This window comes from Lycorma delicatula, chromosome 1 (assembly GCF_047948215.1).
Source record: "Lycorma delicatula isolate Av1 chromosome 1, ASM4794821v1, whole genome shotgun sequence".
NCBI classification, from domain to species: Eukaryota; Metazoa; Arthropoda; class Insecta; order Hemiptera; family Fulgoridae; genus Lycorma; species Lycorma delicatula.
Window position 1 is genome coordinate 371143121 of NC_134455.1, and position 60948 is coordinate 371204068.

The following is a 60948-nucleotide window of genomic DNA, read 5'->3' on the forward strand; positions in this document are numbered from 1 at the left end:
TATCAACAGAATCATATACCTTTTTAAAATGTAAAATGTAGTACATAATTCTTGTATTTCACCATTATATCTCATTTTATTAATTTCACACACGATTTGTTCCACACAAGATCTTCCTGTTCTAAACCACCCTGATAAATTCTTCAAATTGTTTATTGATGTGCTATTCAGTTTTCTACAACTTTAGGTTACTAAAAGAAGAGATATTCCTATGTGATATTAACTTCTATTTTGTCTCCTTTTTGGGTAGAGGATGAATTAGGGCAGACTGCCCATTCTTATGGGATTTTTTCTGTTTTCCAAATGTTTTCAAATAATTTCTCTAATAGATCATCATACATTAATTAACTAATCAGTATAATTATAAAAGTTACGCTATTATTGAGTCCTCACCAGATACTTTATTATTTTATAGATATTAAATATTAAATATTCAGTACTTACGTATTAATGCCACCGCAGCTACAGCTTTATTTAAAAACAAAGTATTCAATCACCGGTGGAAAATGAACAGGCTCTATTAATTTTAATAAATGGTTATTTATATTTATTTATTTAATAAATATAATTTAACCAAACTTAACCTATGCTCGCTTCGCTCGCTAATCTTGACTAATTAACACCGTAATTTTTTGAGTATTTATTTAATAAATTCAGTAATTATTGCAATTATTTATTATTTAAATAATCAAAACAGTCAAGGTTAGCGAGTGTAGGTTAAGTTTGGTTAATTTTTTTTTTTTGTCTTCAGTCATTTGACTGGTTTGATGCAGCTCTCCAAGATTCCCTATCTAGTGCTAGTCGTTTCATTTCAGTATACCCTCTACATCCTATATCCCTAACAATTTGTTTTACATATTCCAAACGTGGCCTGCCTACACAATTTTTTCCTTCTACCTGTCCTTCCAATATTAAAGCGACTATTCCAGGATGCCTTAGTATGTGGCCTATAAGTCTGTCTCTTCTTTTAACTATATTTTTCCAAATGCTTCTTTCTTCATCTATTTGCCGCAATACCTCTTCATTTGTCACTTTATCCACCCATCAGATTTTTAACATTCTCCTACAGCACCGCATTTCAAAAGCTTCTAATATTTTCTTCTCATATACTCCTATCGTCCAAGTTTCACTTCCATATAAAGCGAAACTCCAAACATACACTTTCAAAAATCTTTTCCTGACATTTAAATTAATTTTTGATGTAAACAAATTATATTTCTTACTGAAGGCTCGTTTAGCTTGTGCTATTCGGCATTTTATATCACAACTGCTTCGTCCATCTTTAGTAATTCTACTTCCCAAATAACAAAATTCTTCTACCTCCATAATCTTTTCTCCTCCTATTTTCACATTCAGCGGTCCATCTTAGTTATTTCTACTACATTTCATTACTTTTGTTTTGTTCTTGTTTATTTTTACGCTATAGTTCTTGCGTAGGACTTCATCTATGCCGTTCATTGTTTCTTCTAAATCCTTTTTACTCTCGGCTAGAATTACTATATCATCAGCAAATCGTAGCATCTTTATCTTTTCACCTTGTACTGTTACTCCGAATCTAAATTGTTCTTTAACATCATTAACTGCTAGTTCCATGTAAAGATTAAAAAGTAACGGAGATAGGGAACATCCTTGTCGGACTCCCTTTCTTATTAAGGCCTCGTTCTTATGTTCTTCAATTGTTACTGTTGCTGTTTTTTTCCTGTACATGTTAGCAATTGTTCTTCTATCTCTGTATTTAAACCCTAATTTTTTTAAAATGCTGAACATTTTATTCCAGTCTACATTATTGAATGCCTTTTCTAGGTCTATAAATGCCAAGTATGTTGGTTTGTTTTTCTTTAATCTTCCTTCTACTATTAATCTGAGGCTTAAAATTGCTTCCCTTGGTTAAATTATATTTATAAAATAAATAACCATTTATTAAAATTAATAAAGAGACTGTTTTGAATCTATGTTAAACTCTATATCGGTCCATTTTCCACCGAAACCTGATTGACTACTTTTTTTTTAAATAAAGCTATAGCTGTGGTGGCGTTAATACGTAAGTACCAAATATTCTTTATTTCTTGTTTATTCGTGGGATTTTAGTTTTCTAGTTTATTTACTTGTTCCAAACAGTTGAGCTTTTCTTTGGTATTTTGCAGTTTCAATAGTTCTTCAAAATAAATTGCTAAAATTTTACTATCGCAAGTTTATATGACATATTTAAACTTTTTTTTTATATTATCTGTACTTAATTTTTTAGAAAATAATTTTCTTGGAGGAAGAGATTAATTTATTGTAATAAAAAGTGCAGTATATTTGAATTTCAGTTTTAGAAATACGTTTATAAGATATAAATTGTGAGTTTTTATGTGATGTTAATAAATAACATTTTCTTCATAATTTAAAAGATTTTAGAATTATGAAGTTTGATTTTATTATATATCTGTATAGTTAAAATTTTAACATCCACTTTTAATATTTAAGCGGATTAAATGAATGTTTATATATATTTATTTTATTTTAAAAGTTGTATTATCGATTTATTTTCAAATGTAAATTCTGTTAAATATTTTTTAATCTAATAAACAAAGTTCTACAGAAAAAAGGTTGATTTTTATTTAAAACACACGATTCTTTTTGTAAAATCATTTAATGTATTTTAGTCTGTCCAGATGCAGGTTTATTACCCACCGGGTTGGTCTAGTGGTGAACGCGTCTTCCCAAATCAGCCGATTTGGAAGTCGAGAGTTCCAGCATTCAAGTCCTAGTAAAGCCAGTTATTTTTACACGGATTTGAATACTAGATCGTGGATACTGGTGTTCTTTGGTGGTTGGGTTTAATTAACCACACATCTCAGGAACGGTCGAACTGAGAATGTACAAGACTACACTTCATTTACACTCAGACATATCATCCTCATTCATCCTCTGAAGAATTATCTAAACAGTAGTTACTGGAGGCTAAACATGAAAAGAAAGTAAAACTATAATGTTATTTTTTAATCATCCATCATAGGTTGTTTGGTGGATAGCTCTTATGGGACTACCCACCAAACAGTCCTTGTGGAGGGGAACATGTTGCTAGGCAACATGTTATCCTTGAAAACCAATTGTAAACTGGTATTGCAAACTAAACTTAACAGAGATGCCAAATTTCACTATTTTAAATAACAACCTATTTTATTGGCTGTTTTGAAACTTGAAAGAGACCACTTCATAGCCCAAAGGTGACTGTCTGGTGAGCAATACGAAAGGTCGGTGTTATTGGACCATATTTTTTTGAAGAAAATGACGCTGCCGTAAATGTAACAGCTGATCGTTACATTGCGATGTTGAATACGTTTTTCATCCCTGAGTTACTAAACCGGGGAATTGATTTTCAAAATGTGTTATTCCAGCAGGATGAAGCTACAGCGAGGACAACGATGGCTGTTCTCCGTAACTTGTTTCCGGGACGGATCGTTTTCAGATTCGGCGACATTCCTTGGCCCCCTCGGTTTCACGACTTTTTTCTGTGGGGGTTTCTGAAATCGCATGTGTATGGCAATAAACCGCGTACATTGGAGGACCTAAAGATCGTCATCACATCACCCAGATTGATGTAGACATGCTGCAAAGAATCGAGGGCAGTTACCGTGAAAGGCTACAACAATGTATTGCCCAAAATGGACATCACTTGCCGGACATAATTTTTCGTTCATGAGTAAGTAACAAATGCTTTGATTTAACAAGTGTTTCAGTACCAATAAAACTTTTTTAAAGTAAATATTCAATTTTTTTTTATTATTTTAAAAACATCCGGTTCCCGTGAGTGACCCTGTACTATGCATTCTTATAGCTAAACAGTTGAGTCTGACGAGAAGGGCAGGGTTAATTGACCCCTTAATTTCTACTGAAAATTGACACAAAATAAGCCTAATTTCTATTATAGTGCATTTTTTAATCAATTCATTTTTGTGAGCTACATCATACCTTTGGAAACCACTCTCCTTCTTCACCTGCCTTTAATGATGAAGTATGTAAAATACTTTTTATTCCATGTGTCGAAGTTTTCTTTGGATGGTTTATACCCTGCTTTTCTATGTTCTCTATAGGGTTTAACTCTGTATAACATACAGCAATACTCTGCCGTATTGAAAATTTATCAGAATATTTTACTTAGTGCCCAATGACTTTTGTTGCTGATGATAACGGGTAGTTGCCGACCAATTTCACTAGAGGCGATCTTGGTGATTGCAGATGTGAAATCAATTTATATTCTTGGGACAGAGAAGCAGGAATGATATGTTGGTAGGAAATTGGGTGAGTTGACTTCTGAAAAGATTCGAGAGATCGAGCAAGATGGGATGAGACTGAAAACAGGCAGTATATCAATGATCTCTTCCTGAATATTAGATGCTTGCTGGGCGCCTCCTGGATTTTCCGAAATAGGTATATTACTCAGTTTCTTTCAGACCCTGTGTTTTAAAGGAGCAGGTTGATGTGATTTAAGTTTTTTCCCCTGCAGTGTCGAGTACTAAATGATGCCTTCCACGTGCTGTATGAGTGTTCAAAGTACAATGAGAAGTGCACTGAGGTGATTTGTTGGGTTGACTGGATATTCAGCAGAATTGGAGAAACCAGGCAAAATGGTTAAGTGGAAGAATTTTCGATTTTCCTTTGCTAAAGAAAGAATTGCAGAAGGGTTGTAGAGTCCTGAGTGGGCTTCTTTTGTTTCTTTGTTGTATAGTTGTGTGTCAAACTTGCTTTTATCTATTTGGGTAGTTAGATTTTAGTTCCTTTACCCAATATTTAGGTAATTCAGTCTTGTTAAAGACTTCAATTGAGATGTGTTTTGTTTTCCACGAGTTCACCTTAGATAGTAGTACACCAATGGGAATGTTGTTTTTGGCATTCACATCGGTGACATCCTGGTTGAGGGGAGACTGAATTTTGTCAATTGCTGAGGTTTTTGAAGATGACCTCTAGTAAAGCCGTCAGGGCTAGATACGGAGGGGGTGGTGTGGCGACCAGAATCATCACATGGTGAGTGTTTTCCACTACGTGATCAGGATGGTACTAAGTAGTGATCATTGAAAACTGGAAACTGTCATTGTACTACTGACTGTGAGGTATGTGATATGATTAGTTTTGCAAGTAGAACGAAACAGAAATTCATTGATAATTATGTTGCTTTTAAGGTAATATTTTTTTTTGTCTTCAGTCATTTGACTGGTTTGATGCAGCTCTCCAAGATTCCCTATCTAGTGCTAGTCGTATCATTTCAGTATACCCTCTACATCCTACATCCCTAACAATTTGTTTTACATATTCCAAACGTGGCCTGCCTACACAATTTTTTCCTTCTACCTGTCCTTCCAATATTAAAGCGACTATTCCAGGATGCCTTAGTATGTGGCCTATAAGTCTGTCTCTTCTTTTAACTATATTTTTCCAAATGCTTCTTTCTTCATCTATTTGCCGCAATACCTCTTCATTTGTCACTTTATCCACCCATCAGATTTTTAACATTCTCCTACAGCACCGCATTTCAAAAGCTTCTAATATTTTCTTCTCATATACTCCTATCGTCCAATTTTCACTTCCATATAAAGCGAAACTCCAAACATACACTTTCAACAATCTTTTCCTGACATTTAAATTAATTTTTGATGTAAACAAATTATATTTCTTACTGAAGGCTCGTTTAGCTTGTGCTATTCGGCATTTTATATCACAACTGCTTCGTCCATCTTTAGTAATTCTACTTCCCAAATAACAAAATTCTTCTACCTCCATAATCTTTTCTCCTCCTATTTTCACATTCAGCGGTCCATCTTAGTTATTTCTACTACATTTCATTACTTTTGTTTTGTTCTTGTTTATTTTTACGCTATAGTTCTTGCGTAGGACTTCATCTATGCCGTTCATTGTTTCTTCTAAATCCTTTTTACTCTCGGCTAGAATTACTATATCATCAGCAAATCGTAGCATCTTTATCTTTTCACCTTGTACTGTTACTCCGAATCTAAATTGTTCTTTAACATCATTAACTGCTAGTTCCATGTAAAGATTAAAAAGTAACGGAGATAGGGAACATCCTTGTCGGACTCCCTTTCTTATTAAGGCCTCGTTCTTATGTTCTTCAATTGTTACTGTTGCTGTTTTTTTCCTGTACATGTTAGCAATTGTTCTTCTATCTCTGTATTTAAACCCTAATTTTTTTAAAATGCTGAACATTTTATTCCAGTCTACATTATTGAATGCCTTTTCTAGGTCTATAAACGCCAAGTATGTTGGTTTGTTTTTCTTTAATCTTTCTTCTACTATTAATCTGAGGCCTGAAATTGCTTCCCTTGTCCCTATACTTTTCCTGAAACCAAATCGGTCTTCTCCTAACACTTCTTTCACTCTCCTCTCAATTCTTCTGTATAGAATTCTAGTTAAGATTTTTGATGCATGACTAGTTAAACTAATTGTTCTGTATTCTTCACATTTATCTGCTCCTGCTTTCTTTAGTGTCATGACTATAACACTTTTTTTGAAGTCTGACGGAAATTCCTCTTTTTCATAAATATTACACACCAGTTTGTGTAATCTATCAATCACTTTCTCACCTGCACTGCGCAGTAATTCTACAGGTATTCGGTCTATTCCAGGAGCCTTTCTGCCATTTAAATCTTTTAATGCTCTCTTAAATTCAGATCTCAATATTGTTTCTCCCATTTCATCCTCCTCAACTTCCTCTTCTTCCTCTATAACACCATTTTCTAATTCATTTCCTCCGTATAACTCTTCAATATATTCCACCCATCTATCGACTTTATCTTTCGTATTATATATCAGTGTACCATCTTTATTTAACACATTATTACTTTTTAATTTATGTACCAAGAAATTTTCCTTAACTTTCCTGTATGCTCCGTCTATTTTACCAACATTCATTTCTCTTTCCACTTCTAAACACTTTTCTTTAATCCAATCCTCTTTCGCTAGTTTTCACTTCTTGTTTATAGAGTTTTTTTAATTTTCCATAGTTCCTTTTACTTTCTTCATCATTAGTATTCTTATATTTTCTACGTTCATCAATCAGCTGCAATATATCATCTGAAATCCAAGATTTTCTACCAGTTCTCTTTATTCCGCCTAAGTTCGCTCCTGCTGATTTAAGAATTTCCTTTCTAATATTCTCCCATTATTGTTCTACATTTTCTACCTTATCTTTTTTACTTAGACCTCTTACGATGTCCTCCTCAAAAATTTTCTTTACCTCCTGTTCCTCAAGGTTCTTCAAATTCCACCGATTAATCTGCACAGTAAACTTAAATAAATAGATAAACATTATTATGAATATAAAAAACAGTATATTTCAATATTTGTGTCTGGTTAACATTAACATTTTTTGTGAAGTAGGAGATACGGCAATGCTAGATTTCAGTATATATATATATATATCGATTAAATGAACGCAACTGAAAGTGTTTCTTTCTCTGTCTCTCTTCGTCTGTGTGTTTCTCTTTTTTACTTTTCTTTCAATCTCTGTCAATCTATCTCTCTCTCACCCTCTTTCCCTCTTGTCACAATGTCATTCTCTTGCTCTCTCAGAATGTCATCCCTCTCTATCTCTCTTTCTTACTCTTTCATTCTGACGGTCTGCCAGTCTTTTTCTCTCTCTTTGTCTTTCTCCCTGTCTTACACTGTATGTCTGTCTGTCTATATCTTCCTGTCGGTCTGTTTGTGTTTCTCTCTCTCTCTCTCTCTCTCTGTGACTCACACTCACTTGTCAGTGTGTTTATCTGTTTGACTGTCTCTCACACTGTCTCTCTCACATACTCTCTCTCTCTCTCCCCTCTGTACCACTCTGTCTTTATTTCTGTCTCTCTCTCTCTCTCTCTCCCCTCTGTCACTTAGTCTTTATTTCTGTCTCTCTCTCTCTCTCTCCCCTCTGTTACTTAGTCTTTATTTCTGTCTCTCTCTCTCTCTCCCTCTCTCTCTCTCTCTCTCTCTCCCCTCTGTCACTCTGTCTTTATTTCCGTTTGTCTCCTTCTCTCTCCCCTCGGTCACTCTGTCTTTATTTCTGTCTCTCTCCTTCTCTCTCCCCTCTGTCACTCTGTCTTTATTTCTGTCTCTCTCTCTCTCTCTCTCTCTCTCTCTCTCTCTCTCTCTCTCTCTCTCTCTCTCTGTGGGTTTCCTTGTCATTTTCCCTCTGTCTCTCTTTGTGGCTGTCTTTCTCTCTCTCTTTCTCTCATTCTTACTTTCTCTCTTCCTCTGTCATTCTGTCACTTTGTCTGTCTGTTTCTGTATGTCTTTCCCTCATTCACTCTCTCTCCTCCTCTCTGTCTTTTTTTCTCTCTCTACCTCTCTCTGTTTGTCTTTCTCTCTCTCTCTCTCTGACTCACACTCACTTCTCAGTGTGCTATTTGTCTGTCTGTCTGGCTCTCTCTCTCACACTGTCTTTCTGTCATACTCTCTCTCCTCACTCTGTCTTTATTTCTGTCTCTCCGAATGTCTTTATCTTTCACTCTCTCACTCTTTCCCCCTCCCATTCTTTCTTTTTCTCTCTCTCTGTGTCTGTCTCTCATTCTCACTTTGTCAGTCTGTCTCTCTCTCACTAATTCTCTCCTCCTTATTATTCTATCTATGGGTTTCCTTCTCTCTTTCTGACTGTCTTTCTCTATCAGTGTTCCTCTGTCTCTGTCTCTCATTGTCACACTCTCTCTCTCTCCCTCTCTCTTCTTGTGTCTCTCTGTTTGTTTGTCTCACTCTACCTCAGTCTATCATTCTTTCTGTACGTCTGGTGTCACTTTCAAAGGCTCACAATTTCAGCTAAGCTCTTATAGGCGTCACCCTTCAGGAGCGGATGCCTCCTCATTATTATCATCAATTTATCCTACGGGATGCATTCCTGTTGTCTGAGGCCGGCATAGCTATAGTGTAATTTCTGAGCTGTATATATTATTAATTGTAAATATTGAGTGTAAATGTGTTATTTAAATATTGATGTGAATGAGAAGTGTACCTGTGACACGGATGGTGCTGATGTGATGCCTTTACGTTCCTTTCAGTACCACTCTGCATGAGAGAGTGCTTCTTTAGTGGGTTCCACCCCATAGGGAGTGAACCCCACGTACCCAGTATGTGCGGGCTGCTGGGTATTTGGTTCCGGCAAATTTTCCTAATTCGAATGGAAAAAAAGCCAACCCTGGCGTCTGCTACAGAAAGTTCCTTGTCGTTCCCTTTTCTGGTTTAGTTGGTAGAAGGAATATGAATAGGTATTTTGGTTACCTATTCCATCTTTTGTAATTTACTTTCTTTTTCAGGTTTCTATAAATCCAGAATATTATTTTTATTATTATCTTTTATTAGTAATATTATCAAAATTATGAGAATAACGTACAGTACCGGTGTTCAGGGGGTAGAGCCTTCTTGGCAGATAAGATTGGCGACCGAAGCAACGTTTGACTAGATATCTGGTGGGTTAAGCCTCGCGGCTACACCAGTCTGCAGAACATACAATTAAAATTTATACTATGTAAATTGTGAAATTACAATACTTTAATTAGGGTCGACTGTTGCCGTTACTACTGCTACACCTTTGACTAGGAGCTTAGAACGTTAACACTCGCAGCTACACCAGTATGCCAACAATAGAAGTGAAATTAGTTCTATGCAAATTGTGAAATTACAGGAATTTAGTTAGGCCCGACAGTCAACGCTAGAAACGCTTCACTTTTGACTAAGTACTTGGTGCGTTGGCACCATGGCGGGCTAAGTCCCGCTGGCACACCAGTACGACTACCGTACAAGTGAAATGTGACCTATGGATGCACTGAAATTGCCATACCTTAGTTAGGGCCGATTGTCGTCGCTTGTACTGCTACACCTTTGACTTGGTACCTTGTGCGTTAAGTCTCGGCAGTTATACTAGTCCGCCGACCATACAAGAGAAATTCGTTCCATATTATTTTTGCAATTACCATACTTGAGTTTTAGGACCGACTATCGACGGTAGAACTGCTATACCTCTGATTAAGTACCAGGTGTGTTAAGTTTCGCGGCTACACCAGACTGTCAACCATAAAAATGAAATATTATTATGTAAGTTTTGAAATGAAAATACTTTAGTTAGAGCCGACTGTCGACGCTAGCATGGCAAAACCTCTTGACTATTTTCCTGGTGCGTTAAATCTCGCGTCTATACCAGTTTCCGACTTTACAGGCGAATTTTGGCTTTTGGAATCTGTGAAACTACAATAGTTTAGTTAGGCCCGACTTTCGACACTACCACGGTAAAACCTCTGACTAGGTACCTCGTGCGTTAAGTCTCGCAGTTACACAAGTCTTCTGTCCATGCAACTGAAATTTGTTCTAAACAAGTTTTGAAATTACAATACTTTAGTCAAACGTGACTATCGACGCTAGCACTGCTACACCTTTGACTAGGTTCCTGGTGCGTGCGTTAACTCTCGTGGCTACACCAGCTGCCGGCCATAAAAGTGAAATTTTTTCTATTTACTTTGTGAAATAAATATATAATTGTTAGGCCCGACTGTCTAGCACTGTGACGCTAGCACAGCTACACCTCTTAATAGGTAGCTGGTGCGTAAAGTTACGCGGCTACACCAGTCCGCTGATAATACAAGTGAAATGTGACTTATGTAAGTTGTAAAATTACCATCCTTAGGTTAGGCCCGACATTCGGCGCTAGTATTACTACTCATTTCATTAGATGCCTGGAGCGTTAAACCACGCAGCTAGACCAGTTTGCCGACCATAGAAGTGAAATTTGTTCTATGTAAGTTGTGGAATTATAATACTTTAATTAGGCCCGACTAGCGACGCTACCACTCCTACTCCTCTGAGTAAGTACATTATGCGTTAAGTCTCGCGGCTACACCAGTCTACCGACCGTACAAGTTTAATGTGACCTATGGAAGTTGCTTATACATATTGCCTATTCTAGAGCCGCTTGTTGTTACTGAATATTAACGTTCTCTGTATGAGTGTGTGTGCACGCACATTCTCTCTCTATCTCACTCTCTCTCTCTGTCTGACTCTCCCTCTCAGTCAAACTCTCTCTGTGTATATGTGTGTGTGTGTAACTGTCTTTCTCTTTCTCTCTCACCACTTACTGTGTATGAGTGTGTGTGCACGCACATACTCTCTCTCACACTCTCTCTCTCTCTCTCTAACTCTCCCTCTCTGTGTATATGTGTGTGTGTGTAACTGTCTCTCTCACCACTTTCTCTGTATTAGTGTGTGTGCGCGCGCGCACACGCACTCTCTATCTCTCTCTCTCCGTGCATGTGTGTGTGACTGTTTCATTCTTTCTCTCTGTTCCCTTAAATTTTGAGAAAATTGAAATAAAACCTCTTTTTTCATTTCAAATTATTTTATCTTATCATAAAGGCATTTTCTTTTCGGTGAACAAAAATAATATTTAAACAAAATGCAGTAAATCATAAATATACTTTAATGGATTTAGAAAGACCATAAAATTAATAATATGATTTGAACCCCCCCCCCCCCCCAAATGATCAATTTATTTTGTATATAATCGTATAATCCAAATTAAAATAAAGGTCTATATAAATTTTATAAATGAATTTATTAATACGTATTAGAACTTTTACAGTGCAATAAATTCATTAAATAAAAAGCTGAACTTTAAATTCACTTTTGTAATTTCCGCTTCCGTTCTTGGTATTTTTATTAAAATATTCCTTTCTTGATTGTAATTAGCATAAATTGTATTACACCCTACGATGTAATAAACAGGAAATTGAAATATATCATCTATTTTAGTGACAATTGAACTCCTACCACAAAATGAACGCTGACAACACAGTTGTAGGATTTTCTAGTAAAGCGAATTTTTTCTGATGTACGTCTTACACAAACAACTTAATTTAAAATATTTATAATTTCATTTATATAAAATATTTATTTAAAAATTTAATTCAATGATTTTAGACTAAACTGCGCGCCCATACCGTTCTTTATACACGCGTGGGTGGTGGTACTAGGGGTAACTATAAATACTTTTTTATACTTAAAATATTATTCATTAATATAAATCTACCGCCACATATTTATCTATAAATACAGGATGATTCAGAAGGTAGGAAAACAAATATGGAAACTGATTCTACAACTTGAAATGTTCATATAAAATTAATATAGTTGTTTCTAAATCAGACGATCTTGGTTTTAATTCCTGAAAAGGGTTCGATATTTTTCACAAATCATTTTAAACATATTATCTTAGGCTTTTTGGTTAACTGGCATTTCTCCCACCACCACCCCATTCGGTCGCCCTAGAGCATAGACCAAATGTTCCGTGCCAAGAACGGCTACTGTGCCTCATAACGGTTTAGCGACCCAAATCCTAAAAGCTCCTAATGAGCTACCTAACGTGCGGGAGCGAATCAAGCAGGGCGCCATACAGCACCCGCTGAAGTGTCCCAATCGCTCACTTGTCAAACATAAAACTAGATCGGGGAGGCGCACCCCTCCGTCTAAGTTTGTGCATCACAGAGACGGCGTCCGCCGCAACTTGCTTAATATGGTTACTAAACAGCAACTTATCATCAAACAAAACACCTAGGTACTTATGAACCCTTACTCGGCTGATTACACAGCCTTTATATTTAATGTGGGGGTTTCGACTGCATGATAATTTGTCTGCGCCCTTTAGAAGCATAAACTTCGTCTTGGGCACAGAAATTTTTAAATTTTGAATGTCCATCCAGCCTTCGGCGGTTGACAAAGCCGCCTGCGCTCTGCTTTCTAGCTGTGGTCGTGAATCTCCACGAACTAAAAGGAGACAGTCATCGGCGAAAGCCTGGGCCGTGACTCCTTCTGGGAAAGTCAATCCCAGAAATCCGTCAAACACCAGGTTCCACAGCAGGGGACCGAGAACGGAACCCTGCGGGCTTCCCCTGGTGACCGATTTTTCCACAACTAGGTGCGCATCTTTAAACAGAGCCGTTCGGTTAGACAAATAGTCTCTTACCACGGCCTGTGTGGCTTCGGGAACATTGCGGCGTTCCAAAGCATAGAGGACAGAACTCCAACACAAGGAAGGAAATGCTGCCTCTATATCAATAAAAATAGCCAAAACATATTTGCAGTCGGCGCTTTCCACCTCGGCAAGAGCATTTAGGATGCAATCCTCGGTGCCAACCCCTTTCATGAAGCCGTATTGGCCTCGATTTAGAATACGGCTCATATCGATGCTTTCCTCGAGCCATTCCACAACCAGCCTTTCCAGCAACTTGCCGAAAACCGGCAAGAGGCTGATGGGTCGATAACTGCCGACCTCACCAGGATCCTTACCAGGTTTCAGGATCACCCTTACCAAAGCCACCTTCCAGCAACCCGGAAAGCAGCCCCAGCTTAGGCATCCTGTGAACAGCCTGCCGAGAGGCTCCCTTATGACAGGCAATAAATGATGGAAAATATCCGGGTCAAGTTGGTCAATCCCCGGTGCCTTCTTTAATGCCATTCGAGAAACCACTCGGTCTATATCATCGGGTTCCACGGTCCGAACGCCAGGGAATGCTGTTTCACCCGCCCTGACGCCGATTTCCGCTTCACCCTCCGGAGCATCTGGAAACAGAGTATCCAGGAACGCCCGGTAGGTCGCCACGAATGTTAAAGTGTGGTCACGACCACCTAACCCGCACCGAACACTGGACAACACGTGCAATGGCTTCGGCTTGTAACAAGACTTTGCGAGCTGCCAGGGATCGCGTTGCAATTCCCGCATGGAGTCCTTCCAAAACTTGAGTTTGGCTTCCTTGATGGCGTGAACATATTTATTACGGGCACGCCGGAAGGTCCGCAGACGCTCAGCGCGCACGTCGTTGACAGTGTTCCCCGTTAGGGGGCAACGCTGGTATCTAGCCCGAGCGGACCTCACTCTTGCGCGCAGCACGCTAAGGTCAGAGGACCACCATTTCTTGCCGGGCCTCCGTCTGCCTTCCACAGACGACCCCCCGGAAAATGGGGTCATGACGGCTCCAGGCACGCTCAGATCAGCGGACTGGCTGCTTGTGACGGGTCCGTCCATTGGCCTAGGCCGCCGTAGGACCTCGTCGCAGCCAGTCTTGATAGCCCGGCCGATTAGCTCTGCCATCAATTCCACCTCCTTTATCTTAGGCTTTGGTTAGCTGGCATTTCTCCCGCCACCACCCCATTCGGTCGCCCTAGAGCATAGACCAAATGTACTGTGCCAATAAACGGCTACTGTGCCTCGAAACAGATTTGCGACCTCGTTTCCTAATTGCTCCTAATGAGCTCCTATCATGCGTGAGCGGTTAAGCTGGGCGCCATACAGCACCCGCCTATGTGTCCCTACCGCTCACTTGTCACACTAAAACTAAATCGGGGAGGCGCACCCCTTGTTACAATTAAAACAATCAAGTTACATAATAAAAGACGGCAATTTAAGCCGCCACGCCTCGGTCGCTGTTTGCCAGCTAGTGTCTGTCCACCATTTAAGCGCTTGGAGCTTTATTGGCTGATGGCAGCCATTATTTCCAGGAAGGTTTTCACCGACACGCTACAGGAATCAATAATTCCCCATTAAAATTAATTAAATTACCGATGACGGTTGAACATCGCAACCTCATCGAGGAACTCCCACACGGTCCGACAATGCGGCTCACGCCACATTGACTCGCCGTTTATGAGCGGCCAGTTTTCCCCCTGACCTCTAAGTTCCAGGGTGGCCCGGTCTCTGGCCCCCCAAGAGCAGGGCAGTCGAACATTAGGTGTTCGTTCGACTGGACCTCCCCGCAGACGCACAACTCATCAGCCGCTAGGCGAAACCTGAACAGATATTGCATCAAATTCACGTGGTTGGTGAGCACTTGGGCACCCGCCGCCCTTAAAAATGAACCTGAGGCATACCATCCCCCCAGATCCTGTATAAATCTATACAGAGATCTTCCCTTAGGCGTGGTGTGCCATTCATGCTGCCATGCCTCCATCGCGAGGCCCCAAAGCCTCTTCCGCAGGCGGGAAATGGGCAACTGTTCGAAATTTAGACCCGGTGCATTGTGATCACCGTTCCGTTCCGGTTCTAGCCCGGCCCGAAACCGTATCCCAAATACCTCGGTTTCCCGACCTCTTCGCAACTTCCACATGGCTGCTCGAACTTTCACCACTAAATCGATTGGGAGAGCCTTTCCCAATACGGTAGTAGCCTCGTAGGAGGTTGTTTTAAAAACACCAGTGCATACAATTAAGGCTCTGCGCTGGGCACTCCTTAAATTTAGAAGCAGTGCTCTATTTCTATCCAACCTATGCGCCCAAACTGGCGCCGCGTATGCAATCATAGACTCGAAGACACCTCGGTACACTAAGTACATTTGGCGACCAGAAAGCCCGTAGTCTTTCCGAGCAATCCTTCTAAGTTTGTGCATCACAGAGACGGCGTCCGCATTATCTTAGGCTTGGTTAACTGGCATTTCTCCCACCACCACCCCATTCGGTCGCCCTAGAGCATAGACCAAATGTTCCGTGCCAAGAACGGCTACTGTGCCTCATAACGGTTTAGCGACCCAAATCCTAAAAGCTCCTAATGAGCTACCTAACGTGCGTGAGCGAATCAAGCAGGGCGCCATACAGCACCCGCTGAAGTGTCCCAATCGCTCACTTGTCATACATAAAACTAGATCGGGGAGGCGCACCCCTTGTAACAATTTAAAACTATACGAGTCAATTTAATAAAAGACAGCAATTTTGGCTGCCACGCCTCGGTCGCTGTATGCCAGCTAGTACCTGTCCACCATTTAACAGCGCTTGGAGCTGATTTGGCTGGTGGCCAGCCCTCTTACCAAGGTAATTGGTTTCCAGCAGCAAAGCTTTCAGGAGTCTAAATGCATTTACATTTATTCCCTTACATTTACCGATGACGGTTGAACATAGCAACCTCATCGAGGAACTCCCACACGGTCCGACAGTGCGGCTCTCGCCACACTGCCTCGCCGCTTGTGAGCGGCCAGGTTTCCCCCTGACCTCTAAGTTCCAGGGTGGCACGGTCTCTGGCCCCCCCAAGGGCCGGGCAGTCGTACATCATATGTACATTTGACTGGACCTCCCCGCAGACACACAACTCATCAGCCACCAGGCGAAACCGAAACAGATATTGGTTTAGATTCACATGGTTGGTGAGCACCTGGGCACCCGACGCCCTTAAAAAGGAACTCGAGGCATACCATCCCCCCAAATCCTGTATAAAATTATACAAGGATCTACCCTTAGTCGTGGTGTGCCATTCAAGCTGCCATGCCTCCATCGCGAGGCTTTGAAGCCTTTTCCGCAGACGGGAGATGGGCAACTGGACGAAATTTTGCTCCGGTGCATTGTGATCACCGTTCCGATCCGGTTCTGGCCCGGCTCGAAACCGCATCCCAAATGCCTCGGCCTCCCGACCTCTACGCAACTTCCACATGACTGCCCGAATTTTCACCACTAAATCGATTGGGAGAGCCTTTCCCAATACAGTAGTAGCCTCGTAGGAGGTTGTTTTAAATACCCCAGTGCATACAATCATGGCTCTGCGCTGGGCACTCCTTAAATTTTGAAGTAGTGCTCTATTTCTTTCCAACCTGTGCGCCCAAACCGGCGCCGCGTATGCGATCATACTCTCGAAGACGCCTCGGTACACCAAGTACATTTGGCGGCCCGACAGCCCGTAGTCTTTCCGAGCAATCCGTCTAAGTTTGTGCATCACAGAGACGGCGTCCGCCGCAACTTGCTTAATATGGTTACTAAACAGCAACTTATCATCAAACAAAACACCTAGGTACTTATGAACCCTTACTCGGCTGATTACACAGCCTTTATATTTAATGTGGGGGTTTCGACTGCATGATAATTTGTCTGCGCCCTTTAGAAGCATAAACTTCGTCTTGGGCACAGAAATCTTTAAATTTTGAATGTCCATCCAGCCTTCGGCGGTTGACAAAGCCGCCTGCTATCTTAGGCTTGTCACCCATTGACAAACAGCATGAAACCAGTTCCTGACAAGAAGTTGTTTCCCTTTGGATGATAGCGAGGAAGTAAAAAAAAGCCGCAGTTCGTCCTCGTCTGTGTCTTCCTTGTTTTACGTTAGGGGGAGCGGGTGTTAAGGGTACTGCGGCTTTCTAACTATCACTAGTCGCCCGCTGGCAACCAACACCTTGTCAAAAACTGGAAACATGCTGCGTGTCACCCAAAGGCTCAATGAGCCCAGTGTCTCAACTGGTGCCCAGCCACCCATTGGCGTGCCATGGTTTCATGACACAACCACCCAGTAATAAGCCTCGAGGATGTCGTATGTGCTTCTTCAGGCTAATAAAGTAAATGTGAATTTTATTTTAGTTACACGTTATGAACTGTTGCTATGAAACAGAATTTATAATAACTTTATTGTTACTTTAATTTTAATTTTATAGACTTTGAATTATTTTTTTTTTTTACTTTTATAAATTGATTTCGTTTTTGAATTTTTGTCTTTTTATTTGAATTACTACTTTGTATCTAAATATATATATATATATATATGTAGTTAGTAAAGGGAAGTTGTATGTTTTTGTTTCTGACTGACTTAGTGTGTGTGTGTGTGGTTGTCACCCTATTTCTCTCTCACTCTCTGTGTGTCTCTCTAGTTTGTGTGTGTGTCTCACTCTCCCTGTGTGTGTATGTCACTGTCTCTCTCTCCCTATCTGTGTGTGTGTCGCTCTCTCTCACACACTCTCTCACTCTGTGTCTGTCTCTGTCTCTCACGCTTTCTGTGTTTGCGTATATCTGTGTGTGTGTGTGTTTGTGTATGTCTCTCTTCTCTCTCTTTTTGTATGTCTCTTACTGTCTCACTCTCTCGCTTCTTGTGTTAGGTATGTCTCTCTCTCCCTTCCTAACTGTGTGTGTGTGTCTGTGTCTCTCACTCTCCCTCTCTCTCTCTCTGTGTTTGTGTATGTATCTCTCTCTCTCTCTCTTCCTTCTTCCTCTGTTTGTTTGTGTGTGTATATCTCTGACACTCTCCCAATCTCTCTCTCTGTGTGTGTCTCTGTCTCTCTCGCTTTCTGTGTTTTCGTATGTGTCTGTGTGTATGTCCCTCTTCTCTCTCCCTCTCCCTCACTCTCTCACTCTCTCTCTCTCTCTCTCTGTGTGTGTGTGTGTGTGTGTGTGTGTGTGTGTGTGTATGTTTCCTCTCATTCCCTCGTTCTGTCTCTCTCTCTCTCTGGCTTCTTGTGTTTGTGTATGTCTCTCTCTCCCTAACTGTGTGTGTGTGTGTGTGTAGCTCTCTCTCACACACTCTCGTTCTCACTGTGTGTGTATGTCTGTGTCTCTCACTCTCCCTCCCTCTCACTATGTTTGTGTGTGTATCTCTCTCTCTCTCTCTCTCTCTCTCCCCTACCGCTCTCTCTCTCTCTCTCTCTCTCTCTCTCTCTCTCTCTGTGTGTGTGTGTGTTGTCTCCCTGTGTGTATGTCTCTCTGTGTGTGTGTGTGTTGTCTCCCTGTGTGTATGTCTCTCTGTGTGTGTGTGTGTATGTGTGTGTCGCTCCCTCAAACACTCTCTCGCTCTCAGTGTGAGTGTGTATGTTTCTCTCTCTCTCTTTGTGTTTGTGTATGTCTCTCTTCTCACTCTCCCTCTCTCTCTGCGTGTGTGTATTTCTCTCTTTCTCTCTCTCTCTCTCTCTCTCTCTCTCTATCTTCTCTCTTCTCTCTTCTCTCTCTCTCTCTCCCTCCCTCTTCTCTTCTCTTCTCTTCTCTTCTCTTCTCTTCTCTTCTTTTCTCTTCCTATGCTTGTCGAAACTCGAACACTCGATATTATTTACTCCCAATTAGATTAGGATCTCCTATTCTGGTTCCGCTATATCATTTACGATTAGTTTAAAACAATATTATAAAATATCTTTCGTGTTCTTATATTTCTGTTGAATTACACAAAAGATCTCATTTCCTTCACGAGAATAGAAAAAAGCAATCATTACTTGTAGATAAAACTAGCGGTGGTGCTGCTCCAAAAACCTTTTATGGATCATATAAAAATTAGTTCAACAAATTTATTGGTAAAGGATTTTCTCAAATCTATATGCGATTAATATCGCTCCATTATCGATAGTTTTGCTTATTCAGATTGGGCCGCTTCTACATAAAAGTCGATGTTTCAATAAATTTTATCGAATTAAAACCACCATAATGTATTATAATACTTAATGAAGTATATAATCTTGTGCAGGTCTCAGGTTAACCATTCCTGAAACGTGTAGTTAATTGAATCCCAACCACTCAAAAATATCAGTAACTATGATCTTGTATTCAAATCCGTATAAAAGTAAGTGCCTTTACTAAGTTATAAAACTAAGAACTCTCGATTTTGAAATCGGTTGATTTTCAATGACGATTTAACCACTAGTCTAACCCGGTGTGGTAAATGGATGAAAATTATTTCAAGAAATTTAGTGCTAAATGATTTTCTAATATCTATCTGCCATTATTAACGCTGCGACATCGATAATTTTACTTATTCAGATGGCCGTTTTAACATGTTTTAGTCGATGTATCGAAAAATATGATCGAATTAGATCATATTTTGTTCTAAGTCTAATTTCTTATTATGTATTACAATATCATAGTACGAAATTGTCGATGGTTAAAACCATCTTCGCAAGCTTGTTGCACTAGATGTAGGTTATAAGCAGGAAATTTGTTATTATAGCGGTAAAATACATTAAAATTGTTCAAGCAGCTCCTTTTACGTTGATTTATTGTTAACACGATTTTTTCATCTGGCAACTTTGAATGCTTATAACTCTATAATGAAGGATTTAATAGAAAAACCTGTTACACCATCGTTTTTCTTGGAAAATTTTAAATGGAAATTTGGTGTATTATATCCATATTCGTATTTTTAAAAAAAATTACGTTTGATTCAACATGGCGGAAAAAATAAAAAAACTATCGTAATGTAGGTTTTTTAAAATCTATATAGAACTCCAGTTCTTTGGCTCTCCAAATATACCTGACGTAGCTTGGATTTTCTTCCGGAAAGGGGTGGGTGATAAGGTGGCTGATGAAGATGATAAAATAAAAATAAGGGGGCTGGTCGGATAACTGGTGTAGCCGCGTGACTCAACACACCTAGAACCTCGTCAGATATTTTGCTGTGCTTGCTCCAACAGTCGGCCGGAACTAACTTATTGTAATTATAGAGCTTACAAAGAACAAATTTTACTTCTACGGTCGGCAGACTGGTGTAGCTGCATGACTTACCGCGCCAGGTTCTACTCATAGGTGTAGCAGTGCTAGAGTCGACAGTTGTGCCTAATTAAAGTATTGTAATTCCACAACTTACATTGAACAAATTTCACTTCTACCGTCGGCAGACTGGTGTACCTGCGTGGTTTAACGCTTCAGGCACCTAGTGAAATGAGTAGTAATACTAGTGCCGACTGTCGGAACTAACCTATGTATGGTAATTTCACAACTTACATAGGTCACATTTCACCTGTATTGTCGGCTGACTGGTGTAGCCGCGAGACTTAACGCACAAGGTATCTAGTCACAGGTGTAGCAGTGGTAGCGTCGACAGTCGGGACTAACTAAAGTATTGTAATTTCACAACTTACATGGAACGTATTTCACTTGTATGGTCGGCAGTCTGTTGTAGTTGCGAGACTTAACACTGGTACATAATCAGAGGTCTAGCAGTGCTAGCGTTGATAGTCGGTCCTAACAAAAGTATGGTAATTTCATATATTACATGGAACAAATTTCTATTCTATGGGAGACTGGGTTAGCCGCAAGACTTAACGCAGTAGGAACCTAGTCAAAGTGTAGCAGTTCAAGCGTCGGAAGTCGGCCCTAACTACAGTGTTGCAATTTCAGAACATCCGTAGGTCACATTTTACTTGTACGGTCGGCAGACTGGTGTAGCCGCAAGACTTAACGCACCATGTACCTAGTCAGAGAAGTAGCAGTGGTAGCGTCGACAGTCGATAATAACAAAACTATTGTAATTTCACAATATAAAAAATACAAATTTCACTTGTTTGGTCCGTAGAATGTGTAGCCCCGAGCCTTAACGCACCAGATACCTAGACAGAGATTTGACAGTGCTAGCGGATTTCACTTACATAGAACTAATTTCTGTCACATGGTCTGCAACCTGGTGTAGCCACGTGACTTATCGCACCAGAAAGCACCAGGAGGTTTTGCTCTCTAGCGTAACTAAACTATTGTAATTTCAGAGCTTACAAAGAACAGTTATCACTTGTATGTTTGACACACTGGTATAGCCGCGTGACTCAACGTACGAGCTACCTGGTAAGATGTCTAGAATCGACAGTCGGGCCTAACAAATATATATTTATTTCACAAATTACATACAACAAATTTCACTTTTATGGTCGGCAGACTAGTGTAGCCATAAGACTTAACGCACAAGGTACCTATTTAAAAGAGTAGCAGTGCTAGCGTCGACAGTCAGGCCTGACTAAAGTATTGTAATTTTACAACAAGCATAGTACATATTTCACTTGTAAGGTTGCCAGAGCGGTGTTGCATCGTGACGCAACAGGTACCGAGTCTAAGGTTTGGCCATGCTAGTGATGATTTTCAGCCCTAACTAAAGTTTTCCAATTTCGGAACTTCCATACTCCATATTCATATATGGATATATTCCATATTCATATATATATTCATATACTCGGAATTTCCATATTTCACTTGTACAGTCGAAAGTCTCGTGTAACCGCAAGACTTAACGCACCAGGTTTCCAGTCAAGGGGTGTAGAGATGCTAGCTTCGACAGCTGGGCCTAACTAAACTATTGTAATTTCACAGCTTACATAGAACAATTTTCAATTTTAATGTCGGCTGATTAACTAGCCGCGAGATTTAATGCACTAGGTAAATAGTAAGAGTAAAAGCAGTGCGAGCGTCTACAGTCGGGCCTAACTAATGAACTGTAATTTCACACCTTATGTAGAATAAATTTCACTTCTATGGTCGCCAAGCTGGTGTAGCTTCGTGTTTTATTGCTCTAAGTTACAAGTCAATGGTGTAGCAGTGGGCCGACTGTTGCCGCTTAGCGGCAACAGTCGGCGCTGTAATATCACAACTTACATAGAAAAAACCTCCATTGTATGGTTGGCAGTCCCGTGTAGCCGCGAGGCTTAACCCACCAGATACCTAGACAAACGTTGCTTCTGTCGCCATTCTTATGCCAAGACGGCTCTATCCCCTGAACTCTCTCTTTGTCGCTAACCATGCCTTTCTCTCTCTCACACTCTTTCCCTCCTTTCTCGCTGTTTGTATTTTTCTCTCTCTCTCACTCTTTGGGCCTCCCATTCTTTCTGTCTCTGTCTCTGTCTCTCATTCTCACTCTCTCTCTGTCTGTCTCGCTCTCACTCATTCCCTCCTCCCTCTCACTCTCTATCTATGGGTTTCCTTCTCTCTTTCCCACTCTCCCTCTTTCTGGCTGTGTTTCTTTCTCACTCTGTCACTGTCTTTCATTCTCGCTGTCTCTCTCTCTCTCATTCTTACTCTCTCTAGCGAACCTTCTCTCTTTCCCACTGTCTCTCTTAGTTGCTGTCTTTCTCTCTCTTTGTCCCTCTGTCTCTGTATATCATTCTCGCAAACTTTCTCTCTCTCTCATTCTCTGTCTTTCTCTCCTTATGTCTTTTTGTCGGTCTATCTCTCTGTTGCAGTATGTCTTTCCCGCATTCACACTCTTTCTCTGTTTCTCTATGTTCTTCCCTAACTATCGCTCTCTCTCTCTCTTTTATTTTGCCCCTCTGTTTGTCTGTCTCACTCACTTTCAGTCTATCATTCTCTCTGTATATCTGATGCCATCACCTTCAAAGCCTCACAATTTCAGCTAAGCTCTTATAGACGTCACCCTTCATGAGCAGATGGCCAGGATGCCTGCTCATTGTCCCCAATGAGCCACCAATGGCTCCTGCGGGACGCATTCCTGTTGTCTGAGGCCGGCATATCTATAGTGTAAATTCTGAGCTGTATATATTATTAATTGTAAATATTGAGTGTAAATGTGTTATTTAAATATTGATGTGAATGAGAAGTGTACCTGTGACACGGATGGTGCTGATGTGATGCCTTTACGTTCATTTCAGTACCACTCTCCATGAGAGAGTGTTTCTTTAGTGGGTTCCACCGCATAGGGAGTGAACCCCATGTACCCAGTATGTGCGGACTGCTGGGTATTTGATTCGAGCAAATTTTCCTAATTCGTATGGAAAAAAATAAAAAAAAGCTAACCCTGGCATCTGCTACGGAACATTCCTTTATTGTTCCCTTTTCTGGTTTAGTTGGTGGAAGGAATATGAATATGTATTTTGGTTACCTATTCATCTTTTGTAATTTATTTTCTTTTTCAGGTTTCTATAAAACCAGAATATTATTTTTATTATTATCTTTTATTAGTAACATTATCACAATTATGAGAATAATCATACTCTCTCTCTGTAGCATTCCTTCTCTCTTTCCCTCTGTCTGTCTCTCTCATTCTATCTTAATTCCCCTTGTTTATGTCTCTCATGTTTTACCTTTGTCTTTCATTCTCTCTCTCTCTCTCTCCATCTGTCTTTTATTCTCTGTCTCTCTCACATCCTCTCTCTCTCTCTCTCTCTCTCTCTCTCTCTCTCTCTCTCTCTCTCTCTCTCTCTGTAACATTCCTTCTCTCTTTCCCTCTGTCTCTCTTTGTGGCTGGCTTTCTCTCTTTCCCTCTGTCTCTTTTTGTAGCTGGCTTTCTGTCTTTCCCTCTGTCTCTCTTTGTGGCTGTCTTTCTCTCTCTCTCCCTCTGTCTCTATCTTTTATTCCCTCTGTCTCTCTTTCTCTTACTCTGTGGCTTTCCTTCTCTCGTCTCCTCTCTATATCCTTCTGGCTGTCTTTCTCTCTCTCTGTCTCTGACTTTCATTCACTCTGTCTCTCTCTCATCCTCTCTCTCTGTAGCTTTCCTTCTCACTTTCCCTCTGCCTCTCTTTATGGCTGTCTTTCTCTCTATCTCTCTCTCCCTCTCCCTTTGTCTCTGTCTCTCATTCACTTTCTTTGTCTGTCTCTCTCATTAACTCTCTCTGTCTATGTCTCTCATTCTCTCTCTCTGTCACTGTCTTTCGTTCTCTCTCTCTCTCTCTGTCTCCCTCTCATTCTCTCTCTCTCTGTGGCTTGCCTTCTCTTGTTCCCTCTGTCTCTCTTTTGGTTGTCTTTCTCTCTCAGTCTCCCTCTGTACGTGTCTCTCATTCTCACTCACTCTCCCTGCCTCTGTCGCTGTCTTTCATTCTCTCTGTGGCTTTCCTTCTCTCTACAGCGCCTGTCAGTTAAAATTTTAAAATCAGTAAATTTTCCTTAACGGTAATGCTTGGCTATTGCTAGATTTGAGTAAGTCTTTTTGTCTCTCTCTCTCTCTGTATCTGTCTCTGTCTATCTCTCTCTCTCTCTCTGAGTCACACTCACCTCTCAGTTTGTCTATATGTCTGTCTGTCTCTCTCACTCTCTTCTCTCACTTTTTCTATCTCTCTGTTTGTTTTTATCTATCTTTCTTTATGCTCCGTCTATTTTACCAATGTTTATTTCACTTTCCACTTCTGAACACTTTTCTTTAATCCACTATTCTTTTGTCAGTTTGCAAATGTTAAATTAATTATTGATGTAAACAAATTATATTTCTGAATGAAGGCTCGTTTTGTCTGTCCTATTCGGCATTTTATATCGTTACTGCTTCGTTCATGTTTAGTAATTCTACTTCCCAAATAACAAAATTCTGTTCTATCTCTGTAATCTTTTTTCTTCCTATTTTTATATTCACTTGTCCATCTTTGTTATTTCTAATACATTTCATTACTTTTGTTTATATTCATGCGATAGTTCTTGCGTAGGACTTCGTCTATGCCATTCATTGTTTCTTCTAAATCCTTTTTACTCTCGGCTAGAATTACTATATCATCAGCAAATCGTAGTATCTTTATCATCTTTTCACCTTGTACTGTTACTCCGAATCTAAATTGTTCGTTAACATCATTAACTGCTAGTTCCATGTAAAGATTAAAAAGTAACGGGGATAGGGAAATTCCTTGTTAGACTCTCTTTCTTATTACGGCTTCTTTCTTATATTCTTCAATTATTACTGTTCCTGTACATCTTAGCAATTGTTCTTATATCTCTGTAGTTGAACCCTAATTTTTTTTAAAATGCTGAACATTTTTTTCCATAAAATCAAATGCCAAATCAAACTTATACTAAAAGAGGGGACCGACTTATAGAGTTTTGCACGAAGTATAATTTAGTAATTGCCAACACCCAATTTAAAAATCATAATAGAAGAATATACACTTGGAAAAAGCCAGGTGGTACTGCAAGGTATCAGATAGATTATATCATGGTTAAGCAAAGATTTAGAAATCAACTCATTGACTGCAAAACTTACCCTGGGGCAGAAATTGATAGCGACCATAATTTGGTGATAATGAAATGTAGATTGGGGTTTAAAAACCTGAAGAAAAGGTGTCAGATGAATCGGTGGAATTTAGAGAAGCTTGAGGAAGAGGAGGTAAAGAGGAATTTTGCGGAGGACATCGCAAGAGGTCTGAGTAAAAAAGATAAGGTAGAAAATGTAGAAGAAGAATGGGAGAATGTTAAAAAGGAAATTCTTAAATCAGCAGAGGCGAACTTAGGCGAATAAAAAAACTCCATTTTTATATATTTTTCATAAACTGGGGGATTAAGCTTAAGGATTATATATTGTACAAATATAAAGAAATAATTAAAGAAAAAATCACTCGTTATATTAAATTTTATCGATAATATCAAGTGGATATACGGAGTGCTACAGTTTCACAGTGCCTATACTCTCGAGTAGCCACTGGATATGTGTGCATCTTATCAAAGTATTCCAAAGATGAATTTTCAGCACCATGGGGTTAACTGTGCACCAAGAATATTGTAAATCCAGTGACAGGGGCTTCTATCCAGCAAGTGGTATCCATGTGATCTTCCACCAAATGATGGAACAGAAAGGACTGCAACACTAATAGTAAAGTGTTAGATTTTCATCTGTGTGTTTATGTGAGTAGAGACAACATCATCTGGGAAACGATGTTTAAGTGAATACTACAACATGATTCATGATAATGAGGACACAGACAGAGGGAGAGGGAGAGAGAGAGAGAGAGAGAATGACAGCGACAAAGAGAGACACAGGGAAAGAGAGAAAGAAAGCCACAGACAGAGAGAATGAAAGATAGAGAAAGAGGGAGAGTTAGAGAGAATGAGAGACAGAGGAAGAGAGAGAGAACGAAAGACAGTGACAGAGAGAGAGAATGAGAGACATAGACAGAGAGAGTTAATGAGAGAGACAGACAAAGAAAGTGAATGAGAGACAGAGACAAAGGGAGAGGGAGAGAGAGATAGAGAGAAAGAGCGCAATAAAGAGAGGCAGAGGGAAAGTGAGAAGGAAAGCTACAGAGAGAGAGGATGAGAGAGAGACAGAGTGAATGAAAGTCAGAGACAGAGAGAGAGAAAGACAGCCAGAAGGATATAGAGAGGAGACGAGAGAAGGAAAGCCACAGAGTAAGAGAAAGAGAGACAGAGGGAATAAAAGATAGAGACAGAGGGAGAGAGAGAGAAAGACAGCCACAAAGAGAGACAGAGGGAAAGAGAGAAGGAATGTTACAGAGAGAGAGAGAGAGGATGTGAGAGAGACAGAGAATAAAAGACAGATGGAGAGAGAGAGAGAATGAAAGACAAAGGTAAAACATGAGAGACATAAACAAGGGGAATTAAGATAGAATGAGAGAGACAGACAGAGGGAAAGAGAGAAGGAATGCTACAGAGAGAGAGTATGATTATTCTCATAATTGTGATAATGTTACTAATAAAAGATAATAATAAAAATAATATTCTGGTTTTATAGAAACCTGAAAAAGAAAGTAAATTACAAAAGATGGAATAGGTTACCAAAATACCTATTCATATTCCTTCTACCAACTAAACCAGAAAAGGGAACGATCAAGGAACTTTCTGTAGCAGACGCCAGGGTTGGCTTTTTTCCATACGAATTAGCAAAATTTGCTGGAACCAAATACACAGCAGCCCGCACATACTGGGTACGTGGGGTTCACTCCCTATGGGGTGGAACCCACTAAAGAAGCACTCTCTCATGGAGAGTGGTACTGAAATGAACGTAAAGGTATCACATCAGCACCATCCGTGTCACAGGTACACTTCTCATTCACATCAATATTTAAATAACGCATTTACACTCAATATTTACAATTAATAATATATACAGCTCAGAAATTACACTATAGCTATGCCGGCCTCAGACAACAGGAATGCGCCCCGCAGGAGCCATTGGTGGCGACAATGAGCAGTCATCCCCGCAATCTGCTCCTGAAGGGTGACGCCTATAAGAGCTTAGCTGAAATTGTGAGTCTTTGAAAGTGACATCAGATGTGCAGAAAGAATGATAGACTGTGGGAGAATGAGACAGACAAATACAGAGACATAGAAGAGAGATAGAGTGAAGGAAAGACATACTGAAACAGAGAGAGAGAGCGATTAAGAGAGACAGAGAAAAACAGAGACAGAGGAAAAGAGAGATAGAGAGAGAGAGAGAGAATGAGGGAAAGACATACAGAAACAGAGAGATAGACAGACAGACAAAGAGACAGAGGGAGAGAAAGACAGAGAGTGAGAATGAGAGACAGTGACTGAGGGGGGAGAGAGAGAGACACAAATGAAGACAGAGTGACAGAGAGCCACAGAGGGGGAGAGAGAGAGACAGTTTGGGAGACAGACAGACAGATAGACACACTGAGGTGAGTCAGAGAGAGAGAGAGAGAGAGAGAGAGAGAGAAACAGAAAGAATGGAAGAGGCAGAAACAGTGACAGAGAGAGAAAAATACAAAAGAGAGAGAGGGAGTGAGAGAGAAAAATATATGAGATTTGGTTAAGTGCGTGAGAGAGAAGAAGACAGAGTTAGAGACGGAGAGAGAAAGATAGATAAAGACAAACAGAGAGACAGAGGAAGAGGGAGAAAGAATGAGTGAGATAGAAAGCGTAAGGAAGAAAGAGAAAGACATTGAGAGAGACAGAAATGTTGGAGAGAGAGAGACAGTAATAAAGAGAGAATGGCACAGAGGGGAGAGAGAGAGAGTGTGTGTGTGTATGAGAGAGACAGTGTAAGAGACAGACAGACAGATACACACACTGAGAAGTGAGTCAGAGAGAGAGCGAGAGAGAGAGAAAAACAGACAAAGAGTGAGAGTGAATGAGGGAAAGACACACAGAAACAGACAGAGAACGAGACAGAGGAAGAGAGAAAGTGAAGGACAGAGAACGAGAGAGAGTGAGAGAGTAAGAATGAGAGACAGAGACAGAGAGAGAGAAAGACAGCCACAAAGAGAGACAGAGGGAAAATGAGAAGGAAACCCACAGAGAGAGAGAGTGAGAGGGGAATGAGTGAGAGATACAGACAGACAGAAAGAGAAAGAGAAAGAATGGGAGATCCAGAAACAGTGACAGAGAGAGAAAAATACAAACTGAGTGACAGAGGGAAAGAGAGAGGGATTTGGTAAGTGTGTGAGAGAGAGGAAGACAAGAGTTAGAGATGGAGAGAGAAAGATAGATAAGACAAACAGAGAGACAGAGGAAGATGGAGAAAGAGTTAGGGAGAAAGGGATAGACATTCAGAGAAACAGAACGGTTGGAGAGAGAGAGAGTATGAGAGACAGACAGACACACAGAGATAGAGAGAGAAACACAAACAGACTGACAGGAAGATAGCGACAGACAGACATACAGTGTGTACGTTTTGACCCACCGGGTTGGTCTAGTTGTTAACGCGTCTTCCGAAATCAGCTGATTTGGAAGTCGAGAGTTACAGCGTTCAAGTCCTAGTAATGCCAGTTATTTTTACACGGATTTGAATAATAGATCGTGGATACCGGTGTTTCTTTGGTGGTTGGGTTTCAATTAACCACACATCTCAGGAATGAACTGTAGTTGAACTGAGAATGTACAAGACTACACTTCCTTTACACTCATACATATCATTCTCATTCATCCTCTGAAGAATTATCTAAACGGTAGTTACTGGAGGCTAAATAGGAAAGAAAGAAGACGTACAGTGTGAGACAGGGAGAAAGACAGACAGGGAGAGAGAGAAAAAGACTTACAGACCATCAGAATGAAAGAGTAAGAAAGACAGATAGAGAGGGATGACATTCTGAGAGAGCAAGAGAAACACATTGTGACAGAGAGAAGTCGGTGAGAGAGATAGAGACAGATAAACAGAGAGAGAAAGAAAAAAGACAAACAGACAGAGGAAGAGAGATAGAGAAAGAAACACTATCAAATGAAATATACTGTTATTTATATTCATAATAATGTTTATCTATTTATCTAAGTTTATTAATTGTAAATATTGAGTGTAAATGCGTTATTTAAATATTGATGTGAATGAGAAGTGTACCTGTGACACGGATGGTGCTGATGTGATACCTTTACGTTCATTTCAGTACCACTCTCCATGAGAGAGTGCTTCTTTAGTGGGTTCCACCCCATAGGGAGTGAACCCCACGTACCCAGTATGTGCGGGCTGCTGTGTATTTGGTTCCAGCAAATTTTGCTAATTCGTATGGAAAAAAAGCCAACCCTGGCGTCTGCTACGGAAAGTTCCTTGATCGTTGCCTTTTCTGGTTTAGTTGGTGGAATGAATATGAATATGTATTTTGGTTACCTATTCCATCTTTTGTAATTTACTTTCTTTTTCAGGTTTCTATGAATCCAGAATATTATTTTTATTATAATCATTTATTAGTAATATTATCACAATTATGAGGATAATCATACTTACTCTCTCTCTGTAGCATTCCTTCTCTCTTTCCCTCTGTCTCTCTTTGTGGCTGTCTTTCTCTCTTTCCCTCTGTCTGTCTCTCTCATTCTCTCTCAATTCCTCTTGTTTCTGTCTCTCATGCTTTACCTTTGTCTTTCATTCTCTCTCTCTCCGTCTGTCTTTCATTCTATGTCTCTCTCTCTCTTTGTAACATTCCTTCTCTCTTTCCCTGTGTCTCTCTTTGTCGCTGTCATTCTCTCTCTCTCTCTCTCGCTCTCTCTCTCTCTCCCTCTCCCTCTGTCTGTGTCCTCATTATCATGAATCATGTTGTAGTATTCGCTTGAACATCGTTTCCCAGATGATGTTGTCTCTACTCACATAAACACACAGATGAAAATCTAACACTTTACTATTAGTGTTGCAGTCCTTTCTGTTCCATCATTTGGTGGAAGATCACATGGATACCACTTGCTGGATAGAAGCCCCTGTCACTGGATTTACAATATTCTTGGTGCACAGTTAACCCCATGGTGCTGAAAATTCATCTTTGGAATACTTTGATAAGATGCACACATATCCAGTGGCTACTCGAGAGTATAGGCACTGTGAAACTGTAGCACTCCGTATATCCACTTGATATTATCGATAAAATTTAATATAACGAGTGATTTTTTCTAAGCATCAAAAGGCATCAATCCTTGCTTTAATTGCCAGACATGTAGCATTTCTGCATGTGTTAACAACAGATATAATGCAGCTGATTTTTACATAAAAAAAGTTTTTTTTGATTTTTAAATGTATCATTTAAACAAACAGGTAAACCGCGTTACAAATAGGAAAATTCACATTATAGGTCAAGATAAGTAGCTACTCAATAGGTATTTATAACAGTAATTAAATAATATTCTGTTTTTCATTCCCAGCATGAATAATTATTCATACTATATTTTTTAATGAAATATTCTGATATAAAATTGATTTTCTTAAACGTATTACTTATATTATAGTTTTATTACATCAGAAAATTATTAATGTAGTTGCTATTTAATTATTTAGAATTGTAAAGTTATACTCAAAAGAGAGAAACCCTCTATTGAATGGAAAATAATTTTATGATTCAATTTCTGAGGATATAAAAATTGTTTTTATTATAATTAAATACTTAATACTGACATTACAAGTTTAATAACTTGAGTCCCCAGTAAGAAGTTCTCAGAATACACACAGAACTGTTGCAAAAGGCTAAGACTAATTTTAAAATATAGAAGAAAAAGATAAATAAATATATTAACTTATTTATTCAAAGTGTATCTTCCTAGATTCATACTAAACATGAATATGATTAACTGCAAAATTTTTTGGTAAAACTTGTAACAACATCCATGTTGTTACAAGTGGTGTTGTGATACCTGAGTCAAATTCTGTGGCCAGTCAACCATGTTTATTCAAATAATGGAAAGATATCCATGTCTGTAAAAACTACCAGAAGCCAAAAAGGATTTAGTCAAAAAATTATAGAACGAATTAGCTCAGGACTAATAGGAATATAATTTTCCTTCATTTAATTTTACCAGCTACTAATTAATAAAGTCTAAATTTTAAGAAAGCCCATAAACTATAGATCTCGTATGTGGAGGGAAATCTAAATTAGACAACTAGTGTCTTAATTACAATCTGTTGGCAGCAAAGTGTGATCTAGCATTATATCACATGTTATTTTTTTAAACTTATTTAAAACTTCCCAGCATTTTGATATAAAATTAAGCTAACTTCTTAATCATTAGTACTTAAGAGACAACTAAATCTTAGAGAGATCTTCAGTCTCTTAGTAGAACTTGCAGAATTGTTGGTCGTGCCAGATTCTGAGTAGAAGGCTTGTACTCACATCTAGTGGATTTTTGAGGGCTCACATATGGAGTTTTTATTTCTCCACTTGGTTTTAGACAGCCTGTCCTAGCAGCCGTATACAGGTTCCCTTCCTCTCAAAATTCTTCACACCATCTCATGATCTGCTGTACACAGGTGGATCTTTCTACCTAAAATAATCACTGCACAGTCACTGGAATAGTCCACAGGTATTCATTTTAACAAACAAAATAAAATAACTTCTCATACTCAAGTGCCATGTGTATTTTTATTAATATTACTTCCTAGAAGGAAGTCATTAAACATAATACATATATTTATAGTACAGTAATTTGAAAAGGAAAAGTTTTCCTTCACTACTATGTAATGCAGTTTAATATCTGTTTCATAATTTGTGGATGATATATGGTATATATTATAAATCTTTAATATTTTTTATGTATACACAGTTAAAAGCCTCGCTGTTCATTTGTGGGAAATCTTGTTGTATACTGGTATGTGTAATTATATACTTGACATGTATATATTTTATCAGTAAAAAGTAAAAATCAAAGGAAATTTGCTAAAACTTCTGCTTCAAAATCTCTATTTTCATTCATTTCTATCTGGTTTGATGGATATTAACACAGTTTATTTATTTTTTAGCTCTTAATCTGTTTTATGACATTTTTATTAATCTTTTATCTTTTGATGCATTAAAAAAAAACTTACTTAAACATAATTTGTACAGCTACTATTGTATTACAATCAGCCAGTGTATCTTCTTCTGCTGAATTAGATAGTTCTTTGTTGACCACTACCACATTCTCTGCTAATGTTATACCAGCTCTCAGTAAATCATCCAAACTATAAAATTAAAAAAAGTATTATATATATGGTAGATTACTTTCGCAATCAATTTACATTATATTTTTGAACTGCTAAAATATGATTAAAAAAGATAAAAACAGGCAATCTTAAACAGTAAAAGTTAAGTACATTTAATGTGAAGAGGAGTAAACTAAAAAAATTTAACAAGATATTTCTGTGCATAATAAATATAAAATCTATTTTTCTAAATGTATTAAAAAATGATTAATATTTTGCAAATATTTAATAATTAAAGTATATGGAATACATTTCTAATTCATTAGTTTCTGATGAACATTCTTTATCAGTTTCTTCTAAACTTGTATTAAATTAAAATTCCAACAAGATATGGCTATATTTTACAGTAATTGTGGCTCAATTATTTTGATATCTAAATGAAATAAACTTACTTAAGTTTATATTGATTATTATAATGTTAATTTATTTTGCTTATTTGTAATCTGATTTTCAAAATTAAATGTCATTTTATTCACAATAAAATGCTTAACATTTTTTCAAATAATATGTGATATGATAAAACTGAGGATTACATAAATATAACGGATTGAAAAATTGACATAGCTGCCATTTAAAAATTTGTGACCGTAATTTTTTTTGTTTATTAGACAACATTGGTATAAATGTGTGAACCAAGTATTACTGAGATTCTCAATTTGAAAACACAGAATGGTAGGCAGAAGTAAAATGAAGGGGAAATCAACATTTCTTGATAGGAATTTTTGTTCATTTTGACACATAGAATCCGAAAATGTACACCCAGCCCACCATTTTAGGCACAGTCTTTATATTATATGGAAATAATTGAGGTAATTCATTAATGATTAAATAAGTATGCTTTATTTTTGTATTTTTTCACCAGTTACTAAATTTTTGTTTTTCATCAGCAAATTACTTTTATTTGCATGCCATTTAATTATTTGTATAAAAATAAAATTACCACTAACTATAGACGTATTCATAGATTTGTAGTTAGTTAAGTCTATTTGCATAACCTACATTAGAGTTATGTGCCCTACAACAAAGATTTACTACAGGGCAGGCATAGAAATATACATAAATATTGCACGGCAGGCAACTTAAGCTGTTTATGGCCGTTTTTAATGACCGTCAGACATTTTAAAATTAATTTGAAAAAGTTTTAATTACATTTGAGAGCCCAATAACATCTGGTGATTTCAGACTCTCTATTAGAATGAGTATTATCATCAACATATTTAAGTCAACAATGTAAGAATTTTAAATAATTTTACTAAAAATATGGCTGAAATATTCAAAAATATTTATATTACTGATTCATTCTTGTTACCTGCCAAGTAAATTTGTGCAAGAAGTAAGATTGTTGAGTAAGTAACAATAGTAATTCAACAAATTAGTTTGTTGAATTACTATTGTTTACTTACCGATCTATTGATCCTTGCATCCAATAAATAAGAGGGAAGTAAGAAATAGCATCAAGGAAGGCAATATCTGGTCGTCTTTCAAGCAGTAATATAATTGGATTTAGGGAAGTTTTCGAATGAAAATGTGCTCTTAACGGTATTATAAAATTGTATATGCCATTTGATGCATAATCATAATCAGCAGCTAATATTATAGTTTTATTCTGCCAATTATATTCTTTAGCATTACGATGTGTACAGTGCTCACAAACCTAAAAATAAAAATAAAAAATTATATAAGTTAATATTCAATAAAATTGACTGGTTACTGTTTTTTTTTTCCAGGGCGAAAAACACTTTAATATTATCATCGCCCACACACGATGTATTTGTTTTAAAAAACTAAGTGTCAAATATTTACAATTAAAAACAAAAACATCTTTAATACCAAATAAAATCCATCTACAAACCTGTAGTGTATGCTAAAATCAAAATGACATCACAAAGATATATCACACTATATATTTGATTAAGATGATAAAAATTACTGTTCGTTTTACAGCAAATGACATAAATAGCTGAAACACAGTAATTCAAATATTCGAATATACACAGACAGCCCCTAAGGATTTGTAATACACAAGATAACTTCGCTTCATTATCTCCTAGTTTAAACTTGCGACACAATGCCACATAACAGATACATTTCACAAGAATGTGGTGAACTGTCAGTCGGCAGTTGCAGCGAGCACAAACTGATGCAACTGTTTGAGTCATCAGATATCCATGAGTGAATCTAGTGTACACTATTCACAAATGGCAGATAATAACCTCCTCCCGATATTATTTCTGCATGAGGAGCTCCAGAGTGAAACTGTTATTAATTGGGCGAAGTTTATTGTTCATGGTAGCATCCCACTCATCATGAAATATCTATTTCAGGAAACAGATAAAATCATTAGAAGCAATGCAACTAATAAAGGGAGACTGAAAACAAGTTTCTTTTGCTGCACTGTCTGCGCACTTACTGCCTGAAATTCCTATATGGCTGGGGATCTAGCAGAAGTTCACTGTTGTATTATGTCTAATCATTTGCAAAATAACAGTGTGTTATTTTGCAAATCTCACAAACAACAGGGTGTCTGGAATATATGTCTCTAGGTGCTTGTAAGGCTCTCATGGAATCTGATCAAACAAGAACATGTAGAAATTTCAGCCTAACCATATGTAAGGCCTTATTAATTGCATATACTTCTGCAATGAAAATACTGTTGATGCTGGGAAGGCCAAAGATGTATGTTCTATTGCCAAACACAACAAACAAAATTAATGTTTCTAGAGCCATCCATATAAACGGTAACATCAGGATTCATGCTAGTCAAAATATTATAAGATTCCTATTGCAATATAATTGAATTTGGGTTCTTTTTATTAAATTGACAAAGATCAAAGCAGTAATTAACGAGAGAAAATTGCCAAGGAGGATAATAACATGGAGCAACAATAAGGACAAATGCGGTGAGCTCTGATGCTTACTGGAACAGTAGATCTTGGCTGTTGTTGGTATAGAATCAGATGTTGGTTATAAAATAGTGCATTAAATGCTGGATGATTTTGATGCACTTCAATACGAGCTATGTAAGTGTAAATAATTTGATTCTGTTAATGCAAAAGGGATTGCTCACTACTTTCCACCAGCAGACTTACCACAGATCATTCTCAGCATTCTCAGAATAAAGAGTTCTGGAGCTCTGTGTGTAGTGGGAAGAAAAGCTGCAGACTTTTTACTTTTTTCTTAAAGGGAAGAAAAACCTGCATCAATTATGTGTTGGACATATGTGAGAATATCTCTTACTTATATAGAAAATGGAAAGCTCTAAGTAGTATTATTAAGAAAAAAGCAAGAGAAAAGAAACTGACAGAAAAAATAGCAGTAGTAATACAGGGCAAAATTAAAACAAGAACATATGAAAACGAGTAAAATTTTTAGATCATATGCTATTAAAACAGAATTAAAGCCCAATCAGCCTTTAATTCTGGTACCCAATAAAAATTCAAAGTGCTATTTCTGTTTATCAAACATGAAACAAAACTTAAAAATGACATGACAAACATAAAACAAATGGAAATATTATTTGGGCAAACAAATCTGTGCACTGAATTGAATTAAATTAAAATTAAAAAAACTGTGGTACTTATCAGTTATCTATCTGCCTGTCATGTATAATCGATGTTTTAATCAATGTTTTTAAGTTTGAAACAATACCTAACAACAATTTAACCTAACCTAAATTCAATAAAGAACTGCACTGCTGTGCAGTTATATATTTGGTAATTGTCAGATGTTCATTTCATACAATGTAAATTAGAAGCACAAAACTACAAACTGATCTAATTGAAGTAAAATACTAACTAGAATAAAAACAAGAAGTATTCCACAGATATCAGTTGAATGATAAGCGCCGCTGTCAATAGAGATAACAATTATCAAATTGTAATAATGTTACACTAATTTAAAAATATAATTACATTTCAGTAAATAATACATAGCTAAAATGTAAATTGATTACTACTTACTGTTTGAACTTGGAACAGAAGTATACGTGGCAGGCAGATAACCGATAAGAACTGAAACTGCATTGTTACTTGATTTGTCAAAGATTCATGGAATAAAGCATGATGGAGGTTGATGAAAAACATAAATAAAAAAATAACTTATGTTACTGATGTGGTGTAGTACACTACAAAAACCACAACTGAAGATGGATTATCATATAATCAGAGATAATAAATGAAATTGAAGCAGTTATGTAATGGAGAACATGGGAAGTAAGGTTTTGTATTAACCATTTAAAAACAATATTCACTATCAAGCAAAAAAGAATTAAATACAAGCTAAATGGAAGAGGAAGAGAGATGGAGTCTATGTAGTTCCTTTTATCATCCTCTATTATCATGGTGCATGTTTATAAGCTGAAGGAGAGGCTATTATGGTTTGATTAAAACTATGTGTATTTAACGTAAAATGTAATTTTTTTAAAACATGTTTTGTTAGTTGTAATTATTCTTTTATTATATCCTTTATTCTTTAACTGCAAGTAAACTGCTTACCTGAGCTAATCGATGGCAACATAGAGGTTTCTTCTCTTTAAGAAGGTAACAAAGCGTAGGACTAACACCAATGTATGGAGAAACTGGTGGAAATCTTTTCACAATACTGTTAACAATAATAAAAATCATATTATATATATTTAATCAAAATATTACAGGTTCAAATAAATAATTACTATAATTAAGGAAATATATATACACAATATGTGATATGGAGTAAAATAACTTTTTATTACAGTTTTTTAAATACATTCAATATAAAAAAAAATTAGTAGAATTCTGTTACATAATTTTAGATAATAATGTTATATTAACTTTAAAATTTTACATAATTTTAGAAATTGGGCACTATACATATAACTAAAACTTAAAAAACAACATAAAGGTAAGAAATGCAATAATTCATTATAAATGATTAACAAATGTAGTGATTCCTTGCAATAAAACATAAGTGTACCTTCATTCTGTTATATAATAATAATAAAAAAAGAATTACATCAGTAAAATCACGCAGTACTGTTTAAACCAAATAGAAATAAAACTATGATTTCATATTAGTTAAATACAAATTTACAGAACAATTGCTCTGAACCAAAATAAAAAACTTGTTAACAAACAATAATGCAATAAGCAGCCTACAAAATCCATCAAATTCTTCATCAAACTCACAAAAATCTTAAGTTCTGGTTAATCACAATCAGTCAGGCAGATGTATAATAATTTTTATCAAAACTTAAAAAAAATAATAAATAAATGAAACTTAAATAAAATAACTCTTGTGAATGTTATTTACATAATTCAATTATTAAAAGCCACCAGTGGTATCAAGATCCCCCATTTAGGAGTCGAGTGAATCTCCACCAAAAATTCAAACAAAAGAGAGAAAAAACACAAGAAAACGACAAACAAGGCAGACTACATTTATAGTAATTATTTAACTTTCTATTGTACAAGTCATCTACAACACATTGAGTTACTTTCTATAGTTATTATAATATAAGTATTTGCCAGTCCATCCTCATTATAAACCATCAAAGTTACTGATCATTTAAAGTTATAAGAGAATTAATATCCACCATGATCCATTAAAAAGATAGTCAAATTATTATTTCCAATTAAAAGGACTTAACTGACCTATTTTTGAAAAAAAATTAATGTTATTTGAAAATCCAACATGAGTTTTACTAGCAAAAATGAAAGATAAAAAAAAATTAAAGTTCATTTGATAAGCTATTCAGCTAAATTTTTCAAAAATTCATCAAAGTTATAGTAGCACTTTGCTGGAGTGGTAGGAAGGGAACACAAGTGGTCTAGATGATGTGTCACGACAGGTACTTATTTACAAAAAACTTCCCGTGGTCTTGCCATACTTCAACTCCCTCCTTTCTTCTACCACCACAGCATACCTGCTAGATATCAACACAGCCAAAGACATTGAAAAAGATATTTTCACACAATTATTGTCTACAATAAGACAGCTAGCAAACTGTTTACAGAATTTGAATTTTCATTCTTATGGCAAAGAGTTGTTTTATTATTATGTGGCACTACAACACTATTCTGTAACTAGTATAGTGAAACGTTTTCAGCACTATAGGTGTTAAAAAATTAAGAAAAATAAAAGCATAGATAAAATATTTGTTTTAAAAAAATATGATTGCATATAAATAAATAAAACAATTTTAAGTTAACTATAACATGCATTCTAAATAAGTGCTGTTACAATGCAAAAATAAAGATAGATATATAGAAAGAAAGAGAAAGAATGATGTTACTCAAAGGAAAGAGCGAAATGTACTATGTACCGTGCACAATCTGCTTTCCACGTATAATCAGTATTTTGAAGTTCATCTTCAGAGTCGACACTTGATACATGGAATCTGAGGAAGTGAAAGAGAGGCAGTTCAGGCATGCCGATACACACAAAGCGGAGTGAAGAAGAAAAAAGCGGAGGAGTACAAGAAGAGATAAACAAAAAGAAAAAACAACATATTCTTTTTGGAACATTCAGTAAAATTAAAATACTACATTAAAAAAATATATATTTACAGACATAATTTTTTTATTGCCGTGAACATTTATATCATGTTATACATACTTGTTATTGTTACACCTTCAAAATGCAATACAATATTTATAAAACAGTTCTTGCTAAATTAAATTTTAAAAAAAAACCAAAAAAAGATGTACATTTTTTAATACATAGAATGTAAACTATATAATAAATATAATGATAACAGTCCAGTCTACATGTATCAGTATACACTTTCATCCTAGTGAGATGAAGTAGTCCAGTCTACGTGTATCAGTATGTACTTTCATCCTAGTGAGATGAAGTAGAAGCCAAACTGATTACGGTAATGTTGTTAAGAAATAAAGGATATCAGTTAATAGAAAATGTTGATACATATTTGATTATGACTGTGCTCATTACATTTATTATTTTTAATTGGTATATTACTCTGTTATTGTATTTCAAATTACATTTATAAAAAACGAAATTGACATTTAGACTGAAATGCAATTAGACTTCTGTCTGTAGACTTCTGTAGTGGACAACAAACATTATTATGGAGTATACTATAAATCTGACTTGTAAATTTTGTTTAAAGTTTTAAATCTTTAAAGATACAGCGATAAGGTGTATTCTGTTATCAATAGAATGCTGCTGTAGAGTGAATGGTTTGGAAGTACACACCGCAAAGGTGCTTAAAAGCTTTCAGAACAAACAATTAAGAATAAATAAAAAATCCTAAGCCAGCTAGTAAGAAAGGGGGATAGGATAACTAAGCATCAGTAGCATTCTTGTTTCTTCCTCTGCGCTTATTTACGTAGAGTTAGCAATAAGTGCTGCACTGGTCGTATGTAAATTTTATGTAGATTTAGTATTAACATATAACATATAATTTACTAAACGTTTTTCTGTTTTAATTCAAGTTCTTCAGTTATTAAAAGAACTATCTGATGAGAAGGAGGAGAAAGATGGCGTGGAAGACATCCTTGAATTAGAAGAATCGGAGCCTGATGATGATACGGACAAGGATTCTGACTACCTACCGAACAAGGAGGAATTAGAAGATCAAGTGGAGATGGAAGTTAAAAACATTGAATGTAAGCCTGCCCAAAAAAGAAAAAATCCAAAACTAAACCAGAATTACAGAATGTTTCAAATGATTTATCGGTGATTCTGAACAATTATAAACAATGGCAACACCCAATTTAAAAATCATAATAGAAGAATATACACTTGGAAAAAGCCAGGCGATACTGCAAGGTATCAGATAGATTATATCATGGTTAAGCAAAGATTTAGAAATCAACTCGTTGACTGCAAAACTTACCCTGGAGCAGACATTGATAGCGACCATAATTTGGTGATAATGAAATGTAGATTGGGGTTTAAAAACCCGAAGAAAAGGTGTCAGATGAATCGGTGGAATTTAGAGAAGCTTGAGGAAGAGGAGGTAAAGAAGATTTTTGAGGAGGACATCGCAAGAGGTCTGAGTAAAAAAGATAAGGTAGAAAATGTAGAAGAAGAATGGGAGAATGTTAAAAAGGAAATTCTTAAATCAGCAGAAGCAAACTTAGGCGGAATAAAGAGAACTGGTAGAAAACCTTGGGTTTCAGACGATATATTGCAGCTGATGGATGAACGTAGAAAATATAAGAATGCTAGTGATGAAGAAAGTAAAAGGAACTATCGGCAATTAAGAACTGCTATAAACAGGAAGTGCAAACTGGTGAAAGAAGAGTGGATTAAAGAAAAGTGTTCAGAAGTGGAAAGAGAAATGAACATTGGTAAAATAGACGGAGCATACAGGAAAGTTAAGGAAAATTTTGGGGTACATAAATTAAAATGTAATAATGTGTTAAACAAAGATGGTACACCAATATATAATACGAAAGGTAAAGTCGATAGATGGGTGGAATATATTGAAGAGTTATACGGAGGAAATGAATTAGAAAATGGTGTTATAGAGGAAGAAGAGGAAGTTGAGGAGGATGAAATGGGAGAAACAATACTGAGATCTGAATTTAAGAGAGCATTAAAAGATTTAAATGGCAGAAAGGCTCCTGGAATAGACGGAATACCTGTAGAATTACTGCGCAGTGCAGGTGAGGAAGCGATTGATAGATTATACAAACTGGTGTGTAATATTTATGAAAATGGGGAATTTCCATCAGACTTCAAAAAAAGTGTTATAGTTATGATACCAAAGAAAGCAGGGGCAGATAAATGTGAAGAATACAGAACAATTAGTTTAACTAGTCATGCATCAAAAATCTTAACCAGAATTTTATACAGAAGAATTGAGAGGAGAGTGGAAGAAGTGTTAGGAGAAGACCAATTTGGTTTCAGGAAAAGTATAGGGACAAGGGAAGCAATTTTAGGCCTCAGATTAATAGTAGAAGGAAGATTAAAGAAAAACAAACCAACATACTTGGCGTTTATAGACCTAGAAAAGGCTTTCGATAACGTAGACTGGAATAAAATGTTCAGCATTTTAAAAAAATTAGGGTTCATATACAGAGATAGAAGAACAATTGCTAACATGTACAGGAACCAAACAGCAACAATAACAATTGAAGAACATAAGAAAGAAGCCCTAATAAGAAAGGGAGTCCGACAAGGATGTTCCCTATCTCCGTTACTTTTTAATCTTTACATGGAACTAGCAGTTAATGATGTTAAAGAACAATTTAAATTCGGAGTAACAGTACAAGGTGAAAAGATAAAGATGCTACGATTTGCTGATGATATAGTAATTCTAGCCGAGAGTAAAAAGGATTTAGAAGAAACAATGAACGGCATAGATGAAGTCCTACGCAAAAACTATCGCATGAAAATAAACAAGAACAAAACAAAAGTAATGAAATGTAGTAGAAATAACAAAGATGGACCACTGAATGTGAAAATAGGAGGAGAAAAGATTATGGAGGTAGAAGAATTTTGTTATTTGGGAAGTAAAATTACTAAAGATGGACGAAGCAGGAGCGATATAAAATGCCGAATAGCACAAGCTAAACGAGCCTTCAGTAAGAAATATAATTTGTTTACATCAAAAATGAATTTAAATGTCAGGAAAAGATTTTTGAAAGTGTATGTTTGGAGTGTCGCTTTATATGGAAGTGAAACTTGGGCAATCGGAGTATCTGAGAAGAAAAGATTAGAAGCTTTTTAAATGTGGTGCTATAGGAGAATGTTAAAAATCAGATGGGTGGATAAAGTAACAAATGAAGTGGTATTGCGGCAAATAGATGAAGAAAGTAGCATTTGGAAAAATATAGTTAAAAGAAGAGACAGACTTATAGGCCACATACTAAGGCATCCTGGAATAGTCGCTTTAATATTGGAAGGACAGGTAGAAGGGAAAAATTGTGTAGGCAGGCCATGTTTGGAGTACGTAAAACAAATTGTTGGGGATGTAGGATGTAGAGGGTATACTGAAATGAAACGACTAGCACTAGATAGGGAATCTTGGAGAGCTGCATCAAACCAGTCAAATGACTGAAGACAAAAAAAAAAAAATAAAATAAACAATGGTTACATGTGGAAGACAACCAGCGTCCCTTGGAGGGGCAAAACCAAAAACAAAATATTATTTATATACGACCAGGACCAACCTCTTTAGCTAAAAATGTTGTTTAGCTAAGAATGAAAATTAGTTCCTGCTGCCTAAATACAAAACACAATTGGTTAAGATAGACTCTTCTGACTGAAAACCTATGTTCACCGATGACAAGGATTGAATATAATGTCATCAACCTCACTTTTGAAACGATAGTAATTAAGCCCCTAAGGTGAAAAACAGCAACTACTATGACAAATGAAATTGAACTGAATTAAAGAATGATGTATTGCAAATATGGAAACAATAAACCATATTTACAAAATGAGATAATGAACAATCAGAAATGAGAAAAAAAGGGGATGATCCTGAAGATTGATGATAAAAGTTGTTAAGACCTACTTACTGGTTATGTGTATTAAAGACGACTGAAAATTTATTGTATGGGAAGTCAAGGCTGTACCTGAAAAATGGAAGATCTGCTGCTAACAAAAAATTGAAACCAATACCTTTTAAACACACTCAATGTAGAATACGTACACAATTGTATGTAACAAACAAGTCAATAATTTAAACAGACTTAAAACATAATAAAACAGTTATTTTTTAACAGTAATATGTAAAATTTGTTTTTTCTTTCGATCTGATCACATCACAATTACACAGCTTAGACTTCTTTCTTTTTCGAAAACTCTTCATCCTTTCACTCATCTTTTTTTTCATCTCATCATCCCATTTATGATTTGCTTTTTCTTCTGTTGTTCTCGATATTCAAATTTATATATATTTTTTTCTGAAAATTTGTCTGTTTGAGAATTCTGCATTCTTTTATAATGAGTATTTAAAAATCCTTTCTGCTTCTCTAAACAATTTTTTTTTTTTTTTTTTAAAGAACAAAATTTCATTTAATTAATCTGCTCTTTCATTTTATATTCTTTTCTTTATTTGTACATTATATTTTTTCAAAGTCTTTATAGTTTTCTTCTGCTTTTCTTAATTTATAAAATACTGTTTTCATATTTTGGACTGTATATATTTTTTAAAATTCTTTTTTCTGGTTCGCTGATTTATTTTTCTGAAAATATTTGTAAACTCTCTGGCCCATACAGAGCTTCTGGAAGTATTACTATCTTGTAATGTCTCAGTTTTTTTTTTTGGAAAGAATTTTTTGTTATATAAATATCCTTTGTTAAATGATTTGTTATTTCAATTTTCTACACTATATTCTAGCTTTCATTCCTATTTTTTCTAAGATTTTTGGTGTTATAGTTTTCCGTATATTTAAATTTTGGGATTCTTTTATTCATTTTTTCTTCTAAGATTCTGTTTGTTTAAGCTTTGTTTTTACTACTTGAGAAGCATTTTATTTTTTCATAAACATTTTCTTTTTCACTTCATCAATATTTTCAGCTAAATCGTCTGCAAAGACTAATATGTTCACAAACAGAAATTCAAATTTTGTTCTCATTTTGTTATTTTCATCAACTCTTACATTTTTTAATTCTTTATTCCACTCTGTTAAAAAGTATTGGTGATAGAACATCTTCTGTTTTTGTGTCATTTCACATATTAATTCCTGACTGTATATGAAATGTTAATATTAAAAAGCACGGCTCAAACATTGAAATTTTTTAAGTTTTAGTCAATTTTTACCATCACTCCAAAAAGTTAATATTTTTCTTTCAAAATTCAATTAATAAATAATTCAGTTAATATTCACCAGTAGCCGATTTCAAACAATACTTAAAAAAAAAATTTGCAGCATTAGACCTATGACTACCAGATAATGCTGGAAAACTCAATGTCAGGATACTTCGATAGCATAAAAATTCTGTAATATTCTACAACGATACACTTGTGTAAAATATTTGTATTTTATAATATTAAATAGGTCAATAACCTAATATAAAAATTATTGAAATTATCTAATATAAGAATTATATCAGATGTGGAGTACATTCATTAATTATCGTAAGTATGGTACGAAGAACTATTTACAATAAATCAATAGATTTTATTAGAGATATACCTATTGAGTTATTTAATGCAAAAATGGAAATGTAGGAAAGAATTTTTTTCAGAAATGTTTTCGGTTTGTGAAAGTTTAATGATAAACAAAAGTCATCTCAAAAGAAAAACGTGAAAATAATTTTAAAAATTAAATAAATAAACAGAAAGTTATTCAATATTAGTTTATTTATTACTGATTTCCTGAATTAGTGATTTGTTTATAGTTTGAACTATGTTTCCTCAGCATTCATTGGTCTGAGAAAATAAAACAAATATAACAAAAGTCTATTTTCTTTTGAAGCGTGAATAAAATTCTAACTTCATATAATTATATAATAGTTGGTAAACTAAAAAATGTAGAAAAAAACATACTACACTTTATCTTAATAAATAAACATTTTATTTTAAAAATAAAATTTTATCTTATACTAAGCAGAAATTTGTTTATTAAATACAGACAATAATTATTATTATAACATTACAAATAGATTGGATAAGTAATTTTGTATGAATGATATGTATAATTTACATAATTTATTATTCTTTTTTTCCTTAAAATCTTGGATTTATGATGGAGTTACTTTACAGGTGATGAAAAATTGGAGTGATACCCTAGTGCAGTAGGAATAAGAGAAAATAAATTGAAAAAAGATTACAATCAAAAACCATTTACAGAAATATTACTTAAAATCTAAAAGTTGTAGGTCATTTTGATTATTTTAATTATAATTTGTAAACACTGAGGTATACTGATAATTTTAGAATTTCAAACTTATACTGACCTCAGCAATTGAGCATTGCTCAGCAGTTTGCAATGCTGGGCTTTAGCGAATTTCTATATATAATCTTCTAATCTTTTACATTTATAATGAGCTTAATCTTCTACTTTTAGTTTGCTCTATATATTAGAAACAACAGATTTACTATTTTTATTGTAAATTACTTTCTTAGAAATTATAATTAAAAAAAGTTACGTTAAATATGAATTAGGTAGTTGAGAAATTTGCTTAATTAACAGTGAAAAAACTGTTGATTAGAGACCAGTATCTAATAGGAATTTTTAATTAAAAATATTTCTGTGACGTGGTTTATCATCACTTTAATTACATGCATAGACTGAATTTAGTATGCATGAAGTTTTAGGCGCTTATGTAAAACCTTCACGATTATCGATTGTGGTATTCCCAGTTTTAAACTCACACGATTAGTCGATTTATCAGGGCTTCTCTGAAAAGTTTCTCTTACTTGATTCACAACTTCCTCAAAGACAGGAGGTCTACCGGCACTTTTTTTGTGTATTACATTTCCTGTATTCTTAAACTGCTGATACTAATGACAAAAATGTCTATGAACAGTAATAACAGATCTGCTTTCATGAAACCATAATACACACTTTCTTCGTTGCTTCATTCTGTACGGTAGCCATTCCTCAACTGACAATCCCCCTGTCATTACATCCAGCCAGCATGTTCATTCAAGGTCATTCAGTGACTCTAAGTACCTACACTAATGTTTGAAAAAATCAATGTGCACTACTTTGCTTTGTTTATGTTTTAGTAACCATTAAAATGCACTGAATAATTTACGTTCACTCTGTATAACAATAGACAGTTCTGCCATGTAGATTCACAGACCAACCTGCAATTGCATCGGTTTAAGTAAAAGGGCAGAGAGATCCCTTCAAATTTAAAGAATTTTCTTGAACCTTTTTAAATTAACTGGTAGCTTAATAAATCAATAGTTATAATAATATTAACAACAAAATTTTGTTTTTTGTTTGTTTAAAAAATTTTAATAGCTGAATCTTTTTTTTTCACTAATTTCAAAATCTAAGTGGTTTCTTTCTAATAGGGGTAGTTTTTTGTACCATTTTACCGTTTTTTTAAAGAAAAAAGCATTGTGTTAATAGTATAACAATATTTTACATCAATTCTACTGCCTAAAATCTGCTTTTTCAGAATTTTTAGTGTAGTTTGCTGTAGGTAGCCTATATCAGTATTTAGATTCCAGCAGTAATCAGCCAGCATTCTCTTTTCCCTGGTAGCATGTTCTCATGGCGGATATTTCCTGGTGAAAGCATTATCCATGTTCGCCACCCACATCGTCAAAGATCGGTAGGGAAAAAATTCAGATGAGAATCTAAGAAGTGGATCAATAGTGCTGTATTACATCAAGTGCTTTATAGTTTTTAAGACGCTCAGTTACAAGTTTGCAGAATCTGCCTTATGATTTTTCAGGAAATTGTTTACAATCTTTTAAAAGCATTTCCATGAAACAACTTAGCAATTAAAACTCACAGTCAAATTGTCTTCAAATTCAATATCCTTTATTAGTTTTGTTATCTGCAGTCCAACAAATATACCTTCCTTTATCTTAGCGTCACTTATATTAGGAAACATGTTCTGTAGAAAGTGAGATCAAGTCCCATCATGATATATTACTTAAAAAAATATATTACTTTAAAATGTTGTTAAAGTAATATATCATGATGGGACTTGATCTCACAACATTTTCCATTAAACATAGCTTAATGTGTAGTAACAGAAAGTAAACTTTTTCAGATTTTTCTTGCACTTTTTTTTTTTAAAATGAAAAGAACATAAAATTTTATTTCATTAATAGCTTTCTGATATTTTTTCTTTTTTTTTGTTGTTATTATTGAATTATTATTTATTATAATTTTTTTTATAATCAGAGGTTAATAATCATTAATAAATCAATATATTTAAATTAAAAAAAAAGAAGTTAACAAAAAAAAGGAGATGAAGTTTAATTCAAATCGATGTGCCTTCCCCTTGTAAGATCCAAACGTTTCATTAATTAAAATTTTATTCGGCTATAACTATATGATTGTTCTTGTATGTGCGTTCGAGTGTGATTGTGCAAGTGTCGTGTGGTGGGGGTGGATGAATGAGTGTACGAAAGTAGGGAGCGACAGTAGGGTGGGTCTGGTATTGGAAGCGTGATCAACTTTTTTTTCTTTTTTTTTGTCTTCAGTCATTTGACTGGTTTGATGCAGCTCTCCGAGATTCCCTATCTAGTGCTAGTCGTTTCATTTCAGTATACCCTCTACATCCTACATCCCTAACAATTTGTATTACATATTCCAAACGTGGCCTGCCTACACAATTTTTTCCTTCTACCTATCCTTCCAATATTAAAGCGACTATTCCACGATGCCTTAGTTGTGCCATTATCAGTACGGGAACAGACCGTCTACAGTTATTATTGCAGGGCTAATAGCTCTCTTACTAAAAATTGCTATTTTTATTGTTTTCGTAAATTAAACGTTCTTTTTCTTCTATTACTGAAGCGCAAGTAATATTATGCTCTTCAAGCGAAATTATCATTTTTCATCGCAAGGAGCAGTAATATAATGAAAACGGTTACTAGCAACGATGTTAAATCTAAAAGTAAGCGCGTGAGAAACTGTAAAAGCAATAAATTAATGTAAACTAATTTTTTTGTGTGAAAATTCATGCAGAACATTATGTTAAAGTTACTTTTGTACTATTTATTCTTCTTTCCATCGATATAACTTATATTAGAGAAAATTAAATAAATATCCTATAAACGAAAAAAAATTTATAACTATACGTCGAACTTTTCCAATATTTCGTCGTAATTAAAATTTAAGATCTTCACAATCGTAGATCTTTTTCTTATATTGTATTCTTTGTTCACCGTTTTTTACTTATTTCATCTCTCTTCCTATTTTATAAAAAAATAAGCGTTAAAGAAATAACAACTTATTTCAAAATATGCAGTAAAGCGGTATAAATAATAAAATTATGTTTTTTTAAATCTTTTGAATTCACTGCAATTTAAGTTTTGGTAAAGTCTGTCCGAATTCAGCTTGGTTGTTTGTTTCTTACTTTTTCACGACTTAAAAGCGTTTACATTTAAAGAATATTTGGACAGTATAGTTTTTTATTACACGACTGCTCAAAAAGGAGTATAATGGTTATAATATGTACGTATGTTTTTTCCATTATAGCAGCTCAACAGCCGAACCGATTTAGATGTATGCCGCATTGGAATTCTTACGTTACGGAGAGTGTCATAGGCTCCCAATGTTTAATTGTAAGTACAAGGCCAAAATATATATATATATATATATATATATATATATATATATATATATATAAACCGTTTGATTAAATGAACACAATTGAAAGTTTAATAAAACATTGACGAAATGAACATTACGGAACTTCACAAAATTTCCCTTTCACCCTTTCCTTTCCCATTTACTCTTTCCCTTTTCCCCTTTTAACGCTTTATCCTTTCCCGTTACATTTCCTTTTCCCCTTTTTTTCTTTTTTCTATTTTACCCTTCTGCCCTTTACCTTTTTAGATTATTTCCTTTTCTGATTTTCTCTTTCTCCCACTTTCCCGCGCGTAAATCGGTCCAGTAGTTTTTTAGTCTACAGCGGACACATTGAAATGGAATCGTAAAATATTTAGTATAGCGTGTGATGCTTTTACGTCCAACAGATAGCGCTGTTTTTCAAAAAAAGTATTTTTTTACCTTTCACAGGTATAAATAACATCTTAGGTGTATAAAAAGACGCGCGTATTCGAATGCAAGGTTGTGTCAAAATTTTAAAGGAATCGGTGAAGAATTTTCGGAGATTTAAGATTTTGAACGAACGAACATTTGCGTTTTATTTTTATAGATAAATATTTAACAAAAAATTTTATGATTTTTTGACGGGCAGTATGTTCGATCACGCAAGCATGTTCTTTTTACCGGTAACTATTAACTAATAATCCCTTTATTTTATTAATAAAATTAATAAATAAATAAAAATACAAATTTAAAATATAAATAGATATAATCTACGCCTAGAAATTAAATAAAATAATCTGTAAATCGATTAACAACTGACTACTTTTAGCGGGAGAGTGGTGTGCAGCCGCCCGGCGCACCACCATTGGTCCGCCTTGTTCCAAAATTTTATCGCTAAATACCAACTAATAATCAATTCTTTTCTTAAAAACATGAAATAAAAAGTAATAAAATACTGTTGTCGGTTAGAAAGAAAACATATTCTTGCAGCTTTAGCAGCCAGTTAATTTTTTAATAATGATCCTACCTCTTTTTCTATGCTACCTCTTTTTCATTTTGGAGACCCAGCAAGCCTATAGTAGATTAGTTCCTAATTATCTTGTGATAAAATTGATGGAGGGAAGATCATGAGTCCCAAGAGGGACTCTTATCATTATATTCTTCTTAGGGTCATGTTCCTGCTCCTGTTTTGTGTCTCTTGCTTCTGGGAGAGTCTACCCTTTCCTTATTTTCTCTCCTCCTACCCTTATCATTGTTTTATTCTTCTTGATAATATAACAAGGAAGCACTGATTTCCAGGGTAGCAGTTAAGTCAACAAAAATCCACTCTCTCTAGCCTCGTATGTATTTCATAAATACACTACAGAACCTTGCACTTCTGGACTATGGCTTGCAGTCCTATCAGTATAAAGCATTATAAAATGAGCATCTAGTTAATAACTAATATACCCTTTTACATCTATTTTAAACACTTTTAGTGTAGATTATGGTGTTTACTTATGAATATACATTCTTATCATTCCAACCGATTTCATTTACATACTGTTAAGGATTTGAATCGTAGCATCTGATAAAAATAATCTGATGGAAGAAGAATATGAAGAAATCCTTGCTATTCTCTTAAATGAAATTTTATATTACGGTAATAAATTAAGCTTGCGTTTAGAAAATAACATCGCGTTAGGTAAATTAGTCCACCGGTAATAATATTGGACAACCTAAGCGTTACGATGGAATAAGGAAATCGCGGAAGAACCTTGATCAGAATAACATTACAAAATGCACGATTAATCGCAGTAACAAATACACACTCGTATATATTTTTTTCTGGTAGCTGGAGCAGTGTATATGAAACGTTTTGCTTTTATACCCGCCTTCCTTATGGCTTCTATGCATGTAAAACACCCGTTTGAAGTATAAAAGCGCTATTCAAGAATTTATTTCTCTGAGAGTAATGATGATCACTATACAGACAGTCTCGGTGATGAAGAGAGTGAAGTTGTCGATTACAGGGGCAGATTATCACTTGCATTTCAGTCGGGTTGGCCTACTGATATGCAGCTGTATATTTCTCATTTTTCTTAGCAAGCCTGGTATAAATTGTTTGTTATTTTCGAGAGTGGTTTGTGACATGTCAGGTCGCCTAAAATTATTATACTTATATTATATACATATAGGTACATAGACCTGTCATAATCTATGACATTGAGGTTCTGACCCTGATGAGGGAGCAGAACACTGACTTGGACGAGGCTACGTTCAAAAAGGTGTGTAGGCTGTAGGATTCCTGGCACTCTTTTTTACAAGAGCAAGGAAACAAAGACCCATGGGGTGTTGTCTATAAAGTATTTGGTCATAAGTGGAAAAAAGACATTCTTCTGTCGGCTATCTCAACCAACGATGGAGTTGTTAGACATAGATCGTGTCCTCGCTCTTCTATAAAAAATATTTATCGTTAAATTTTAATTAATTTGAGAGAGAGAGAGAGAGAGAGACAGAGAGAGAGAGAGAGAGAGAGTGACAGAGAGACATAGAGAGACAGAGAGAGAGAGACAGAGAGAGAGAGAGAGAGAGAGAGAGAGAGTGACAGAGAGACATAGAGAGACAGAGAGAGAGAGACAGAGACAGAGACAGAGAGAGAGACAGAGACAGAGAGAGAGACAGAGACAGAGAGAGAGACAGAGACAGAGAGAGAGAGACAGAGACAGAGAGAGAGAAACGGATAGAGAGAGAGAGAGAGAGAGACGGATAGAGAGAGAGACGGATAGAGAGAGAGAGAAAGAGAGAGAGAAAGACAGATTCAATGAAAGATAAAACCAATGGAACCCAAGGTGTCATCTTATCATTCTGAAAAAATGTTAGGTGGATGTGTAGATAACCAGTATTGGTAGGAGCCTTATTTGAGGTACACAGCTCAAGACAAGCAAATAAACAGAGAATATTACTAGGAATTCAAAACTATTTATTTAAAATTTGCTGAGTACTAAACATAATCAACAAATAAGTTATAATAATAATTTATATACTAATATCATTAATATATAAATTATTCAGACTACAGATTATTAACAAGGAGATCACTAAATTAAAAATTTAGTTGCATGACATTTAATTACGAACTAAAATAAATTTTTACCATTTATGTTTGGCAATTTGTTTAAAAACATTATTACAAGAAAAGATTAACCTTATAAATTTACATACACATATGATTATGATTATATAAACATTAAAAATTCTTAATGGATAAATATTATTAACAATAACACGACATATAAGAAAGTAATTCTTTTAAATGTATCATAAAGCATATACAAAGATAAGATTGCCAAAATTACTTAAAATGTTTTTTGAATTAAAATGAAAATCATAAATATTCTTGCTTAAATAATATTTCACCTTTTGAGTGCAAATTTTATGATTCAATACTATCATTTTTGTGTTTTCCCACAATAGTGTATACCATCCTATATTCCCTATCGTGAGTTTTAAATTAAAAAATTCACTTCCATGTAACTGCAGACATAAAACATAATCTTTATTATAAGAATAAAATACACAGAGATATTAATGTAATTTTATAAACAATTTTCAATGTGCTGCTGTTAATTATGACACATTTCCATCCTTCTATCAACCAGTCAGGATTCTATCAATATGATGAATGATATTTACATATTCATCAATTAACACCTGTGGTAGAATTCCACTACTATTTACTGTGGAAAATGATTATAAATTTGTGCAACCAATCTCTAAGCTATGTACATAAGTAAAATTAAACTGAAGATTTGAGACAATCAGTCTTTTCATCTTTTTTTCTGTTTAGCCTTTGGGAATTACCGTTCAGATATTACTTCAGAGGATGAATGAGGATAATATGTATGAATGTGGATAATATGTATGAATGTAAATGGAGTGTAGTCTTGTACTGTCTCAATTTGACCATTCCTGAGATGTGTGGTTAACCCAACCACCAAAGAACACTGGTATCCACGATCTAGTATTCAAATCTGTATAAAACTAATGGGTTTACTAGCACTTAAAGGCTGGAACTTTTGACTTCCAAATCATCTGATTTGTGAAGATGCATTCACCACTAGACCAACCCGGTGGGCGAGACAATCAGTCTACAGTCAAACAAAAGCAATAAAAAAAAAAATTAATAAAACAAAATTTCCGAAATTATTTTTAAAAAAATGGTTATATTTATATACACTACTACTTGTTGGTAAATATAAACAAAAATTCAATATAAAAAATGAATGAAAAACCTGCTTGTTTTCACTAACAACTTCAGAACCACAACTTTCAATCTTAATGTTATGCATGGCAGTTTGAATTATCTATAAGAAATGTTTAAAAGTAAAAAAAAAATATTCTTTCTCAACTATGATAATAATTTTTAATTTTTTTTTTAAGAAATTGAAGATAAATTTTTTCTTCCCATTAAATAATTGTCTTTTTTCTTCATTTTGACTGATAAAATACTGGCAAGCAGTAAACAATGACGGAAATGCTTTAAACATGAATTTCTGAGAATTAAAATTCAGAATTACTTTTTATTTCAATAATTTTAATTGCTGCCATTAAAATATCTCTTAATTTTTCTCAGGGTAATAGTTATCCAGTTTGCTATACCTATTGTTTTCAAAAAACAGCCATTGTATTTATACCTTCAAGTGTAAAATTTAGGCTTAATGCATTACTCCAAAAGTAATTATACATACAGTAATATTCTTTGTTAACGACAGAGTGTACTTATTACTTACTATATTTACTTATTACTTAGTATATTTAATGACAGCCACCCATCATCCTTTTTTTTGCAGTAATGTGATTGCCATCATATTATATGTGTATTGTAAAAAACTATTACTTGAAAATTACATCTTCAAATTTCAGTGCATGCACAGAGAGATAATATTTTAAAATGATGCTCTATTATAAAGTAAATGAAAGTACTTTTCTGACTAGCTTGACTTTCTTTATCAGAGGAAAAGGAAACATCCTCCACTTATCTCCCGACAAGCTATTCATTTCAATCTTCCTGGGTTTTCCCTTAGACTCTCCAATCAATCTACATCGTCTGTCAATGCTTCGTTAAGTAATTAAGATAATATATCTACTTACTCGTTGATATCTACTACTTTCTCAAGTAACTCACAAAATTGACAAGTGCCAGCAATGCGATACAGGCAGCCGATGAGTGTTTGTCTTCCCATCAGACTTAAGCTACTGCTAAACCATTTACACAAGGGCAAGCCATGGCAAAGCACTTCACATTCTCGGCCATCTAAATAAATAAAGAAATCTTTTACAATAACAATAATACAACATGTATGGTAGTAATTCACCTTTAAAATGTATGATAAAGTAAATACAAACATTAACAAAGTTTCATTGTATCAAATCCTAGGATGCTTTATTAGAAATAATAACACTGAAATAACTTGTAAGTTATTTGACTAAACAGCATTTAAGGAAACTACTATAAGTAGGAGAATTTTAGTTGTTACAAATACTTAAAATATAACCTACCTTAATTTTTTAATCTGAATTTAACTAAAAAAAAAAACAAAATTAAAATCATTCACTTCAACATTACTTGATGTAGATTTGAATACTGGATCGTGGATACTGGTGCTCTTTGGTGGGTGGGTTTCAATTTATCATACATCTCAATAATGGTCAATCTGAGACTGTACAAGACTTACACTTCATTTAAATTCATACATATCATCCTCTGAAGTAATACCACACCTTTTGGTGGTTCCAGTGGCTAAACTGAAAAAAGCAGAAAATTCAAATGTATTAATTATAGATTCAATATAAAACTGTACACCTTAATGAATACAAACAACCTGTAACTGTTTTATTATTATTGTTTTACTATTTTATATTTTCAAAATTAACCAAAATAAAGAATTACATTTAATGTTTAAAATAAATGTTAAATTATTAAAACCAAATAAGTGATTTCTTTTATTCTTACTACATGAAGCCAAAAGCAATAACCAAACTGAGAAGAAAAACATATGATTTAGCAAATAAGAATTACACAAATAATTGAAAACAAGCTCAATGTACCACAAAAAATCGTATTGATATTTTGATTATGTAATGAAAATTAAACAAAATGCAATGTCATTAATGGGATATTTGCAATTATAAAAAACAAAAGCATGTCTTTGCTATTTTACATCGTTCAATTTATATGGGTGTGTATAAAAATTTTTTATCAGCTTTTTTCTGTGTTATGCAGTCTGAAATATATGTAAGATGATTAATACTCTTCCAATAATTTTAAAAATTAATATGTTTGTAACACATAACTAATACAATCCAGCAACAATAGACTAAGAATCATTTCCGTTCGAATAAGCCTGACCAACGTTTACGACAATTCTTGACGACGTCCCTGTTCGGTGCCAGCATATTCCCAATGAAGTTGGGTCTTTAGTAAGAATATCGGAGGCATGCTTCCTTATGCTACAAAAGCGTGTGTTATTCAATGTCCCTCCCTTTTGCAATCATCACATGCAGCGGCGTAGAGTCTCAGGTAAAGTTTTAAAGCAATTTGACAGGTATTCTCACGCCAGAATCAACCGTGGTTGCGGCACAGCCACCTGGTGATCCGGGATTCAGTCCGAGTTCCATGTCTTCCAGCTTATGTTTTCTTTCACCTGTGACTAAGCGATCCTCCATCCTCTTCCATGTTCGAGGGAAAAGGTCCAGAGAGTGAGTGAGCCCACTACCGCCTCCCTCTAACTCACCGGGTTGGTCTAGTGGTGAAGTCCTGATCGGAAATCAGATTACAAAGTCGTAAGGTCTAAATAATATTCGAAACCCTAAATTTTTTTTTTTTTTTTTTTGTCTTCAGTCATTTGACTGGTTTGATGCAGCTCTCCAAGATTCCCTATCTAGTGCTAGTCGTTTCATTTCAGTATACCCTCTACATCCTACATCCCCAACAATTTGTTTTACATACTCCAAACGTGGCCTGCCTACACAATTTTTCCCTTCTACCTGTCCTTCCAATATTAAAGCGACTATTCCAGGATGCCTTAGTATGTGGCCTATAAGTCTGTCTCTTCTTTTAACTATATTCTTCCAAATGCTTCTTTCTTCATCTATTTGCCGCAATACCTCTTCATTTGTCACTTTATCCACCCATCTGATTTTTAACATTCTCCTATAGCACCGCATTTCAAAAGCTTCTAATCTTTTCTTCTCAGATACTCCGATTGTCCAAGTTTCACTTCCATATAAAGCGACACTCCAAACATACACTTTCAAAAATCTTTTCCTGACATTTAAATTCATTTTTGATGTAAACAAATTATATTTCTTACTGAAGGCTCGTTTAGCTTGTGCTATTCGGCATTTTATATCGCTCCTGCTTCGTCCATCTTTAGTAATTTTACTTCCCAAATAACAAAATTCTTCTACCTCCATAATCTTTTCTCCTCCTATTTTCACATTCAGGGGTCCATCTTTGTTATTTCTACTACATTTCATTACTTTTATTTTGTTCTTGTTTATTTTCATGCGATAGTTCTTGCGTAGGACTTCATCTATGCCATTCATTGTTTCTTCTAAATCCTTTTTACTCTCGGCTAGAATTACTATATCATCAGCAAATCGTAGCATCTTTATCTTTTCACCTTGTACTGTTACTCCGAATCTAAATTGTTCTTTAATATCATTAACTGCTAGTTCCATGTAAAGATTAAAAAGTAACGGAGATAGGGAACATCCTTGTCGGACTCCCTTTCTTATTAGGGCTTCTTTCTTATGTTCTTCAATTGTTATTGTTGCTGTTTGGTTCCTGTACATGTTAGCAATTGTTCTTCTATCTCTGTATTTGAACCCTAATTTTTTTAAAATGCTGAACATTTTATTCCAATCTACGTTATCGAAAGCCTTTTCTAGGTCTATAAACGCCAAGTATGTTGGTTTGTTTTTCTTTAATCTTCCTTCTACTATTAATCTGAGGCCTAAAATTGCTTCCCTTGTCCCTATACTTTTCCTGAAACCAAATTGGTCTTCTCCTAACACTTCTTCCACTCTCCTCTCAATTCTTCTGTATAAAATTCTAGTTAAGATTTTTGATGCATGACTAGTTAAACTAATTGTTCTGTATTCTTCACATTTATCTGCCCCTGCTTTCTTTGGTATCATAACTATAACACTTTTTTTGAAGTCTGACGGAAATTCCCCTTTTTCATAAATATTACACACCAGTTTGTATAATCTATCAATCGCTTCCTCACCTGCACTGCGCAGTAATTCTACAGGTATTCCGTCTATTCCAGGAGCCTTTCTGCCATTTAAATCTTTTAATGCTCTCTTAAATTCAGATCTCAGTATTGTTTCTCCCATTTCATCCTCCTCAACTTCCTCTTCTTCCTCTATAACACCATTTTCTAATTCATTTCCTCCGTATAACTCTTCAATATATTCCACCCATCTATCGACTTTACCTTTCGTATTATATATTGGTGTACCATCTTTGTTTAACACATTATTAGTTTTTAATTTATGTACCCCAAAATTTTCCTTAACTTTCCTGTATGCTCCGTCAATTTTACCAATGTTCATTTCTCTTTCCACTTCTGAACACTTTTCTTTAATCCACTCTTCTTTCGCCAGTTTGCATTTCCTATTTATAGCATTTCTTAATTGCCGATAGTTCCTTTTACTTTCTTCATCATTAGCATTCTTATATTTTCTACGTTCATCCATCAGCTGCAATATATCGTCTGAAACCCAAGGTTTTCTACCAGTTCTCTTTATTCCGCCTAAGTTTGCTTCAGCTGATTTAAGAATTTCCTTTTTAACATTCTCCCATTCTTCTTCTACATTTTCTACCATATCTTTTTTACTCAGACCTCTTGCGATGTCCTCCTCAAAAATCTTCTTTACCTCCTCTTCCTCAAGTTTCTCTAAATTCCACCGATTCATCTGACAACTTTTCTTCAGGTTTTTAAACCCCAATCTACATTTCATTATCACCAAATTATGGTCGCTATCAATGTCTGCTCCAGGGTAAGTTTTGCAGTCAACGAGTTGATTTCTAAATCTTTGCTTAACCATGATATAATCTATCTGATACCTTCCAGTATCGCCTGGCTTTTTCCAAGTGTATATTCTTCTATTATGATTTTTAAATTGGGTGTTGGCAATTACTAAATTATACTTCGTGCAAAATTCTATAAGTCGGTCCCCTCTTTCATTCCTTTTGCCCAGCCCATATTCACCCACTATATTTCCTTCCTTGCCTTTTCCAATGCTTGCATTCCAATCTCCAACTATTATTAAATTTTCATCTCCCTTTACGTGTTTAATTGCTTCATCAATCTCTTCGTATACACACTCTACCTCATCATCATCACCCTAAATTAAAGGCACAGTTATGTATATAAGGATGTGGGTCGGTCCTAGGATCGTGGATACCGGTGGTCTTTGAAGGTTGGAGTTTCAGTTAACACTTAATAACAATGGTCGACCTCGACTGTAGAATATTTACATCATCCATACTCCCATATAATAAAATTACGACGAAACCAACAACAACAGCCCAAACCATATATATATATTTTTTTTGAAATATATATTATATGAAATGTTTAGAGGAAGCGGTAAAAAATTTAACTCAAAGTTAAGTTTGATTCATTACGGGACAGCGCGAACGCAGTCCCGACTCACAAAAATTGCGCGCCCGAGATATCCACATTTGGGACATTCGCAGAGGTCAACCTGTCCAAAGTGCAATGGACAAGCCTCACCCTGGAAGAACCGCCTTCATGATCACGATAATTTCCACGCCAGGTAAGTATGATTGAATAAGTTTATTATAAGCAGCCCACATAAAATTCAACTACCCCAGTATTGAGAAGTTACAGCATTAACGTGTAAAAATTGTAATTTATACGAAGTAAAAGGTTAAATTGGAATTAATTCTATATAAACAAAAATATTAGTAAAAAAATTAATAGTTATTTTTCCAATATCTAATAATTAATAATAATTATTTAGTTGTCAAATCAGATAAAATATGTCAACTAGTTATTTAATTCTACTACTCACCGCTAGGGTGAATGTACATACTAACAACAGGAAGATTTCTTTTGATTTTTTAATGCGTCCTAAGTGTAAATTGTATATTCTATATCAGAATTCTTGATTAAATGAATACGTAAATGGGTATCACATTTTACTGAGACTACAAATATAATAAAAAAAAAACTTTTAATGTTTAATGAATAACTATTTGAGGTTCATATGGACACTTTTACAGAAAGATTTTTAATTAGTTTAAAAATAAAATTAAAAAATAAAACTTTTAGATGTTCGTCAACAATCAATATTCAACAAAACATTCAAGCATGGTCCTTTAATATAATTTCTCGTTTTTCTATTAATTTCTTCGTATACCCAAGTTATGATTACTAACTTTATTAATCAATTTATAAATGACCAGTTATTTAACAGATTTGAGATATTTTTGAAAATATATTTTTAGTTTGCCGCAATATGGAGGACACTAGTTTATTACATTATCTGCAAATGCATTTGTCAATCCCTTTATCTATGAGGCCAATGTTTTATTTTCATAATTGTATAAATTTATTTTATACAAAATTAACATTGAGATAGAAAATGTTGGTAGAAATATTAGTAACTAAGATATAGTAATCCAATTCAATTAATTGTTGAAAATTTTGCTTTACTTTAGGTGTAATAGAATATCTTTTAAGATAATATGCATGCACTTCATTTACAGGGATTGAGTGACGGGCTCACCTTATCAGTACACTGAGCTTCTCCAAGAATGTTTGTTTCTACTTTTATTCTTGGGATGGATATTATTCATTGTAACCCTATAACTTTAAATTTGTTTAAAGCCGTTATATTGTGTACCTCAGGTAGACGTAATTTTCAAGTGTCTTAATAAAACATATATTTTGTGGGGTTCGCAAAAATTCAGAACAAGTTTTCAAAAAGAAAAGTGGGCTGTCAGATCACTTTTTTTTATTTTCTTTTGTTGAAGCAATATTACTATGTAAAATGATTTTTCAATATAATTAAAACATATTTAAAAAACTTTAAATTTTCTGCTGTTAGTCAACATGTCAACTCATTAATTGGTGGTAAAATAACTTTCATTATCATCTTCTGTGAACTGTGATAATTTTATAGTTTTAAATTTGGATAAAGCCGTTATATTGTGTACTTCAGGTAGACGTAACTTTGAAGTGTCTTAATAAAATATGAATTTTCTTCTTTTTTTGTTTTTGGTATATATATATATTTTAATATTATCCTACTATTCTACCCTACTAAAGGGCATTTTTATGTTTGTCTGTGCGTGTATGTCCGTTCCCCTTAGCTGAAAACATACACTTTCATGGTCGAACATATTGCTCGTTAAAAAATCATATGATTTTTTTTTTAAATGTTTATAAACGATAAGTAAGAACAGTAATAATAATTAAAAAATAAATTTTACTACCGTAATTCATTCATTCAATATCGTAGCAGATCGTAAAACAAACTATTTTCGATAAAAATAACTCTATACTGAAAATTCGATCGATTATCCATTTAGAATCGTATATATGATTTTTATTTTTAATGGCCTTGTAGTTAAAATTAAACATTCATATAGACAAAACACGAACGTCAAATCAAATGGTAAACAATAATTTGGAGAATTTTGAATCTTACATTTCCTTCTTAGAGATTTATTGATTTCTAAATAAATGTCCAAATAGAGACTTCAGTATGATTAGCTAGCACTTTTGTATAACTAAATCATACTTCTGTATTGAAGATACTTCAGTTTCCTTTGCAATTAGCTTTTTGATGACGATTATGAGTCTCAAGGACAAACATTTGAATTGGTTGGTATTGATTTTAGAAGAAACGTTTTTGGGCATGGACAATTGTATGTTGCTTTATCTAGAGTAAAAGTATGGAATGGAGTGAAAGTGAAATTTTCTTCAGAGTATAGAGATAAACGAGTGAAAAATGTTGGTTTTAAAGAAATTTTGGATGGTCTAGATTGATAAGTTGAACAGTTATTTTTATTTATTGAAGAGTAGAGTTTAAAAGTACAAGCGGATATTTTGTTATGAAGTTATTTTGGTTTTAGAAAGCGCGATAATGGTAACACACCCTAAAATTTATTTCCTAATGAGGAAGGTTGCTTAACTGAACGATGACGGACACTTTTTTCCCTTTTTCATG

At 35.2% G+C, this 60948-nt stretch overlaps 1 protein-coding gene and 1 non-coding gene across 2 annotated transcripts; both read right to left on the minus strand.

Moving 5' to 3' along the window:
• Positions 1-32089: 32089 nt before the first annotated feature.
• On the minus strand, positions 32090-38953 carry LOC142317947 (potassium channel subfamily T member 2-like). Its single transcript, XM_075354481.1, has 4 exons — positions 38847-38953; positions 37042-37147; positions 33952-34202; positions 32090-32527 (listed from the first exon to the last, which is right to left on the minus strand). The coding sequence occupies exons 1-4, from the start codon at positions 38951-38953 to the stop codon at positions 32389-32391; spliced, it is 603 nt and encodes a 200-aa protein (XP_075210596.1). The 3' UTR covers positions 32090-32388.
• A 19420-nt stretch (positions 38954-58373) lies between these two features.
• Positions 58374-58535, minus strand: LOC142318677 (U1 spliceosomal RNA). The gene has a single exon (XR_012755036.1). It is a non-coding gene; the product is annotated as a U1 spliceosomal RNA (small nuclear RNA).
• Positions 58536-60948: the final 2413 nt, after the last annotated feature.

Coding starts and splice junctions, on each gene's coding strand:
- LOC142317947 (XM_075354481.1), bottom strand. CDS start 38,953: ATGCCTGAACTGCCTCTCTTTCACTTCCTCAGATTCCATGTATCAAGT. Junction 37,148..38,846: donor TGGAAAGCAGATTGTGCACG/GTACATAGTACA, acceptor TATTGTTAACAG/TATTGTGAAAAGATTTCCAC. Junction 34,203..37,041: donor GTTGCCATCGATTAGCTCAG/GTAAGCAGTTTA, acceptor TTTTATTTTTAG/GTTTGTGAGCACTGTACACA.